Source organism: Accipiter gentilis, unplaced genomic scaffold, assembly GCF_929443795.1.
Source record: "Accipiter gentilis unplaced genomic scaffold, bAccGen1.1, whole genome shotgun sequence".
Lineage (NCBI taxonomy): Eukaryota > Metazoa > Chordata > Aves > Accipitriformes > Accipitridae > Astur > Astur gentilis.
In genome coordinates this window covers 20,269-89,895 of record NW_026061125.1, presented here as the reverse complement: position 1 = coordinate 89,895, position 69,627 = coordinate 20,269, and the positions used below count along the sequence as shown (strand labels likewise).

At 53.0% G+C, this 69,627-nt stretch overlaps 1 protein-coding gene and 2 long non-coding RNA genes across 13 annotated transcripts; 2 read left to right on the top strand and 1 right to left on the bottom strand.

Moving 5' to 3' along the window:
* Positions 1 to 6,091: 6,091 nt before the first annotated feature.
* Positions 6,092 to 8,625, top strand: LOC126037465 (uncharacterized). The gene is made up of 4 exons (XR_007505704.1): positions 6,092 to 6,171; positions 6,786 to 7,037; positions 7,844 to 7,912; positions 8,456 to 8,625. It is a non-coding gene; the product is annotated as an uncharacterized LOC126037465 (long non-coding RNA).
* A 109-nt stretch (positions 8,626 to 8,734) lies between these two features.
* On the top strand, positions 8,735 to 11,624 carry LOC126037464 (uncharacterized). Its single transcript, XR_007505703.1, has 4 exons — positions 8,735 to 8,866; positions 9,350 to 9,442; positions 9,963 to 10,067; positions 10,338 to 11,624. It is a non-coding gene; the product is annotated as an uncharacterized LOC126037464 (long non-coding RNA).
* Positions 11,625 to 36,515: 24,891 nt separating this feature from the next.
* On the bottom strand, positions 36,516 to 64,165 carry LOC126037471 (electroneutral sodium bicarbonate exchanger 1-like). Of its 11 annotated transcripts, none has more exons than XM_049797787.1 (10): positions 64,115 to 64,165; positions 57,473 to 57,607; positions 56,489 to 56,656; positions 54,472 to 54,593; positions 53,011 to 53,191; positions 42,939 to 43,100; positions 42,097 to 42,210; positions 41,597 to 41,758; positions 40,732 to 40,983; positions 38,352 to 38,416 (listed from the first exon to the last, which is right to left on the bottom strand). In XM_049797787.1, the coding sequence occupies exons 4-9, from the start codon at positions 54,534 to 54,536 to the stop codon at positions 40,804 to 40,806; spliced, it is 864 nt and encodes a 287-aa protein (XP_049653744.1). In that variant the 5' UTR covers positions 54,537 to 54,593; positions 56,489 to 56,656; positions 57,473 to 57,607; positions 64,115 to 64,165; the 3' UTR covers positions 38,352 to 38,416; positions 40,732 to 40,803. The 11 variants fall into 11 exon arrangements, with proteins under 11 accessions (XP_049653749.1, XP_049653750.1, XP_049653744.1 ...); XM_049797782.1 differs by lacking the exon at positions 64,115 to 64,165 and adding an exon at positions 58,443 to 58,941; XM_049797786.1 differs by lacking the exon at positions 64,115 to 64,165 and adding an exon at positions 58,443 to 58,941 and having other exon boundaries at positions 56,524 to 56,656.
* Positions 64,166 to 69,627: the final 5,462 nt, after the last annotated feature.

The following is a 69,627-nucleotide window of genomic DNA, read 5'->3' as shown; positions in this document are numbered from 1 at the left end:
GCTCCCTTTGGGCAGCCCTGCCCCGCACGCTGGGGATGGAAAGCGGCACGATCCTGCTGCACCTGCAGCTGCAGCTGCCGCGGGGACAAAGCCACGGGGGAGTGAGCGAGCGAGCAGCCTCGTGGTGCTTGGTCGCCGGCTGGGCTGAAACCACCACAGTCCTTTTTTGCTGACATCATCGCAACTGGGGAGAGAAAGGGCTGAGCTACCAGGGCCACTGCCAGCAGACTGTCATTAGGCACCAGAGTCAACGTTGACTCGAGAGGCCTGGGCAGAGCCCAGACCCCCCTGAAAGCAGCTGCAAGACCTGCCACGAGGTACAGGCCAACTCCTCTGATGCTTCGGGCTCACGCTGGAACCCCAAGCGCTCCAAGCCCCAAAATGCAGCTGCCTCTGCAGCGCAGCAGCAGCAGCAGCAGGAGCCAGTGCCGAGCAGCGTGGGGAGATGGAGCAGAGAGGGGGGGCGCCCGGGCCGGGCTCGGCTCCGTTCGGCTCATCTCGTTTCTGTTCGGCTCCCTTCGGCTGAGCTCGACTCCCTTCGGCTGGGCTCGGCTCATCTCTTCGTCTGGGCTCGGCTCCTCTCGGCTGGGTTCGTCTCCTCTCGTTTGCGCTCGGCTGCCCTCGGTTCCGCTCCGGCCGCAGCCCCGGCCCGGCCCCGCCTGAGGCAAGGGCGGGCGGCGGGCGCGGCGGGGCCGGTGGCCGTGGCGGGGGCTCCTCCCCGTCCGTGGAGCGGTGGGCTGCCCGGCGGTCGCCAGCGCCGGGGCTGCCCGGGGGCCTCGCAGGCCGGCAGCGGGGCTGAGGCGGCGGCGGCGGCGGTGGCGGCATCTCCCCTCGCGGCAGGCCGGGGCGCCGGGTCCCGGCCTTCCCCCCGCAGGCCCGGCCAGCCCCGGCCCCTCCCTGCCGCCCCCGGGGCTGCGGAGGCAGCAGGGGACTGCCTGCCGCTGGTGGCTGTCCGGCGGAGGCCGGCGGGCACCGCGGAGACGTGCGGCTGTGTGTGGAGAGAAAGGAGTTTCTGCCGGCTGTCCCCGCAGGGAAGGGACCCGCAGCCGCCGGGGGTCTCCCTCCCTCCCTCCCTCCCTCCCAGCCTGGCGTGGGTGGCGGGCTGCGACACAGTCCTGCCCGGGCGTTCTTGGCAGCCCCCGGGGCAAGAGGCCCTGGAGGGAGCTTCAGGGAGGTCGGCAGTGGCGTTTCCAGAGCAGTCGCGTCCCGTTGGCTCTGCTGCTTCCTTCCCTCGGCTGGGAGAACGGAGGACGTCCTCGACAGCAGGTACCTACCTGTCGGTTGCCTGAAACCAGGAGGTTCCTAGGTTTCTAGGAGACCCTCAATTCGGACGGGACTGGGGGGGCTGCTCTTTTCCTGCCCTCTTTCACTGACCGTGAAAGCGGTCGCTTCCGAGGGGCTACTGCGCTTGCACGGGAGTGTAATGGGAGTAATGGGAGCTGTAAAAAGCGCTCCTGTTCCAGTGCCGTGCGTGGGTTTCGTGCTTCAGTGGGAAAAGAGGCTGTTTTTACTGACGGTGTTTTGAAATGTTGTTTAAAGCGTTCAGCTGAGAAGCTCTCGAGCCTCTGTAGTGGTTTAACCCCAGCCGGCAGCTAAGCCCTGCACGGCCGCTCACTCGCTGCCCCGCAGTGGGAGGAGGGAGAGGATCGGAAGGGTGAATCAACTCGCGTGTTGGGATAAAGATGGTTTAACAAGTAAAAGCTGTGCACGCGAGCAAAGCCAAGTCAGGAATTCAGTCACTGCTTCCCATTGTCTGGCAGGTGTTTAGTTTGCAGGAAAGCAGGGTTCCATCACGCCTAAGAGTTACTTGGGCATGTCCCCCCTTCCTCCTTCTTCCCCCAGTTATATTGCTGAGCGTGACATCCTGTGGTCTGGAATATCCCTTGGGTCAGTTGGGGTCAGCTGTCCCAGTTTTGTGCCCCCCCCAGCTTCTTGTGCACCCGCAGCCGACTCCCTGGTGGGGTGGGGTGAGGGGCAGAAAAGGCCTTGATGCTGTGTAAGCACTGCTTTCAGCACAAATCCAAAACGTAGCCCCGTGCAAGCTACTGTGGGGAAAATTAACTCTCTGCCAGTCAAAACCAGCACAGCCGTGGAGCTCTGTACGCAAAGTATGTCCTTCTTTCTTGGGCTGTCTGCTGGTAGCAATGTGCCTTTTGCTGGCCTGGCAATCTGGCGCTCAAGTGTGGATGTGGAAAGAGTCTTTGGAAACTCTCAGTGGCAGCAGTTGTTTGTTGTGCTCTTGGGATTTTTTCTTTCACGAGGTTCCCCTTGCGCTGCCACTCCTCTTTCCGACGTCTTTGTGACAAACCTGTCCTGTTGTTTGGAAAGAAGAGCGTGCCTCTGCTGCAGGCAGAGGGGCTGAGCAGGCCTTTTAGGATAACTGCTGCTCTCAGTTTCTAGAAGGCACTGTAGTGTCAAGCCTGAGAAAGGAGAGTGAAGGGAGAGTGTTTTAGTCTGTGGTACTGCTGGCATGCAAGGCAGAGAAAGGAAAGCGGCCTTTGGGTGTGCAGGGGACAATGAATAGGAAGGTTGTGGGAGGTAACAGTTGTGTGGTAAGGCTGCAATGGGAAGTTTGAGTTAGCAGCCAGCAAAGTAACTAAAGCACAGGGTGCTGAGCAGCCTGGTCAGCTGGGGAAGATGTAAAACAAGTGAGGAGGATGGTCCTTTAGAAGTGAAAAAGAGACTTTCCCTGAGGGTATTGCCCTGGAGGAATCTGCTTGTGTCTGCTAGTCAGGCAGGCAGACAGAGATGATGGGCAAGTGCTTCTGTGAGTGGGCAAAACCTTGACCAGCTCAGTCGAGGAGCTCTGGAGCTTTTAGTTTGAGAGGGGACTGGGAATTGCTGGAGGCTGCGATCTGTAATAATTCCAGAAGTTTGAGGTGCTCTGAAAAAGGAGCTGGAGCTGCTTAGGTTTAAGGGTTGTATTTTTAAGCAGGTGCCTCTAGATTGGGTCCTGCTGAAGGAGTGTTCTGTAGGGCTCAAACTTGGTCTGAAACTTTATGAGTTGTTGTTGGTGTCTCAGCCTCTGATAAAAAATGAATAATGATAGTATTCATGAGTATTAATAAAAAAGCCGTGGCTCAGCATAATCTGGCTCCCTGTGTATGTTGTTGCAAGGCTGTGATCATCATCGGACAGCAGTTCAAGGTTGATGCCCTCAGAGGCTTTTGGAAAATGTTCTGAACTGTTGAGGTTAAGTCTCTTTTCAGGTGGTGGCACCCGTGCAGAAACTAGGACTGAGATCCTTTTGAGCCAGGAAAGTATCCCTGCATCAGAGGAACAGAACAGTGTCGTGGCATCCCGAAAGGGCTGTTTTCATGCCAGTGAGGTTGCAGCAGGGCTAAAATGCCATAGGCAATGACTCAAGCCTCTGCCCAGAGAGTGGTTTTATGAGTGTGAGTGAATTTGCTTTGGCAATGAGATGTGCACAGGCATTGCCAGGGCCTGGCTTTACTCTGGAAGTGACTGTTGTTAGCTGCTGCAGAATTGAAGAGACTGTGCTATGAACACCACGCCAATTAGGCTGTCTCCAGACCTGAAGCTGCATTAAATCTCGTGCCACACTAGTCTCCTTTTTCCTTTGGAGAAGTAGGCCGAGTCTTTGAAATTCTGCTGCATGACTTTATTTTGGGATGAATTGAAACGCAGTTGTTTCTTTAGCTTTGCTTATTAGCATTCTGCTGGAATAGCGTCAGATCTAGGAGGATTAACCTTCCTCCTTGTTTTGTTCTCTGTGTTGATTTTGGAGAGGAAGGTGTGTTGTCTGTCTTGTGGTGTCGTGTGGTGTTCAGAAGATGCTTGAAATGTTGCTCTTGTCTGTGACCAAGCTCTTTCCCTCAGCGTAATCCCTTTGGACAGTGCTGCCAGTAGTGTGCGTACGTTTCTGAGCAGCCTGCAGGTGTTTGATCTCCTGATGGTACAGAGAGCACTGCATTTGTTTGAGTTTGGCAGCCTGTCATCGCCCCTTGCTTTCTTCCATTCTTTCCACCCTCTTCAGCGTCCCTTCCTGAATCGTACTTTTGTGTCCCTGGTGATTCATGAAGGCTTCATGACCACAGCGTGAGTCTTGGGTGGGTGATATCTGTCCTTCTGCTGTGGCGCGCTGTGTAACTCCTTTCATTAACTTGTTCCATATTAAGCGAGGAGAGGGCCTTTCTGAAGAGGAAGGAGAGTTCTCATCTCTGACCGAGTTCTGGCTGGGGCCCCTGAATGTGGAGGATATGAGAATGGCTGCCTGCCAGACCATATACCAGAGAACACTTGCATGCCGTAATTCCTTACACTCCACCCTATTTCCTTATTTCCAAGTGACACTTGTGCGACATTTGTTTACTTCTGAATGGGTTCAGCTTTCCTTTGAGACTTTCTCTCCCTGTGCATTTTATTGTTGGCCGATACCTGGCAGTGAACAACTTTGAGAAGCTGGCTTACAAAAGATGTAGTTAATAGTTGGGAAGCTGTGGAAGCCAGGGGACGTTCTTTTAATGACGCCATTACTTTGTGGCCAAGCTTGGTGACAGCTGATGAGTTCTGTTGTTGTCATCTTCTTCCTGAGACAGAAGAAAGCCCCTGCCGTTCCCGAGGAAATGAGACCAATATACTGCCTGTTTAAAAATGCTCCTGTTAGTTAAGTTGAAACAAATCTTCAGAGTACAGTAGTAGCATTGCAAATATTATTGAAGAAAATGTGCTGATTGTAACTGATACAGAAAATTATTGGTTAATTTCTTTTTCTTTTTCAATTTTGAAAATACTGAAAGGTATTCCTAGAAAAAGTTTCCCGTTTATAAAGCAGGAGTTTGTTGGGGCTGAATTACAGTTCCTTTGTAACTGAATTGGGTCAATATTCCGAAAAAGGGGAATATGTTTATTTTTGAAACAGATCAATACTGCATGTGTTGTGCTGGCAAGGAGGAGGCTTCTTAAATGTAGAACTTGTTAAATTTAAAAGCACACCTCCACTCTCCATAGTATTGCTTCTATGTTAATTCAGGGTTAAGATATTCGTTCACTTCAGTTTCTGTGAATCTGTTAGGGCAGCGTGCTCTAAGGTGATGGGAGGGAGCAGGGGGAAGAAGGGGAGGAGGAAAAGCAAAATATCTGCAACCTGCTCTTCCATGACTCCTGCAAACTGTAATGTTATTTTTTTTTGTTATTTTTTCCCCTACCTTCTGCGCATTATGTGCTTGAGCAGAAAGTAGATTCAAGTGAGGAACTTCCTTTTGAGGACTAAAGGATGCCTCAGTGCCTTGTTGCCATTGTAGCTGTGAGTGTAGCTGTAGTGGCAGACGTGTGTTTTCTTATTTTTAATATTATTTTTAGGTTTTGACTTAAACCAACCCTTGTCGGCCTAGTTAAGCTTTTTTTATTGTCTGACCCCAGATCTCACAGGGACAAACACAGCAGCAGTATCTAAGCAAGGGATCAGGCTGCATGTGCTCAGAGGGGTGGTGGGATTTGGTTAAGCAGCCTTAATGTTGTGGATGTCTGCAACTCTTGCATCTCACGTTACGGCCCTGTTTGCCATGCCCCTCTCACCTCTGGTTTCTCGCCCCAGGTACGGTCCACAGTGAGCGACTTTGCTGTTTTCCTCACCATCGTCATCATGGTGCTCCTTGACTTTGTGGTTGGGATCCCATTGCCGAAGCTCCAGGTCCCCCATGCGTTCAAGGTAACGGGGTGTTTTGGCACGTGGGGGTGCCACAAGGTGATGCCGGGGCAGGGCAGGGCTGAGTCTGGAGGAGATGCTGGTGGTGTGACCATCTCCTCTTCCACCTCCAAGTGCCTTGCTTCCTCCTGGAAACGAGAAGATGGCCCCAAAACTAGATACCTACAGGGGAAGTATCTAGAGCTGCTTGCAAGGAGGAGACTGGCACTGCTGAAGCCCCCGGGAGAGGGGGACATGAAGCCAGGGCTGGGAGGTGCTCTGACGCAAGGAGGGAGGGGAAAATGAAAGCCAGTGGAGTGCCTGGGCTGGGAGACAATGCTGATGTGTGGGCTTTGTTGCAGCCTACCAGAGACGACCGCGGGTGGTTCATCAACCCCATAGGACCCAACCCTTGGTGGACGGTGTTGGCTGCGCTCGTCCCAGCTCTGCTCTGCACCATCTTGATATTCATGGACCAGCAGATCAGTGCCGTTATTGTGAACAGGAAGGAGCACAAGCTGAAGGTAAGGGCCTGTGAGAGATGACTCCAGCCCGTTCTGGGCTGCAGGTCTGGGGAGAAGCTCTTATTCCTGATGCTTTCTGAAGGTATTGGTTTGGGACAAGGTCAGGCTGCGTGGCAGGATGCTCTCCTGGATTAACGATGATGCAGGGAGCAAGTGACAGGGCAGTATAGATGAGCAACCTTTTGGAGGAGCAAATTAATCTTGGAGCAATAGAGAAGTGCGTTTTTGTTTTAAAATGGCAGCAGCAGCAGGTGCGGGGAATGAATTGTTTTGATGCGCTGCCAGGGATAACTCAGAGTCACACCTTCCTCGCAAGTGGTAGAATTTTCTTTGTAAGTGGAAAAAATGGTTTGGTGCTTTTGGGTTGTGGGTTGGTTTTTTTTTTGGAGAAGTATGTATCACACAAGCTCTGCGTATCCCTTGTGTCTGAACTCCTGCCAGATTTTCATGCCAGGTGCTTGTGCAAAGCCTGCACACACCCTTGCTTGTTTCCATTTCTTGTTTTGAATTCTGAAGAAGTTGACTTGTGCTCGAGCAGGGTTTGAGTCTGACTTGCGACGTTATCCTTGCTCTTGTGCTATGGGATGCTCTGTTTCTTGTTTTCCTGCCTGCAGAAAGGATGCGGGTACCACCTGGACCTTTTTGTGGTGGCCGTGATGCTCGGGGTGTGCTCTGTGATGGGGCTGCCCTGGTTTGTGGCTGCGACCGTCCTGTCCATCACCCACGTGAATAGCCTCAAAGTAGAGTCTGACTGCTCAGCTCCAGGAGAACAACCCAAGTTTCTGGGGATACGAGAGCAGAGAGTCACTGGCTTGCTGATCTTTGTGTTCATGGGCTGCTCCGTCTTCTTCACTTCTGTGTTAAAGGTGAGAGGAAAATGCAAACCACCCAACAACCGCGAGCTTGTTGGAGGTTACAGAAAAACAGTCCCTTCTCTGCAGGCCTGAGTAGTTAGTTGTGGAGCGGAGGAGGAGGAGGTGATCCCAACCCTTGGGGCTTGACCCACGGTGGGAACCAGCCTCGGTTAGGCTTTGCAGCCCTTCAGGCCCCCGTTTGGTGTGCTCGAGATGAGCAAGCAATGCAACTGCTTGAATTTTTGGGTGTCTTTCAGGCCCGCCCATGTTTATGGGTTACAGTTGAGCATATTCAGACCAGCACATCTGCTGTCTTTCAAACAGGCAGCCCTTTAGTGGCTGCAATTTGCTCCCCAAATGCCCCGGAGCAGCCGTTCCCAGGAGCTAAACACACTGAGGTCATCCCTGTGGGCTTCCTTGCACGTTCCTCCCACAAAGTAATCTCGTCTCTAGGCTAGGAGGAGGCCTGTGGCCTTTGCCTGTTGCCCCAAGAATAGGCAGAAGTGTTTCTTCTACCGCCAGAGAATGCGGCATAGGGTAGCACGGGTGAAATCGCCTATTTTCCTCCAACCTTTCTGGAAAATAGGATTATTCTGAGGAGAGGTAACTCCCAAGTTCAGCCTAAAGCAGAGCCTTAGCTCACTCGTGCGCACAAAATGGCAAAACAATGGTTAAAATCTGACCCATCTCTAAGCCTGAATGGAAAAAGCTTCAAGCAATTTTAGGCAGTGCCTGTGGAAGAGGGTGGTAATACTGAAAATGCAATACAGAAAAAGAAACGATTGCATTCTTTCTTTTTTTTTTCTTTCCCCCCCCAGTTTATACCAATGCCTGTGCTTTATGGCGTCTTTCTCTACATGGGTGTGTCGTCACTCAGAGGAATTCAGGTACGGACTCTTTTACAGCGTGCAGCATGTCGGCTCCCTGGTATTTTGTCTCCGTAGCAGCAGGGAAAAAAGCAGTGGCATGGGAAAAACTTCTCGCAGAGCAAGCAATGAAACTCTTTTGTGTAAGAAAGAGATTGGTGGAGGCACAGGAGGTAGATAGGGCTGGGAGGACCAGGCAAGTTCAGCGCTCTCTGTTGCAGGGTTTAGGGCAGGTCAGTGTTTGGTTACGTGAAAAGCGGGGGAATTTGGTGCAAAGGGAAGGCAGTTTCTACCACTGGTGGAAATCCTTGCGGGGGGATTCAGTGGGCTGAGAAATGCTAATAATGGAATGGCATGAAATAGTTGCCGTTTGGTGGGCAGCTCTCAGGGGCAAGCCGGTTGCTAGATGGAGCGAAGGGAAAATGGGTGCTGCTCCCAGGAGGAACGCGGTGGGATCCAGGATTTCTGACGGCAAGCGAGATGCTGCAAAGTGCCTCCACGTCTCGAGAGGGCCAGCAACTTGCCGAAGTCCCAAGGTGGCAACCTTTCCCTTTTATTTCGCAGTTCTTTGATCGCTTGAAGCTGTTTTGGATGCCGGCGAAACACCAGCCGGATTTCATCTAACTGCGGCACGTGCCCTTGCGAAAGGTGCATTTCTTCACGGCGATCCAGCTGACCTGCCTCGTCCTGCTCTGGACCATCAAGGTGTCCCGTGCCGCCATCATCTTTCCCATGATGGTAAGAGCTGCCACCGCTCGGCAGCGGGGTGTTTGCAGCGTTGGAGTGAGAGGTGGCATCGTCTCTGAGCTCACCGCATCTTCCCTCTTATTCATGAAGGTTTTGGCTCTCGTATTTGTCCGGAAAGCGATGGATTTCTGCTTCTCAAAGCGAGAGCTCAGCTTTCTGGATGACCTTATGCCAGAAAGGAAGAAGAAGTTGGACGATGCCAGAAATGAAGCTGGAGAAGAAGAAGAGGTAAGGCTTGCTGTGTCCTCGGGGCTGGACATCTCCGTGTGTCTGTGAGATTGCCTGTTTCTCTTACAGCTTGTCTGGAAACGTTGGGGGAAGATCAGCACTCAATTGAAATAGATCCCAATAGCCTGTAACTTTTGTAACCTTTGTTTCCTCAAGTAGCAGTGAGCTGAGCGCTTGAATACAGGTGTAATTTTTAAAACGAGTCGTTTTTCACAAAGGTCATTATCATTATGATGATTATTATTAGATGATGCTGCTGCTGCTGCTGGCAAGACTTGCTCATAATCGTGTTTTGAACACACAATCCCCCTGCCCCGAAATCTTTGGAGTGAACGGTTTCTCCCCTGCTGCACTAATACCTATAGCTGCCAAGGGGCAGAAGGGGAGGGCAGACTGCTAAGTTTGTGCTGGGCATTCAGCTTATCTCCACTTTGATCAAAGACAGAGAACGTGATTTGTCCCTTTTTTACATCTGGAGTCCAGGAGCGTGATGGAAGCTGCTGCTGCTGCAAGTTCAGTTCAGCTGAACGTGGGGAAGACCAGTGACATGGATATGCCAAAACAAAGCAGTGACAGGTAAAGCCCCACCAAGCGCCAGGAACCCCGGCAAGATTAGCTTGAAGGTGTTTGGCAGAGTTTTCTCCACTTGCCTCTTTGTGGGGCATCCCACAGAAACCAGCAGGCAGCTTGGTGGGAAAATCAAATTTGGGGGCAGGGCTGCAGGAGGCAATTGCAGGGCTCTGACCCCAAGCAGAGTGGCTGCAGCACTCGCGTTTGACCCCCAAACCTTGCCTCATCAGTGCCTTTACGGTAGCTGGAGATCCTCATACTTACACATGAGGAGTTGCAGGCGTGATCTGTACCAGCAGTGGCTTAGGAACCCGGACCGGGGCTAAGCCCCAGCAAGAGCCTTTGCACAGAGCTGTTGCTCTGCAGCTCCCCGGCTTGCCTCCCAAAACTCCTCATCCAGCAAAACCTCCCACGCTTATGCGGAGCTTTGATTCTCAGGGCTCCGCTGTTCCTCTTGCTGATGCTAATGCCCTTGGTGGCATCAGTTCCCATAATCACGGATTGCTATGTAAAATATTTATTGCAGGACTGATCCTTCTGAGATTGTTATCCTGGATGAAATGTCACAAATGACCGTATGGAAGGCTCTCACTTTGAAGACAGAAACCCTTTGAATCCAGGGAGGAAAAAGGTAAAGGATTGCACGTGAATGTGACCGTGCTCCTCTGCAAGCGACGGCGCACGCCTACACTTTTCCCACGCTTTGGCCGGCAAGGCTGAGCAAATGGCCTGTCCCTGGGAACAGGCAGTGAGGACCGTGGCATGCAAACCAGCTCCTCTCTGCTGTGGTGGTGCCCCGAACAGGGCTGAATCAGCAGCAGCTGGCAGGTCTTCCACTGATGATGCTCTCCCTCTTTTTCTCTTCCCTTCGCCTTTCCCCACTCCCGCTTTTCACGTTTAGGAATCTTGACTTTGAAGGAGAGGAGTGAGAGCATGACTCAGGGATGTGCCAACGCAGACAGAGGGAGAAGGCGCTTTGTTTCAGTTGGAGGATTCCCATTAAAGCCATGCAGATGTTTTCAGTTATCCTTGGTGTGCTTCAGGCATTCAGTATCTCTAGACCAGCAAGCTGAGGGGAACGTCACAGTCAAGGGGAGTTTGGTGGTGTACAGTCTGTGTGCGTACGTGCGTGTGGGGGTGTGGGTTTGTAGTGGTAGAGGGACTGCTACTGCTTTATCATTCAGTGCTCTTCTTTTAATACCTAATTCCTCCTCTTTGTTTTCCTTCTCTTTTTTCCAAATGTAAACTGGGAATGTCCAAAATAATTTTCTGTTATATTTGATGCATTCTCCACTTTCTTCTTGATCACGACTGGGTTTTTGGTCTGGTTTGGAGTTCTGGCTTTAATTCACTCTTATGTCTCTTACTGGTACGAGAGGGATGCCCTCTGCAGCAGGGCAGCATAGAGAGCGTCCGAGCAGTTGGCCTAAGGTGAAAGAAAAGCATTTGCTCCCTGCGCTCCAGTTTTACCTTTCTTGGTTGGTTTGGCAAGTATCACAATAATGTGTGATGAACTGACTGTAAACCCCATTAACCGTCTCCCCGTGCCACTGGGGGGGGTTGGTAGGGAATCCAGGAGTGAAGTTGTGCCGGGAAGAAGGGAGGGGTGGAGGGAAGGTGCTCTGAGATTTGGTTGTATTTCTCATTACCCTGCTCTGGTTGATTTGTAATAAATTGAGTTAATTTTCCCCAAGCGGAGTCTCTTTTGCCTGTGACGATAATTGGTGAGTGATCTCTCCTGTCCTTATCTCGACCCACAAGCTCTTTGTTATATTTTCTCTCCCCTGTCCAGCTGAGGAGGGGGAGTGATAGAACGGCTTTGGTGGGCACCTGGCATCCAGCCAGGGTCAACCCACCACAGGGGGAAATGATGTACTTAAGAAATGATGTACTTAAGCCACACGAAAAAGGCCACAAAGCTCTTGTGAAACAAGATCCCCTTTGTATGATCAACGCATGCCTTGCTAACAACTGTGCCCCTGAAGTAGAACTAAAAAACTGAGAAGAAGGGAACGTCCTACTCCAGGAGGCGCCAAAAAGTTGAATAATTGCTAATAGGCATGAAGTCAGAAACATCTTTGAATACTGGAGGAAAGGTGAAGAAAGGTGGCAGGGGGAGATCATGACCACCAACTCACTTCCACACCAAAAAGACTTACCCCCCCCCTCTCCTTGAGCATGCGCTGTAGAAGAAAAGAACACTGGACCTTTAATTCCAAGCAGGGAAACTGTAGCCCAATAGAAACTGTGCAAGATAAGCTACTCCCGGCAATAGTTTTGGGAAGAACTTTGGAAATCGAATATGTATAACTGAACTGTATAAATTGCTTGCCCCTTTAGGCATGAGGGGTGCTAGTGTTGCGGATTACCACCTAGCCCCCATCTTTGCGTAAACATGAACCGGAATAAAATACCTCTGCTCTGCTGTGTTTATATTGGCATTTTGCACCCCGGGTAAACGACCCCACTTTTGGGACAACAGTGGGGCAGGCAAAGCACCGCATCCCGCAGGCCGAGGGGCTCAGGCACCCACGCCGCTGCCGGAGGACTGCCGGCAAGAGGTTTGGCATCTGGTGAGGGGCTGCTGGGCCAGGGTGCCCAGGCACCCACCCCACTCCCCCAGCCGCAGCCACGAGTGCTCTCAGTGCTGGGGCAGAGGCCGTAGCAGCTGCCTGTGCCCAAGCCTGTCCCGAGCGGAGGGAAGACTTTGCTGGCGAGGAGCAATCCAGTGAAGGCATTGCTGAAATTGCTGGGCTTGAAGTTGCTGCCGGGCCAGGAGGGGGCCGAGGGGTCCTTGTGCAGCACGTCCTGCTCCAGGGGCAGCAGCTCTCAGGCCAGCAGCAGTCTGCTGGGGGGGATGCTCAGCAGGGACTCGGGGATGGGGACCCATGATACCGAAAAGCCGGTCGAAGAAACTCTCTAAGACTCATTTTGGAGTTTTAGAAAGTAGGCATTCCTACCCCTACTTCCCACCCCGGCTGGCCAACGCAACGCGCTGCCTACCTTCTTGAAGAACAGCAGTGGTCTGATGCTGACGAAGCCCATCTTGTTCTTCTGGACATGTTTCAGGAGGAAAGAATCCTTGGCCAGGTTCTCGTCAGAGAGGTGGAATTCCACCTGGGACACAACCCTCCTGGCCAGCGGCCGGTCAGGGACGGAGTAGCTGCAGTCCAAGAGATCACCCCCCAGAACATCGCTCACATCGCAGAAGCTCCCGGCAAAGCAGCAGGGACACGGGTGTGACTTGGTGGCCTTTGGGATGTGCAGCACTGCCCAGTCCCAGCCACAGCGGTGCAGATGGCAGAGTCTTGAGGAGCAGGGTGGCTCAGCTGCGCTCTGAAATGAAACGGAGTTTTACGCTTTTAGAAGCGTGCTTGCCTTCACGCCCCCAGCATCGGTCCCTGCCACAAGTTACGCAGCAGATGGCCTTGCACAATCTTGCAGCCAGAGGTGCCTCACGAACAGAGCGCAATCTCTTTGATTACCAGGATACAGGCCAGGAGAGATCTTTGGCCTCCGGTTCACGGCAGTTGTCCCGACTCCCCCAGGCCACACACTGTTCACACAGCGGGAGCGAGAGGCCTGTGTCCTTGGTACCCTTGGGGTGTCCTTGCTAGCGCCGAATCCTCCAAGCACGAGGAGGGGATGTACTAACCCCATCCCTGGGATCCCGTAGAGCGCAAACAGCCCCAGCACCCCGACACCGGACATTGGGCAGAATCCAGTCCTTTTCTGGGAGCACGCGGCGGCGGGTACCGTCTCCTCCGGGGTGTCACGCACCCAGGGAAAGGGCCGCCCCCTCCCAGGGGGATCCAGAGCTGCTGCTTTTCCCAGCAGGAGACTGAAAGACCTGACAGCACTACTGGAGCGAGGGCTGGGGGAAAGCGTGCCACCGAGCGACACCGCGTGACCTTCCTTCGTGCCCTCGAGGTCCTTTTTCCTATTTCTGCCTCGCTCCGGTCAACGCAGCGAACAGAAGCGTGGGCAACCATCACAAACGCATTTGCCATCTGGCGCAAGGAGGCTGCGGCTGCAGCTTGGTCCCCGCTTGGCTCAGCTGAATCAACTTGTTGTTCTTCCCCCACCGGAAAAATACTGTTGAAAGCCAAGAGCATTTGCACCCGCAGACCCCGAGAGCCGCCTGTAGGCCCCGGGGCCACCCCAGCCTCCCTTAACCCTTTCCCTCCCCAGGAGGAGCTGGGGAGGCTCTTGGGGTGGGGCGGAACACAGGGAGCCCCCACATTCCTTCCGGGGAGACGCCAAAGAGTCCTTGGCAGCCAACAGCCAGAAGGGACCATGGCACGGCCACCAACGCAGCTCCCACTGCCTGGGCCATGGGGCCCCCCGGCGCCCCAGCTTTTCCAGCCATTCATGCTCCCCAAAACCTTCTACCCTCGAGGTAGGGACCGACCCCAACCCCTGCAGCCCAGGGACGCTCTTGGGGGACAAGAGCAGAGGTGACCGCCGGCCATCGCTCCTGTCTCATTCTCTTAGGCTCAGCCAACCCGTGCCGCCTGCCCACGCGGGAGCAGCCCTTCCCTGCAGCCCGGGCCCCCCGGGCCCCCCAGGCACCACCAGCAGGTATGGCACCCCAGTCTGCTCTGGCACCTTCGCCATCCCCATCACACCCGTTCCCCCGGCACTTTTCGCATGGGGGTTCAGCAAGCCCCGGTGAGCATCCTTGCCCTCGCCCGGGCGGCGCGTGCCCAGTAAAGCCCATCTGCAGAGAATTCCCCAAATATTTGGGGCCACCTCTCCCCTTTCACCTCCTAGATGCCAGTCTCCTCCCCGATTTGCAACCCTGTCCCACCGGCACAGCGGCTCACCCCGTGGGGATCACCCCGGCCACAAGCTCCCCACACCCCTGGCCCAGAGCTGGGGGATGTCGGCCATCAGGGCCGGCTCAGCGGGTGCCCCTGGACAGCCACCCCGGCCCAGCACGGTTCCCCCTCACCCACACAGGTCTGCAGAGGGCTCCATGTGGCTGCCTCTTCGACCCCCGAGTCTTCCGCATCCAGTGGACAACCACCGACCTGCCTCCACCGGCCAGCGCCACGCTCGGCCAAGGTGCCACTTCTCTGCCAGGTGCTGCCCTGTGGGGTCCCGGGGGCTGCGGGCCCCCCCAGGGCCAACCATGATACCTCACACACTACAAAAACCAGAGGAGTGGGGTGACCCCAGACCCTCTGGAACTGCCAGTGTCCATCCCTGGCTACCAGCACAGCGAGGGGCAGCTGGCACAGATCAACATCCCCAGCACGGCCACCCCTGTGGGGGCACCCCTGGGCAGCGATGTCCACACCAGCCCCTGCGCTGCCACCAACAACGAAGCCCTTGGGGACACTGCAGGTCCGAGGAGATGGTCCTGGAAGAGGCCCTAAGGCTCTTCGGTTGCTCCCTGGATGGAGTGGGGGTCAGCCAGGATGCTCCCAGCAGGAGCTCCGTGCCCGAGGACGCTGGTGGCACCAGCGCAGACACCCCAGACCGTGACTTCAGCTCGCTCTTGCTGCCTGAGGAGATGCTCACCCCCGACTACTGCATCCCCAAGCTCAGCGACGCCATGCTGAGCCTCAAAATAGTCAACGGCGGCGGGATGGAGCCCCAGGAGCCGTGGCAGGATGCGGGGATGGACCTGCCACCGTCCCCACCTGCCACGGCCGGCAAGCGGAGGAAGAGGCAGGCGCAGAGCTCCTTGCCAATGGCACCCAGCAAGCGCAGGGCTCTGGCAGCCAACGTGAGGGTGTGTGTGGGGGTGGGGATTAGACAGGGGTGAGAGGGATGGAGATGGGGGGAGTGGGGGGGGTGGGAGAGGAGGGGTGGGGTATATGGCAGGGGGGGTGGGCGGGGGTGGCTAGGGAGGGGTTAGACCAGCTTGGATGGGACCTTTTCTCTTGGCTTTTCAATTAAAAGCTGTTTCTCTAGAACCGCTCGGTGCCTATGTGGGAGGGGGAGGGAGCACAGGGGGCACCAAGAAACAGCCCCCAAGAGGTGCAAAAGCCCCACTGAGCCCCAAATCCGAGCCAGCAAGCCACGAGGGGAACCCAGCCACCCCCAGGGCCCAGTCACCACCAGCGGGGCAGGCGATGGTGGGGGGGGGACGGGAACGGGAACAACTCCCCTCTCCCCTTCCCCAGGGGAAGCAGCCCTTTGGTGGGGAAGCCAGGACAGACAGGTCCCTGCAGGACTCACGGACACGGCCCCATGCAGAAAGCAGCACAGAGCCCCTGCGACAACGACAGACCTTGGGGGCCGGGGGGGACACGGGCACACACGACAACAAGGCCTGCAAGGCCTTCGTCTTGAACACCACCAGCGTCCCCTCCAGCGGGGACAGGGCTCGGTGCACAGCCCTTCAAAGCCTCAAGACCATCACGGCCTTCCTCGGGTCCCACTGACCTCAGCCCCCAAGAGCCCAGCTTTGCCTCACTGACACAGCAAAATAATGCCAAATCACCCTAAGAATGGCGAGGGAGGGAGCTGCAGGCCAGGCAGGGACCCTCCTCCACTTGTCTGGCTGCGCCTTGGGCAGCCGCAAGACCAGGAAGGGGGGAGAAAAAATCAGAAGGAAAAAAAAAAATAAATCACTGCACCAGCCAGAAAGTCCCTGGAAACTTCATCCCTCTTCATTGCCCATTTCCCATGCGAGCTCCACAACCTGGGAGCAACGCAGCCAATAGAACCTTGGAGAAGCAGACTCACAGCCTGCTGCAGCTGGCCCTGCTCGAGCAGCCGAGGTGGGCTGGATGATCTCTAGAGGTCTTTTTCAGCATCCATTCTGTGCTGCTGTGACTCTGTCTCTATCATGGTTTAAGCTATAAAAATGAGAGCTATAAAAATGGAACGCTGTGTTAAGAGCACAAGGCTCTGCTAGCAACGACCTTGCTGTGGCTCCTTGCTGTGCTGAGCCCAACCGCGTTTTTAAGAGTAGATTTTTAGTGTGAGCAAAAGTGTGATTATTTTATTTTGTAATTTATGTAAATAAAGTGGGTTTGGTTTGTGTTTTTTTTAAATAAGACTCTTCCAGAGCTCAGGTCAGGCTGAACCTGAGGGAAAGGGGCAGACCCTCGCAGAGGGCAGAGCCACATCATGATAGGGGGGCCAGCAGGATCAGGGGGCCATGCGACACCCCCTGCTCACGTCCTGCCGGCTCCAGGAAGATGGTTGCACAAAGGACTCGGGGCGCAGCTCCAGGGACAGGGGTTTGGTGACCTGGCTCCAGCGCCTCTGGGGCCAGGGGCTAGGAGCTGTCGGGGGCTTCAGGGCTGTCAGGGGCTTCGGGACTGGGGGCTGCAGCCCTCTGCTTCAGAGGGACGATGCAGATGCTGTTCTTGGCCTCTTTGACTCTCCACCACGAGCCAAGCCTGCAGATGAGAGAGATGGGGGCTACCCTCCGCCGGGCCCTTGGAGGAGCAGGGGGGGGCTGTGCCCCTGGGCAGCACCAGGGAGGGGGGACAGTACCGGTGCTGCTGTCCAAGGCCAGCCACCAGGAAGTCACCGGCTGCAGAGAACTTGAGGCTGTTAACAAAACCCACCTGGAGGGGACAGGGCAGGGTGAGGGGCTCTGGCAGCCTCCTCCTGCCGCCCAGGGAGGGGAGCCCCCGCCCAGAGATGCCCCAAGCCCAGCTCCCCCACCTCCCCATCCATACCAACGGGATGTCCCAGAGGGGCTCCAGCTTCCGAAATCCCTCACCGCACTTCCAGAGCTTCACGCTGGCGCTGTGGGAGCCTGGGGCAGAGAGAGAAGACTGCCATGCACTCCCACCCAGGTAAGGGAGCAGGACGCCCCCCTCTCCACACCCCCACTCCAAAGCAGCTGCCACACACCTGTAGCCAGGAGGTCCCTGTTGCGCAGGGCGGCCACTGCTGAGATCCAGTATGGCTGCTGCAGGCCCTGGGCATCCTGCATGCCATGTGCCTGCCGGGCCAGTGCCAGCGGCTTCTTTTTCGTTAGCCCCCACAGGGCTAGGGACCTGCCAGGGAGGGAAGGGGCGAGGGGGCCGAGGGGGGCACCGCCTGCGCACCCCAGGCACCACCCCGGCCCTGTGCTCACCCGTCATCGGCGCCTGACACCATGTGCTCCTCACTGATGAGCTGGATACAATCGATGGAGCCCCTGTGAAGAGAAGGGGCAACTGCCATCAGTTATGAGCATGCTTTGGGATCCTATTTAGGAGACAAGGGCTCACCGGGGCATCAGCATCCCCACAGTGCCGGCAGGCTCCTAGTGATGCTTGGCACCTGCACACCGCTGCCCCAGCCTGACCCCCCTGCCTGCAGCCCCCTCTCCCGCCCCAGACCTACTGGTGCCCGTAAAACACAAGCTGTGACTCCTCCGGGATCTTCCAGAGCCGCACGGTACCGTCCCGGCCCCCTGCCGTCACACAGCACTCCCGGCTCAGGCTGTCCAGCCCCGTGATGACATCCTGGTGCCCGAACCTGGAGAAGGAGATGGCAAAGTGCTGTGGCAAGCAGGGCCCTCTGCTACCACAACTCCCCCGGGCCTGCTGGCTCTTGTGACTTCTGACATCCCCAGGCAGGAGTGGCTGCGCAGCTTGCGGTGCGGGCAGGAGGCAGAGCTGCCCTTCCTGCTGGGGACGTGGAGGGGAGGATGCTGCTGGAGTCAGAGCATTGGTGGCTTTGTAGCTCCCGAGCTCGGCCACGTCAGCCCAAAGCAGCACAGGATCCTTGGACGGTGGGAGGCAGAAAAAGGTATTCGCCCCGGCGTGGCCCCGCAGAGGGGAGGGAAGGCTTCAGTTTCAACTTTGGCTTCAGCTTTGGCGTGGCCTTCTCCTTCCCTCTGTTTCAACAGCCCAGCAGAGCAGCTGGTGCTTTGTGGCAAAGATGAAGCGCGTGGACAGGCGTTGTCCTAGACCACTGGAAAGAGTGGCTGTCCTGCCACTCTCCGGAGGCTGCCGCGTCCTCCTCCAGCTGAGGTGTCTCCTTTCCTGTTAGACCTCAGGAAGAGGAGATACCCCAGCCTGCAGAGCATCCTAGGGCTGGGGCTCCAGCGTTGTCTCTGCCTGAGCAGAGTCCTCGCTGGGGACTGAGTGTGACCTCATCCGTGCCCTCGTCATCTGTAAACTCAGCCGTGGTAGGTTAAACCTCGACTTCAGCCTTCCTCGTCCCAGGATGAGGAGTGTCTGAGTTGCCAGGGAGGAGACCAAGGGGCTGGTGTCTTTGCTTGGGCCTTGAAGGACTGTGGGGACAAAGCAGCAGAGGTGAGGTGACAGCCCCATATCCCTTCCAGGCAGGGCACATTGCACCTCACGATTCCCAGGGCCAGGAGGGAACCAGGGGGCAGATGGCTCAGCTGGAAGCTGCTGGTTAGGAATACGCCCCTCCCGAAACACCCCTCTTCCCACAGATGTGCTGGGAGCAGAGCCCCCCTTGCCCAGGCTGGGGGGGGAGCTCCATGCCAAGGTCCTTCCTCCTCCCCGCTGCCCTCACTCACTCTCTCTGATGTACTTGTGCTCGTTCTCGTGCTCATCCACATCCCGTCCAAGGAGTCCTGGGGGGACACAGCATGTCAGGGACCCACTGGCCATCAGGGACCCACCAGCCAGCCTGTCTGGCCACACAGTTCCCTGGGGAGGGCTGACCCCAGGGTGCAGCATCGGGGAGGGGATGGATGAGCCTCCTGCCAGCCCTACCTGTGCAGGCAGGAGTGGGAGAGAGTGAAGGGGTGCCCCACAGGTCCTGCACTGGGACACAGGGACCCTGGGAGAGAAAGGGACCCTGGGGCTAGGGGCTCACCGATGAACCTGACAGCCTCCAGCCGCAGGGACTCCTGCGGGCTCCGCAGGTAGGTCTGGCTCTTCCACAGGTAGTACGTGGCCCTGCTCCTCTTCCTGGCCAGCTGGAGAGAAGGGTGCAGAGTTGGCACAGAGATGGCCCCCCCGTTGGGCCATCCCTCCACCAAGGACCACCCTTCTTCTCCCCAGCAGGACATTCCCAGCTCTCCGCTCTCCGCATTGGGGTTCGGAGGGAGCAGAGGGCTCCCAGGCAATGCTAGGGTGCCATCCTGGTGGCGGGGTCCCCTTTGGGACCCCGGAGGTGAGGACAGCCTGGAGCAGAGCCTGTTCCAGGAGGGTGCATGCAGCTGTGGGGACACTGCCCTTGGTCCCCTCTGCTGGGCACGGGCAGGGCTTACCCAGGGCAGATCCCAGGGGTGTTCGGGCTATGCTTACCAAGCACTCGCAGATCCTCCATGCCTGCGCCGTCTCGGCCAGTCGCACCAGCTGCCTCCACTTCAGGAACTGGCCAGCGCTGCGGAGGGCTTCCTGGGAGGCCTGGTGAGCAGCACAGATGCTACCACCACCATGGGGGGCACAGGACCCTGTGTCCTCCCTCCTGGTGGGGCTCAGAGCCTGTCCTGGCCCATGCAGGGAAGACGCACCAGCTGGGGACTGATGCTGCCAGCAGGTTCAGCACCCCAGGGGAAGAGGAGGGCAGCCACCCTCTCTGGCTGGAAGCCTGTCGGGGCTTCAGCGTTTCAGCTTTGGTGGCCCCAGGCTGCTGCGGAGCCGTAGTCCAGTCTCTGGGGCTGCAGGGACCCATGCCAGGGGCTGTGTGGAGGGAGCTGGGTGGGAAAGGGACCCACCTGCCCATCCACCAGGCAGCAGGAGGAAAAAGGCAGCAGTGGGCAGGGAGGGGGGCTCTGCCTGTTCCTAGGGACTCAACAAGCTAGACCTCACAGTGCAGTGTCAGCATTGCCCTCCCCAAAGGACCAGTCAGGTTGGGAATCCCACCTTGGCCACACTCTCGTCCTGGTCATGCAGGTGAAAGAGCAGCGGCAGCAGGCTGTCCCACACCACCTTCTTCATCTTCTTCTTTTCAGCACCCACCACGAGCCCCATTGCAATTTGGAAGAGATGGATGGAGAGCTCCCGCACCGTGTCCAGCTCCTGGGGGAAGAGGGGAGGAGGACCTCAGCCACAAGCCCATGGCAAGCAAGGGGCTGACATGGAGACAGACATCCCCAAAATGGCTGCAGGCAGCCCTGCTGCAAAAGGCAGCGAGCTGCGGCATGCAGATGGTCTGCCCAGGGAGACTGGGGTCTCCGGGGCTGAGGGCCAGAGAGGGAGGCCCTGCAGAAGGCTGGAGGATGCTGCCAGAGCAGGGTGTGCATTGGTGGGGCTCAGCACGCCTGCTGCCATCCTGCCACCACTGTCCCCCGCTGCGGCAGGGAGGCCGAGCCGGAGTGAGTCCTTGGTGGGGGGTTTGTGACACAGCACGGAGCCACCAAGGGCAGCAATGGGGTCTGGGGACTGCAGGGCAAAGCATCCCCCTGCAGAGCACAGGGGCTGCAGTGGGAGGCGTGAATGGAGGTGCCCAGGAAGGGGGACATGGGGCTCTCCCCCAGCCTTACATTGTTGAAAAGCAGCAGGAGCTTTCCAGCCAGTGCCAGGGCACTGAGGCTGAGTCTCTTCCCCTCCAGCAGCCAGAGCATGTTGCCAAGCACGGGCAGGGCCGCGGCGCTGGCATCACTGTCATCATCCAGCAGCTGGTCCATAACGTACGGCAGCAGGATAAGGGCTTTCCTTTCCTGTGTGAGACATGCCACCTCCTTTTTGTAAAGGAGCCACCGATCACAGGGGTGAAAACCCTCTCCACGAACACCGGCCTCCCCACTGGGTTCTCTGCAGGCAGTGCAGGTTACGAGGGCAAGGTCCCGGCAGACAGGGCTCACCAGCATGCCCATGGGAAGAGCAGGGCACAGAGGGGGAGGACAGACAGCACTGGCTCCTTGCCAGCCCTTCGGCTGCCCCCTTCTCCACCAGACCCCCCTGGATAGGCTGGTGGGTGACTGGCGCTGCCTGGAAAGCTGCCCAAGCTGCCAGCAGCCCCTGCCATGGCTGCTGTGTTTCACCCTGGGGCTCAACACCTCACGGCCAGGCCCTGCAGACCCCACGCTCAGGCCGGTTGCTCTGCCGCCAGCATCCCTGCTGGGACGTGCTGGCAGTGGGAGCCCGTTCCCGTCAGCACTGCTGCTTCTCTCCTTGGCATGGCACAGCCATGGGGCAGAGGGCCGGGGAGGCAGGAGAGCTGGCAGCAGCCAGCACAGCCCACAATGCCCAGGAAAGCCTGAGCTGCCACGTTACCCACTGTTCCACCCTGGGCTGCTGTCCCGGCTGCCCCCTACTCACTGTGTCAGGCCTCTCGGTGAGCCTGAGGATGGCCCTGAGCACCAGGCTGGGCATCCCCAGGCACTGGCTCTGCAGATAAATGGGGAAGATTTCCAGGGCACGGACCAGCTCTTCACTGATGTTGGTAAAGTCCAGCATCTGAAACACAGGCAGTGGGAGCTGCTGAGGTGTGGTGCTGGCTCCAACCATCAGCTCAGGACAAGGACGCAGGGCAAGACCAAGCCCAGACGGAGAGAGGCAGCAGGGATTGCAGAGAGTCCCCGTGCCCCACACCACAGCACATTGCTTGCTCATCTGCTCCTCCATGGTACCAACCACAGCCCACGCACTGCCCCAGCTTTCCCCACAGTGGTGGGCATGGGAGAACCGAGCATCGGGGGGAGCTTGGAGTGGTGCCATCAGGCTCACCTCAATGAAGAAGACCATAGCGACCATCTGCCAGGTGGGGTCCTCTGTCCGGAGGAGCTCTACCAGATGGCAGAAGATGGCGGAGCGCAGGCGCCTTGGCATCTTCATCATCTCCCTGACGGGGAAGGAGGCACTGTCAGGCCTGAGCCAGGCAGGCACATCTTTTGGGGGTTTGCACCAGCCTGGACATCGCCAGTCTGTACCACTTTCTCCAAGTAATGGGGACCCCACTGCCATCAGCCCCAAGGGAGGGGGTGGCATGGGGTACCCTGTCCCCAAGGAGCAGGGAGAAGGGGCTCTCACCTGGCGATAATGCGCACTCCCATGAGGTGGGTCTGGGAGCTGAGCAGGGTGTCCCAGCCACCCTGCGCCTCGATGGCCAGTACCTGGTTCTCAAAACCCATGCTGCAGAGCAGAACTTTCATGGACTGCACCGCAGACCTGCACAAGGAGAAATGCTTAGCTCCCACCCTGTCTTGGCTCCGGGTGGTTGGCAGGGATGAGAGGAAAGGGATGGAGCACCTGATGGGAGTGAGCTGATCCTGTCGGTGCTCCGTCCAGAAGATGTGCACTTCCTGCAGCGTCAGCTCCGTGGTGAATGACGCTTGGAAAAGCAGCGCCAGGAAAAGCTGGGGGAAAATTGCCTCCACCTGCCAGAGGCAGACAGACTGCAGGAGGATCTCGCTTATCGCCCTGGTTGCCTGCAGAAGACACCCGGACGCTGAGATGTCCCCTCATCCCTGGGGAGGTAAAGCCTTGGGGCGGGCAGGGAAGGGGAGCAGGGGCCCCGGACAGCTGAGATCAGCCCCGGAGGTCAGCAAGGCTTCGTCCAGCAACTCACAGCCAGGGAGAGGATGCGCGGGTTGTCCTTGGTGGAGGTGGAGGTCTTGCGCAGTGACTGGTTCACCAGCAAGCTGAGCAGCTCCCTCAGCACCTTGTCCGCAGCCCGGAGGTCAGACATCATCGCCCTCCACATGGCCCTGGCGACACTGCAGGGACACGGGGCTCTGTCAGCAGGGACACCCCAGAGGATGGCCGGGCTGAAATCCCTCGGGAGGGTCTTGGGGCCCCTCTCCTAGTGTGAGAGGAGCCCCCAAAGGCTGGTGGTCCCCTTACCGGGTGCACGTCGGGGAGCACTGCAGCAGGCTGGCCACCAACTCCCTGGGGTGTTTGCGCACAAGCACCACCAGGGCCCTGTCCAGGCTTTTGCGGGCTACCACCGCCCTGACGGAGGGCCGGCTTCTGTAGATGGCCCACACGACGTTCAGCACCTGGAGGGGAGACACGGGCGGGAGTGGGGATGTCAGCATGGTGAGCGCGGCCATTTCCCCAGCTCCTACTGGGAGCTGCTTCCGTTCCTAGTGCGGTATGCCAGCTCGAGACGGCGTCAGTGCTAGCCAGGCACAGAGCCAGGGGAGGAACAGTCCCCCAGTGGGCTGGAGCATCAGCTGTGCCACCCATGGGCTATTCACCTGCCCCGGCTGGAAGGCACGGTCCGCCACAAGGACATCCACCATGTGGGCAGCCAGCCTGATGCTGTAGGCGCTTGGGTGTCTCAAGCTCTTGATAGCCATGAGGATGATGTCTGCCTGGTCGGAGGACTGGAGGTATTTTGTGAACATCTGCAGGATGAAGGAGAGGAGGGGAGATTTGTTGCCTCACCCAGAGCATCACCCAGAGCATCTTGACTGTGCAGTGAGAGCGGGGCACGGAGCCAGGCTGCGCTGGGGAGGAGACTGATGGTGGGCATCAGGGTCCCGCAGGGGACTGAAGCTCCCTGAGGGCCTTTGCCTAGGGAACAGCGTGAGCCCCTGTCATCCCCACGCATCGGGTGTCCCTTCACTCACACTGAGCCAAAGGCACTTCTTACCAAGAAGATTTTGCGGGTGTGGCTGATTTTCAAAAGCTGCCAGGGCTTCATTGCTTGCCAGTCCTCCTGGAGCTGCAGCTGCTCTGTGCCATGCAGCCAGGGCCACCTGCCTGGGGGGGAGCAAAAACGGGGTGCTTAGAGAGAGGGTGCAGAAGTGGAAGTGCAGTCTGAGAGCATTGGGCAGAAAAGTTGCTGGCAAAGAAAAAGGGCACCAGACAGGTCCAGGGAGCAGGTACCCAGGGAGGGTCCAGGGCTATTGTGAGCGGGGGCAAGGCAAAATGACTTTTCACACTGCAGGCAGGCAGGCAGGTTGGATAAGGCTTTCTCTCATCAAGGAGAGTGGCCCCTGACTGCCCATGCCTGGGGGATCCAGCCCGACACAGCTTGTCTTACTTCTCTGCTGCAGGACAAACGTGTGCAGGTGATAGAGAGCTTCTGCAGCCTCAGGACGCATCCCCTTGTCCTTGCAGGTGCAACAGAGGGTGAGGTGCCCCACCAGCTTCCCCAGCATTACAAACTGATGTGTCTTGGAGCACTGATGCCTGCGGACTGTGGCTTGGGCAAAGCAGGGGCAGACCTGGGGGAAGAGAGGCAGTGTGAGCACAACGGGAGCCCCAGCTGCTCCCAGAGCAGCTAGGCAGCAGCCAAGAGCAGGGCAGGGCTGCCGGACCCAGGTTCCTGCCTGTGCCCGGGGCAGCCCTGCCCTGCCCTGCCCTGCCCTGCCCTGGGAGAGAGCATCGACAGGACAGGGGCAGGGCAAAGACCCCTGCTCCCGACCTGCTGGCTGGGTGCCCAGCTTCCCTGGGAGGTGCCGGGGCTCAGGGGCACAGGGACAGGGCACTGGGGCTGCCCAGACCAGGAGCTCGGTACCTGCGGCAGGGAGTAGGTGGTGATGAAGTTCACCAGCCTGGCGATCCGTGCCATGGCCCTCTCCTGCACCTCTGCCAGCTGGGAATCGGTGAAGGGCAGCAGCAGCTGGGAGGAGAAAAGCTGCTGGTGTGCCAGGGAGGTGGCATGGCACAGCATGGCACAGCCAGGCTTGCTCTGGGGCAGTGCCGGGGATGGGGCATGTGTCCTTCTCGCCCCTCACAGCAACCTGCTGCAGGCAGGCAGGTCACTGCATCCCGCTTCTGCTGCTGCCTCTGCTGCCTTCCATTCACTCCCCACCAAAAAACATCCCTCTGCCTCCCACCCAAGGACTCCAAGGCTTTGGGGTGACCACCTCACTGGGGACCTGTGGTGGGGGCTCTGGGATATGGCCCATGGTGAAGCTGGAGGGGGAAAGCCCCAGGGCTGGGCTCCCCTTGCCAGACAGGCAGGTCCATCTGGGAGGCAGTGTTGGGGAGGACGGGCAGCGGGCAAGGCTGCAGAGGTGGCGTGGGCTGGGGCAGGAGAAGGGGCTCTGGCGGGAGCCAGGAGGCAGGGGGGTGGGTGGGGGGCATGGCTGGTAAGGAGAGACATTCCCTGCCCCCCTCCTTGCACCAGGTGCTGGGGGTGGGCACCGCTCAAGCCAGGGGTCACTGCCCATGGGGACCCTGTGCCAAGGTCAGACCTCCAAGATGTTCTGCAGCTCCACGATGCCAAGGGTGCCGGCACTGCGTACCAGCACCTGCAGCATGCTGTCCATCGTGGCCAGGGTCTGTGAGGGGGACAGAGTCTTGGGGGCAGCCCTGGAAGCCTGGCAGGGGACGGCCGTGGCCCTGCGGTGCCCAGGAAGGGGCCTCGCAGCCAGGGAACTCCCCATGGTTCACCCCCTGGCACACCTTGGAGCAGAGTGAAGCATCAGGGCCCTGAGTGTCCTCCTGAGGAGGCAGGTGGAAGATGTTGCAGAAGCAGGCATACAGGAGGCTGTTCTTCTTCTCCTGCAGAAGCAGCCCCGCTCTGCTGCGGGGACAGAGGAGGAGGCAGACCCTGGGCTTAGAGACCTGAGCTGAGCCCCATGCCATGGGGGACCCCTCAACCCTCCATCACACTGGCACTTGCCTTTGCGGGGAAAACCCTGTGGCACCCCCTGCCCTGTTCTCTGCCTCCCTCTCAGACCCAGGACTGGGGATGCCCCCCACCTGGGACCGGTGCCATCGGGGCCACCAAGCTGGGGGCTGGGGCAGGTACCTCATGGAGATGATGGCCAGCATGGCTTGCTGCTGCACCATAATGCCCTGGGGGCCAGCGGGCTCCTCTTGCAGCAGCACCTGGGGAGCACAGCAGCGTGGGACAGCTCAGGATGGGGCAGTTTCCTTCGCCCAGCAAGAGCCTGTGGGGCTGGCAGAGCCCAGGTGCCCCCATCCTGGCACCCCCTCCCCACCCAGCACCCAGTGGTCCCAAGCCCCATGGCTGGAAGGGCTGTGCCCGTCACAGAGCCACAGGCTGGCCAAGGGACCTGCAAACATCCAGCCAGGCCGCCCAGGTGGCTTTGGAGCATCTCCAAGGATGGAGACCTGGAGCAGTGCTCATCCGCAACCCCCCTGCCTGGCCAAGCTCTCATCTGCCCCCGGGGCTGTGTCGCTGCCTGCTGCCCCTGCCCCTGCCTCAGCCTGACTGGCCGTCCCCTCACCTCGATGGTCTCCACCACCTCCGGCTGGCAGAAGTAAAGCATGTCCCACACAGCGGAGTCCACGCTGGTGGTGCTGCAGACGGTGCAGATGGAGGCCAGAAACCTCAGCTTCTGGGCCTCTTGCTGCCAGCCAGGGAGGAGACAGACAGACAGACAGTGTCAGGGGGGAGAGACAGCCAGGTGGGGGGCCCAGCACAGCCCCCAGCACCTTCTGAGCACGGGACAGGGGCCGAAAGACAGGCTGGGAGACACGGGCACAGCCTCATAGAAGTGGCCACGGATACCTTTGGTCTGCTCCTGAGGAAGGCTCGAATGATGTCCAGGGTATTGTCTTCCTCCCTGGGCAAAGCCAAGGCAGAGCAGCACAGATCTGGCCAAGAGAGAGCAGGAAGGGCTGGGGGGCAAGCAGCAGGGAAAACCCGAGCCCTCTGCCCAGCTCCCAGGGATGCCACAAGCCCTTGCTCAAGGCTGGGACACCGGTGTCCCCTGTGTGCCCCAGGAGAGAGGGTGTGATGCTGGAGGGCAGCACAGGGAGGGGGCCCTGCTGTGGTCTGGTAAGGGATGCGCTGGCACCAGGGCACAGGGAGAGTCCCTGTCCCAGGAACGCCAGAACAGAGCTCCCTTCCCGGCCACTGCGCTGTGGGAGCTCTGATGCCAGCCTGGCTGGGGGATGTGAGCCTGGCCCAGGACAAGGCAGGGCAGGCTGGGGAGCCCCCTGCTCCACAGCACCCGCACACTCACCTGCCCGCAGCAGCTGGACCTCGGACATCTCATGGGGCTTTGGCCTGGATCTGGGAGCCGGGGCAGCTCCAGCCTTCTCCACCCAGGCCTGCCTAACGTGGCCAGGGGGTCTCTCCGCCATCCTGCAGGAGGGAGGGAGGAAAGGGGTGAGGAGGACCCCCTGCCACCCCAGGGGTGGTGGGGGCAGAGGTGGCTGTGCTCAGGGGCTCCTCGCTCCCATCCTGTCCCAACACTGTCCTCCCAGACACTGCGGGAGCAGGGCTGGCTGCCACAGGGTGTCGCAAAGTACCCCAATGTCACTCCCCTAAGCCCCCTGATCCCCCCTCCCCAGAAGCCCTCTGGCTGCCCCGGAGCACGTGGACCCCTCCTCGCCCTGGGGGGACGGGACTGGCTCCCTCTTCCTCCTCCTCCCGCTATGGGGCTGGGGTTTGTCTGTATGGGGGCATCCCCCTTGTCGCAGACACCCCTCTGTCCTCTGTCCCTTCCCTCCCAGGGCCTGGTGCCACCCCCACCTATGGCCAGGCCGAGCCGGGGAGCAGCCCCCAGCCCCTCAGGCACGCCGAGGCTCTTCCCTCGTCCTCAGGAGGCGCAGGACAAGGCCCGCCGGGCTCCCCTCGCTCGAAGGCAGGTGGGCACACCGGGACACCAGAGGCCTTCCTGTGCGCTCAGCCACAGCGATCTGCGACCGTTGGGGTCTGCTGGGTTGCCCTGGTTACGGCTGCCGCGGCAGGCGGCAGGGTTCCATCGGCCGTTCGCTGGCACGAGGGAGGGGGGGAGTCCCCCCTCCCCCCCTCCCCGGGGCCTACGCCCCCACTGGGCTCAGCCCGGGCCTGCTGGGTCGTCTGAGCGGGCGCGGGGGCCCGGGCCGGGGTGCTGGGGGACGCGCTACGCCCGGGGTGGTGGGGCCGGGAGCGAGGTGGCGTGGGCACAGAGGGGTCGGTGCGTGGGGACGGGCGGGAGGTGAGGCGAGAGGCCGGTGGGCAGCGGGAGGCTGCGGGTCGGGCCGTTGCGGCGAGCTCGGCCCAGCAGCGGGGAGCAAGGCGGACGGCAGCGGCGGCGGGGCCGGCAGGTGGGTACGGGCGGGAAGGGGACGGGAACGGGGGAGCGGGGGAAGAAGGAAGGAAGGAAGGGGGAAAGGGGAGGGGGAGAGGGGTCTGGTGATGGGTCAGGGATGGGGTCGATGAGGGGGTCAGGGATGGGGTCAGGGATGGGTCAGGGATGGTCAGTGAGGGGCTGGGGGCCACTTGTCTGGGAGGTCCAGCCGTGGGGTGGGCGCAGTGATCAGCTGGGTGGTGCTGTTCAGGTTTGTGCAGCCTGTGCGGGTGTAGCGTGGTTTGGAGTGATGGGGGGGTGCAGGCAGGGTGGGCTGCGCTGTGCAGGGGTGCAGTCTGTTTTGGGTGCTGGGGGAGGTGCCCTGGACAGACGTGTCATTCATGCTGGGGAAGCAGAACCAGGCGCTGGTGAGCCGGTGCAGCGGTTCCTCCTGCGCAACATTCTTAGGAAAACTCTCCTTTTTCTTTCCTTTTCCTTGCTCCTTCGCTTCCAGATCTCCGTGGTCGCAGTTTGTGCTGCCTCACCTCCAGCACAGCGTGCAGAATGAAACGACGGTCACAGAATTCGTCCTCCTGGGGTTCTGCAGCACCCCAGCCCTGCAGCGCTGCCTCTTTGGCCTTTTCTCTGCCCTCTGCTCTGCCACTCTGATGGGAAACGCACTTGTCTTTCTGCTTATCTGCCTGGACTACTGCCTCCCCATGTACTTCTTCCTCTGCCACCTCTCCATCGCGGACATCTGCTACGCCTCCAGCAATGTCCCCCGTATGCTAAGGAGCCTCCTTGGACAAGGCAGAACCCCCTCCTTTGCTGGGTGTGGGGCACAGAGCCATCTTTATTTAATCTTTGCACTTACGGCGTGCGTGCTGCTGGCCATCATGTCTCACGTTCGCTATGTGGCAATCTGCCGTCCCCTGTGCTATGCCCTCATCGTGATCTGGAGGCTGCGCCTCACCCTTGCCACGGTTTTGTGGGCTTTGGTGTTTGTATTTGGTACACTGCAAGCCTCTCTGGCTTTACACCTGCCTTTCTGTGGCCCCTGCGAGGTTGTCCACTTCTCCTGTGAAATTCTTGCTGTCTCAAAGCTGGCCTGCCCTGCCGCTCCTGCCAATAAAGTCCTGATCTTTGCTGTTTGTGTGTGCTTCTTCCTCTTCCCTTTAGCCCTAATCCCGATTTGCTCCCTGGACAGCCTGGCCACCGATCTGCGCATCCGCTCTGTGCCAGGATGGCACGAAACCACCTCCACCTGTGGCTCCCACCCGACCGTGGTGGGTGTCTTTTATGGAAACGCCATCTTCGTGTACGCGGGGCCCGGGAGCGGTAACTCCTCTGGGAGGGAGAAAGTTCTTTCCCTTTTCTACAGTCTCGTCAGCCCCAGTTTGAACCCCGTCATTGACAGTCGGAGGAACAAGCAGGTGAAGGAAGCCTTGCTGAAGCTTCAGAGAAGGAAGAGGGTCTTTCATTCCGTCTAGCTGGCGCTCTAGGCTTTCACCTGTCTCCTGTCTTTCTGCTCTTTCTTCTTGAGCTCTTGCAGTATTTCTCACGGAATGTTAAGTGGTTAAAAGTGTCCTCGTTTCAGCTTGGATAGAGTTAACTGTCTTCCTAGTAGCTGGTACAGTGCTATGTTTTGAGTTCAGTATGCAAAGAACCTTGATAACACTGATGTTTGCAGTTGTTGCCGAGGAGTGTTTAGACTAAAGTCAAGGATTTTTCAGCTTCTCATGCCCAACCAGCGAGAAAGCTGGAGGGGCAGAAGAAGTTGGCACAGGACACAGCCAGGGCACCTGACCCAAACTGGCCAACAGGGTATTCCATACCATGCGACATCCCATCTAGTATAGGAACTGGGGAGTGGGGGGGAAATCGCTGCTCGGGGACTAGCTGGGTGTGAATGGTGGGTGGTGAGCGATTGCACTGCGCATCATTTGTACATTCCGATCCTTTTATTATTGCTGTTGTCATTTTATTAGTATTATCATTATTAGTTTCTTCCTTTCTGTTCTATTAAACCGTGCTTATCTCAACCCACGAGTTTTACTTCTTTTTCCGGATTTTCTCCCCCATCCCACTGGGTGGGGGGGGAGTGAGTGAGCGGCTGGGTGGTGCTTAGTTGCTGGCTGGGGTTAAACCACGACAGAGACAGAGTCACAGCAGCACAGAATGGATGCTGAAAGAGACCTCTAGAGATCATCCAGCCCACCTCGGCTGCTCGAGCAGGGCCAGCTGCAGCAGGCTGTGAGTCTGCTTCTCCAAGGTTCTATTGGCTGCGTTGCTCCCAGGTTATGGAGCTCGCATGGGAAATGGGCAATGAAGAGGGATGAAGTTTCCAGGCACTTTCTGGCCGGTGCAGTGATTTTTATTTTTTTTTTCCTTCTGACTTTTTTTCTCCCCGCTTCCTGGTCTTGCGGCTGCCCAAGGCGCAGCCAGACAAGTGGAGGAGGGTCCCTGCCTGGCCTGCAGCTCCCTCCCTCGCCATTCTTGGGGTGATTTGGGGTTATTTTGCTGTGTCAGTGAGGCAAAGCTGGGCTTTCCGCGGCTGAGTGCAGTGGGACCCAAGGAAGGCCGTGATGGTCTTGAGGCTTTGAAGGGCTGTGCACCGAGCCCTGTCCCCGCTGGAGGGGACACTGGTGGTGTTCAAGACGAAGGCCTTGCAGGCCTTGTTGTCGTGTGTACCTGTGTCCCCCCTGGCCCCCAAGGTCTGTCGTTGTCGCAGGGGCTCTGTGCTGCTTTCTGCGTGGGGCCGTGTCCGTGAGTCCTGCAGGGACCTGTCTGTCCTGGCTTCCCCACCAAAGGGCTGCTTCCCCTGGGGAAGGGGACAGGGGAGTTGTTCCCGTTCCCGTCCCCCCCCACCATTGCCTGCCCCGCTGGTGGTGACTGGGCCCTGGGGGTGGCTGGGTTCCCCTCGTGGCTTGCTGGCTCGGATTTGGGGCTCAGTGGGGCTTTTGCACCTCTTGGGGGCTGTTTCTTGGTGCCCCCTGTGCTCCCTCCCCCTCCCACATAGGCACCGAGCGGTTCTGGAGAAACAGCTTTCAATTGAAAAGACAAGAGAAAATGTCCCATCAAAGCTGGTCTGACCCCTCCCTAGCCCCCCCCGCCCACCCCCCCTGCCATATACCCCACCCCTCCTCTCCCACCCCCCACTCCCCCCATCTCCATCCCTCTCACCCCTGTCTAATCCCCACCCCCCCCTCACACCCTCACGTTGGCTGCCAGAGCCCTGCGCTTGCTGGGTGCCATTGGCAAGGAGCTCTGCGCCTGCCTCTTCCTCCGCTTGCCGGCCGTGGCAGGTGGGGACGGTGGCAGGTCCATCCCCGCATCCTGCCACGGCTCCTGGGGCTCCATCCCACCGTCGTTGACTATTTTGAGGCTCAGCATGGCGTCGCTGAGCTCGGGGATGCAGTAGTCGGGGGTGAGCATCTCCTCAGGCAGCGAGAGCGAGCTGAAGTCGCAGTCGGGGGTGTCTGCGCCGGTGCCACCAGTGTCCCCAGGCATGGGGCTGCTGCTGGGAGCATGCTGGCTGATTGCCAGCCCGCCCAGGGAGCAATCAAAGAGCATTAGGGCCTCTTGGAGAGCCACTTTCTCAGCGACGGCAAGGGCATCTCCAAGGGCTTGGCTGGGGGGGACGTCGCCGCCGGGGGGTGCCCCCACAGGGGTGGCCGTGCTGGGGATGTTGATCTGTGCCAGCTGCCCCTCGCTGTGCTGGTAGCCAGGGATGGACACTGGCAGCTCCAGAGGGTCTGGGCCACCCCACTCCTCTGGTTTTTGTAGGGTGCGAGGTATCGTGGTTGGCCCTGGGGGGTCCCTGGGGCTGCCCAGGCCAGGGGGGCCCCGCAGCCCCCGGAACTCCACAGGGCAGCACCCGGCAGAGAAGCGGAGCCTTGGCCGAGCGTGGCGGTGGCCGGTGGAGGCAGGTTGGTGGTTGTCCACGGGATGCGGAAGACCCGGGGGTCGAAGAGGCAGCCACATGGAGCCTTCTGCAGACCTGTGTGGGTGAGGGGGAGCCATGCTGGGCCAGGGGGACTGTCCAGGGGCACCCGCCGAGCCGGCCCCGATGGCTGACATCCCCCAGCTCTGGGCCAGGGGCGTGGGGAGCTTGTGGCCGGGGCGATCCCCACGGGGTGAACCGCTGTGCCGGTGGGACAGGGTTGCAAATCGGGGAGGAGACTGGCATCTAGGAGGTGAAAGGGGAGAGGTGGCCCCAAATATTTGGGGAATTCTCTGCAGATGGGCTTTACTGGGCACGCGCCGCCCGGGCGAGGGCAAGGATGCTCACCAGGGCTTGCTGAACCCCCATGCGAAAAGTGCCGGGGGAACGGGTGTGATGGGGATGGCGAAGGTGCCAGAGCAGACTGGGGTGCCATACCTGCTGGTGGTGCCTGGGGGGCCCGGGGTGCCCGGGCTGCAGGGAAGGGCTGCTCCCGCGTGGGCAGGCGGCACGGGTTGGCTGAGCCTAAGAGAATGAGACAGGAGCGATGGCCGGCGGTCACCTCTGCTCTTGCCCCCCAAGAGCGTCCCTGGGCTGCAGGGGTTGGGGTCGGTCCCTACCTCGAGGGTAGAAGGTTTTGGGGAGCACGAATGGCTGGAAAAGCTGGGGCGCCGGGGGGCCCCAGGGCCCAGGCAGTGGGAGCTGCGTTGGTGGCCGCGCCATGGTCCCTTCTGGCTGTTGGCTGCCAAGGACTCTTTGGCGTCTCCCCGGAAGGAATGCGGGGGCTCCCTGTGTTCCGCCCCACCCCAAGAGCCTCCCCAGCTCCTCCTGGGGAGGAAAAGGGTTAAGGGAGGCTGGGGTGCCCCCGGGGCCTACAGGCGGCTCTCGGGGTCTGCGGGTGCAAATGCTCTTGGCTTTCAACAGTATTTTTCCGGTGGGGGAAGAAGAACAAGTTGATTCAGCCGAGCCGAGTGGGCACCAAGCTGCAGCCGCAGCCTCCTTGCGCCAGATGGCAAATGCGTTTGTGACCGTTGCCCGCGCTTCTGTTTCACTGCGTTGACCGGAGCGAGGCAGAAATAGGAAAAAGGACCTCGAGGGCGCGAAGGAAGGTCACGCGGTGTCGCTCGGTGGCACGCTTCCCCCAGCCCTCGCTCCAGTAGTGCTGTCAGGTCTTTCAGTCTCCTGCTGGGAAAAGCAGCAGCTCTGGATCCCCCTGGGAGGGGGCGGCCCTTTCCCTGGGTGCGTGACACCCCGGAGGAGACGGTACCCGCCGCCCCGTGCTCCCAGAAAAGGACTGGATTCTGCCCAACGTCCGGTGTCGGGGCGCTGGGGCTGTTTGCGCTCTACGGGATCCCAGGGATGGGGTTAGTACATCCCCTCCTCGTGCTTGGAGGATTCGGCGCTAGCAAGGACACCCCAAGGGTACCAAGGACACAGGCCTCTCGCTCCCGCTGTGTGAACAGTGTGTGGCCTGGGGGAGTCGGGACAACTGCCGTGAACCGGAGGCCAAAGATCTCTCCTGGCCTGTATCCTGGTAATCAAAGAGATTGCGCTCTGTTCGTGAGGCACCTCTGGCTGCAAGATTGTGCAAGGCCATGTGCTGCGTAACTTGTGGCAGGGACCGATGCTTGGGGGCGTGAAGGCAAGCGCGCTTCTAAAAGCATAAAACTCCATTTCATTTCAGAGCGCAGCTGAGCCACCCCGCTCCTCAAGACTCTGCCATCTGCACCGCTGTGGCTGGGACCGGGCAGTGCTGCACATCCCAAAGGCCACCAAGTCACACCCGTGTCCCTGCTGCTTTGCCGGGAGCTTCTGCGATGCGAGCGATGTTCTGGGGGCTGATCTCTTGGACTGCAGCTACTCTGTCCCTGACCGGCAGCTGGCTAGGAGGGTTGTGTCCCAGGTGGAATTCCACCTCTCTGACGAGAACCTGGCCAAGGATGCTTTCCTCCTGAAACATGTCCAGAAGAACAAGATGGGCTTCGTCAGCATCAAACCGCTGACGTCCTTGAAGAAGGTAGGCAGCCCATTGCGTTGGCCAGCCGGGGTGGGAAGTGGCCTCCACGTGGAGGATGCCTGGGTGTCTGGGTGTGCTCTGGCTGTCTGCGTTGAGGTGTACGGGGAGGTCCAGGCTCTGCTCAGGCTGCCTGTGTCCCGGCAAAGCGTTGGTGGTGCAGAGCTGGGTCCTGCTCTCTGCCTTCAATGTGCTGCAGCAGTTCTCCACCCAGGGAGGGTGGCTGGGGAAGCGGTGAGCAGTCCTCAAACCCCAAGCCCAGGGCTGGGTTCGCCTCTTCTGCCCGTGGTTCCCCTAGGCTGCTCTGGGAGAGATCATGCCTTAACTAAAAAACTGCAGGGAAGCACTGGTGGTGTGATGTCCAGGGAAGCTGTGTCTTCTTGCCATGGTCCAGGAGCACAGGCGACCTTCTCCCACAAATCCTGAATGGGGGATATTGCCTTGCCATGACCTCAGGTTGATGGGGTTGCAGCCTGCCTGGATGATGGGTTTAGGGTGGCCCCTGCCTGGGGAGACTCACAGTGACGCAGTGGCCCCCTCTGTCCCTCAGGTGAAATACCTGACGCATGACTGGTGGCTGACGCTTTACACCCTGCAGTTCTCGGAGCTGCTGGAGGTGAATGAGGAGGGCACCAAAGTGAGGCAGTGGCTGATAGCATACGTCCATACAGAATGTATGGTATGTCTAAATATTTGTTGGTTTTAATATTTTGTACCAGCCGTGGAAACTGGTTTGCTGCTAGGTGACTGTAAAAGGGAGATTTGGTAAATAATTATTAGAAATCTTATACTAACACTATGATTGAAAAAATAGACAGAAGTGTAGCCAAGTAATTAACTAGTAGAGTTAGTAACCCACTCCTAAGTTTTACAGTTCTTTGCTCTTATGACTGGATGTTCCTGTACATTAGATAAGATTAATATTGAAACTGACCATATATGACTAGAACCATGTTAATCTCCAAGATCAAAGAACAAGGATGACGAACAAGACTTGAAGGTCAGCCAACAGAATTTGAAATGGATCAGTGGGCGCAAAAGCAGCCCTTCGACTCAAATGAAGAACCGTTGCGTGCGATCAGATGTAGGCAGTCCTATGATACTCAGTTACAGTAATTTTTATGTCTATGTATAGTAATCTGATTAATATGTAATTAGTTACGCCATAGAACCTGTTTGTGCTGAAGCTGTGGCACGCATGCTAGGTGGAACTATCCCCCGTGCATCCAGCGCTGCAATAAAGAATGCCTACTTTCTAAAACTCTTAGAGAGTTTCTTCGACCAGCTTTTCGGTATCATGGGTCCCCATCCCCGAGTCCCTGCTGAGCGTCCCCCCCAGCAGACTGCTGCTGGCCTGAGAGCTGCTGCCCCTGGAGCAGGACGTGCTGCACAAGGACCCCTCGGCCCCCTCCTGGCCCGGCAGCAACTTCAAGCCCAGCAATTTCAGCAATGCCTTCACTGGATTGCTCCTCGCCCGCAAAGTCTTCCCTCCGCTCGGGACAGGGTTGGGCACAGGCAGCTGCTACGGCCTCTGCCCCAGCACTGAGAGCACTCGTGGCTGCGGCTGGGGGAGTGGGGTGGGTGCCTGGGCACCCTGGCCCAGCAGCCCCTCGCCAGATGCCAAACCTCTTGCTGGCAGTCCTCCGGCAGCGGCGTGGTGCCTGAGCCCCTCGGCCTGCGGGATGCGGTGCTTTGCCTGCCCCACTGTTGTCCCAAAAGTGGGGTCGTTTACCCGGCGTGCAAAATGCCAATATAAACACAGAGCAGAGGTATTTTATTCCAGTTCATGTTTACAAAAAGATGGGGGCTAGGTGGTAATCCGCAACGCTAGCACCCCTCATGCCTAAACGGGCAAGCAATCTATACAGTTCAGTTATACATATTCGATTTCCAAAGTTCTTCCCAAAACTATTGCTGGGAGTCGCTTATCTCGCACAGTTTCTATCAGGTTGAAGTTCCCCTGCTTGGAATTAAAGGTCCAATGTTCTTTTCTTCTACAGCGCATGCTCAAGGAGAGGGGGGGGTAAGTCTTTTTGGTGTGGAATTGAGTTGGTGGTCATGATCTCCCCCTGCCACCTTTCTTTACCTTTCCTCCAGTTTGCGAAGATGTTTCTGACTTCATGCCTATTAGCAATTGTTCAACTTTTTGGCGCCTCCTGGGGTAGGATGTTCCCTTCTTCTCAGTCTTTTAGTTCTTCTCCAGGGGAACAGTTGTTAGCAAGGCATGCGTTGATCATACAAAGGGGATCTTGTTTCACAAGAGCTTTGTGGCCTTTTTTGTGTGGCTTAAGTACATAATTTCTTAAGTACATCATTTCCCCCTGTGGTGGGTTGACCCTGGCTGGATGCCAGGTGCCCACCAAAGCCGTTCTATCACTCCCCCTCCTCAGCTGGACAGGGGAGAGAAAATATAACAAAGAGCTTGTGGGTCGAGATAAGGACAGGAGAGATCACTCACCAATTACCGTCACTGGCAAAAGAGACTCCGCTTGGGGAAAATTAACTCAATTTATTACAAATCAACCAGAGCAGGGTAATGAGAAATACAACCAAATCTCAGAGCACCTTCCCTCCACCCCTCCCTTCTTCCTGGGCACAAATTCACTCCCGGATTCCCTACCACCCCCCAGTGGCACAGGGGGACGGGGAATGGGGTTTATGGTCAGTTCATCACACGTTATTGTGATACTTGCCAAACCAACCAAGAAAGGTAAAACTGGAGCGCAGGGAGCAAATGCTTTTCTTTCACCTTAGACCAACGGCTCGGAGGCTCTCTATGCTGACCTGCCGCAGAGGGTATCCCTCTTGTATCAGTAAGAGATGTAGGAGCGAATTAAAGCCAGGACCCCAAACCAGACCAAAAACCCGGTCGTGATCAAGAAGAAAGTGGAGAATGCATCAAATACAACAGAAAATTATTTTGGACATTCCCAGTTTACATTTGAAAAAAAGAGAAAAAAAAAGAGGAGGAATTAGGTATTAAAAGAGCAGCACTGAATGATAAAGCTGTAGCAGTCCCTCTACCACTACAAACCCACACCCCCACACGCACGTACGCACACAGACTTAACACCACCAAACTCCCCTTGACACTGACGTTCCCCTCAGCTTGCTGGTCTAGAGATACTGAATGCCTGAAGCACACCAAGGATAACTGAAAACATCTGCATGGCTTTAATGGGAATCCTCCAACTGAAACAAAGCGCTTTCTCCCTCTGTCTGCGTTGGCACATCCCCGAGTCACGCTCTCACTCCTCTCCTTCAAAGTCAAGATTCCTAAACGTGAAAAGCGGGAGTGGGGAAAGGCGAAGGGAAGAGAAAAAGAGGGAGAGCATCATCAGTGGAAGACCTGCCAGCTGCTGCTCATTCAGCCCTGTTTGGGGGACCACCCCAGCAGAGAGGAGCTGGTTTGCATGCCACGGTCCTCCCTGCCTGTTCCCAGGGACAGGCCGTTTGCTCAGCCTTGCCGGCCAAAGCGTGGGAAAAGCGTAGGTGTGCGCCGTCGCTTGCAGAGGAGCACGGTCACGTTCACGTGCAATCCTTTACCTTTTTCCTCCCTGGATTCAAAGGGTTTCTGTCTTCAAAGTGAGAGCCTTCCATATGGTCGTTTGTGACATTTCATCCAGGATAACAATCTCAGAAGGATCAGTCCTGCAATAAATATTTTACATAGCAATCCGTGATTATGGGAACTGATGCCACCAAGGGCATTAGCATCAGCAAGAGGAACAGCGGAGCCCCGAGAATCAAAGCTCCGCATAAGTGTGGGAGGTTTTGCTGGATGAGGAGTTTTGGGAGGCAAGCCGGGGAGCTGCAGAGCAACAGCTCTGTGCAAAGGCTCTTGCTGGGGCTTAGCCCCGGTCCGGGTTCCTAAGCCACTGCTGGTACAGATCACGCCTGCAACTCCTCATGTGTAAGTATGAGGATCTCCAGCTACCGTAAAGGCACTGATGAGGCAAGGTTTGGGGGTCAAACATGAGTGCTGCAGCCACTCTGCTTGGGGTCAGAGCCCTGCAATTGCCTCCTGCAGCCTTGCCCCCGAATTCGATTTTCCCACCAAGCTGCCTGCTGGTTTCTGTGGGATGCCCCACAAAGAGGCAAGTGGAGAAAACTCTGCCAAACACCTTCAAGCTAATCTTGCCGGGGTTCCTGGCGCTTGGTGGGGCTTTACCCGTCACTGCTTTGCTTTGGGATATCCACGTCACTGGTCTTCCCCACGTTCAGCTGAACTGAACTTGCAGCAGCAGCAGCTTCCATGGCCCTCCTGGACTCCTGATGTAAAAAAGGGACAAATCACGTTCTCTGTCTTTGATCAAAGTGGAGATAAGCTGAATGCCCAGCACAAACTTAGCAGTCTGCCCTCCGCTTCTGCCCCTTGGCAGCTATAGGTATTAGTGCAGCAGGGGAGAAACCGTTCACTCCAAAGATTTCGGGGCAGGGGGATTGTGTGTTCAAAACACGATTATGAGCAAGTCTTGCCAGCAGCAGCAGCCGCAGCAGCATCTAATAATAATCATCATAATGATAATGACCTTTGTGAAAAACGACTCGTTTTAAAAATTACACCTGTATTCAAACGTTCAGCTCACTGCTACTTGAGGAAACAAAGGTTACAAAAGTTACAGGCTATTGGGATCTATTTCAATTGAGTGCTGATCTTCCCCCAACGTTTCCAGACAAGCTGTAAGAGAAACAGGCAATCTCACAGACACACGGAGATGTCCAGCCCCGAGGACACAGCAAGCCTTACCTCTTCTTCTTCTCCGGCTTCATTTCTGGCATCGTCCAACTTCTTCTTCCTTTCTGGCATAAGGTCATCCAGAGAGCTGAGCTCTCGCTTTGAGAAGCAGAAATCCATCGCTTTCCGGACAAAGACGAGAGCCAAAACCTTCACGAATAAGAGGGAAGATGCGGTGAGCTCAGAGACGATGCCACCTCTCACTCCAACGCTGCAAACACCCCGCTGCCGAGTGGCGGCAGCTCTTACCATCATGGGAAAGATGATGGCGGCACGGGACACCTTGATGGTCCAGAGCAGGACGAGGCAGGTCAGCTGGATCGCCGTGAAGAAATGCACCTTTCGCAAGGGCACGTGCCTCAGGTAGATGAAATCCGGCTGGTGTTTCGCCGGCATCCAAAACAGCTTCAAGTGATCAAAGAACTGCGAAATAAAAGGGAAAGGTTGCCACCTTGGGACTGCGGCAAGTTGCTGGCCCTCTCGAGACGTGGAGGCACTTTGCAGCATCTCGCTTGCCGTCAGAAATCCTGGATCCCACTGCATTCCTCCTGGGAGCAGCACCCATTTTCCCTTCGCTCCATCTAGCAACCGGCTTGCCCCTGAGAGCTGCCCACCAAACGGCAACTATTCCAATGCCATTCCATTATTAGCATTTCTCGGCCCACTGAATCCCTCCGCGAGGATTTCCACCAGTGGTAGAAACTGCCTTCCCTTTGCACCAAATTCCCCCGCTTTCACGTAACCAAACACTGACCTGCCCTAAACTCTGCAACAGAGAGCGCTGAACTTGCCTGGTCCTCCCAGCCCTATCTACCTCCTGTGCCTCCACCAATCTTTTTCTTACACAAAAGAGTTTCATTGCTTGCTCTGCGAGAAGTTTTTCCCATGCCACTGCTTTTTTCCCTGCTGCTACGGAGACAAAATACCAGGGAGCCGACATGCTGCACGCTGTAAAAGAGTCCATACCTGAATTCCTCTGAGCGACGACACACCCATGTAGAGAAAGACGCCATAAAGTACAGGCATTGGTATAAACTGGGGGGGGGGGGAACAAAAAGAAAAAGAAAGAATGCAATCGTTTCTTTTTCTGTATTGCATTTTCAGTATTACCACCCTCTTCTACAGGCACTGCCTAAAATTGCTTGAAGCTTTCCAGCTTCCATTCAGGCTTAGAGATAGGTCAGATATTAACCATTTTTTTGCCATTTTGTGCGCACGAGTGAGCTAAGGCTCTGCTTTAGGCTGAACTTGGGAGTTACCTCTCCTCAGAATAACCCTATTTTCCAGAAAGGTTGGAGGAAAATAGGTGATTTCACCCATGCTACCCTATGCCGCATTCTCTGGCGTAGAAGAAACACTTCTGCCTATTCTTGGGGCAACAGGCAAAGGCCACAGGCCTCCTCCTAGCCTAGAGACGAGATTACTTTGTGGGAGGAACGTGCAAGGAAGCCCACAGGGATGACCTCAGTGTGTTTAGCTCCTGGGAACGGCTGCTCCGGGGCATTTGGGGAGCAAATTGCAGCCACTAAAGGGCTGCCTGTTTGAAAGACAGCAGATGTGCTGGTCTGAATATGCTCAACTGTAACCCATAAACATGGGTGGGCCTGAAAGACACCCAAAAATTCAAGCAGTTGCGTTGCTCGCTCACCTCGAGCACACCAAACGGGGGCCTGAAGGGCTGCAAAGCCTAACTGAGGCTGATTCCCACCGTGGGTCAAGCCCCAAGGGTTGGGATCACCTCCTTCTCCTCCGCTCCACAACTAACTACTCAGGCCTGCAGAGAAGGGACTGTTTGTCTGTAACCTCCAACAAGCTCGCGGTTGTTGGGTGGTTTGCATTTTCCTCTCACCTTTAACACAGAAGTGAGGAAGACGGAGCAGCCCATGAGCACAAAGATCAGCAAGCCAGTGACTCTCTGCTCTCATATGCCCAGAAACTTGGGTTGTTCTCCTGGAGCTGAGCAGTCAGACTCTACTTTGAGGCTATTCACGTGGGTGATGGACAGGACGGTCGCAGCCACAAACCAGGGCAGCCCCATCACAGAGCACACCCCGAGCATCACGGCCACCACAAAAAGGTCCAGGTGGTACCCGCATCCTTTCTGCAGGCAGGAAAACAAGAAACAGAGCATCCTATAGCACAAGAGCAAGGATAACGTCGCAAGTCAGACTCAAACCCTGCTCGAGCACAAGTCAATTTCTTCAGAATTCAAAACAAGAAATGGAAACAAGCAAGGGTGTATGCAGACTTTGCACAAGCACCTGGCATGAAAATCTGGCAGGAGTTCAGACACAAGGGATACGCAGAGCTTGTGCGATACATACTTCTCCAAAAAAAAAACAACCCACAACCCAAAAGCACCAAATCATTTTTTTCACTCACAAAGAAAATTCTGCCACTTGCGAGGAAGGTGTGACTCTGAGTTATCCCTGGCAGCGCATCAAAACAATTCATTCCCCACACCTGCTGCTGCTGCCATTTTAAAACAAAAACGCACTTCTCTATTGCTCCAAGATTAATTTGCTCCTCCAAAAGGTTGCTCATCTATACTGCCCTGTCACTTGCTCCCTGCTTCATCGTTAATCCAGGAGAGCATCCTGCCACGCAGCCTGACCTTGTCCCAAACCAATGCCTTCAGAAAGCATCGGGAATAAGAGCTTCCCACCAGACCTGCAGCCCAGAAGGGGCTGGGGTCATCTCTCGCAGGCCCTTACCTTCAGCTTGTGCTCCTTCCTGTTCACAATAACGGCACTGATCTGCTGGTCCATGAATATCAAGATGGTGCAGAGCAGAGCTGGGACGAGCGCAGCCAACACCGTCCACCAAGGGTTGGGTCCTATGGGGTTGATGAACCACCCGCGGTCGTCTCTGGTAGGCTGCAACAAAGCCCACACATCAGCATTGTCTCCCAGCCCAGGCACTCCACTGGCTTTCATTTTCCCCTCCCTCCTTGCGTCAGAGCACCTCCCAGCCCTGGCTTCATGTCCCCCTCTCCCGGGGGCTTCAGCAGTGCCAGTCTCCTCCTTGCAAGCAGCTCTAGATACTTCCCCTGTAGGTATCTAGTTTTGGGGCCATCTTCTCGTTTCCAGGAGGAAGCAAGGCACTTGGAGGTGGAAGAGGAGATGGTCACACCACCAGCATCTCCTCCAGACTCAGCCCTGCCCTGCCCCGGCATCACCTTGTGGCACCCCCACGTGCCAAAACACCCCGTTACCTTGAACGCATGGGGGACCTGGAGCTTCGGCAATGGGATCCCAACCACAAAGTCAAGGAGCACCATGATGACGATGGTGAGGAAAACAGCAAAGTCGCTCACTGTGGACCGTACCTGGGGCGAGAAACCAGAGGTGAGAGGGGCATGGCAAACAGGGCCGTAAGGTGAGATGCAAGAGTTGCAGACATCCACAACTTTAAGGCTGCTTAACCAAATCCCACTACCCCTCTGAGCACATGCAGCCTGATCCCTTGCTTAGATACTGCTGCTGTGTTTGTCCCTGTGAGATCTGGGGTCAGACAATAAAAAAAAGCTTAACTAGGCCAACAAGGGTTGGTTTAAGTCAAAATCTAAAAATAATAATAATAATATTAAAAATAAGAAAACACATGTCTGCCACTACAGCTACACTCACAGCTACAATGGCAACAAGGCACTGAGGCATCCTTTAGTCCTCAAAAGGAAGCTTCTCATTCGAATCTACTTTCCACTCGAGCACATAATGCGCAGAAGGTAGGGGAAAAAAAACAAACCGAAAACCCCAACCCCCAAAACTTTGGGAAACCTGACTTCCTACTACCTGAGGAGAAGAAAAAAAATAAAAAAAAATCAAACCCCAAAAATCTTCAATCTGGGGCAGGTCACGAGGCAGGTGGGAAACGCTACGATGATTTTGCACTCATGGAAATGAGTGTGGGACATCCAAGCTCTTGGAGAGCTTGGCCTGCAAGGCCAACATTTCCCAGCTTGACCAAGGCAGGGCAAATACTGCTTAGTGCTCCAGGAAAGCCATTTTGGGAAACGAGTGCGGAGATGGACGCTGGCCACCTCCTTCTACTTACTCTGGTTGGAAAGTAGAGGCTGGTTTTAAACGTCTTCAAGAAGCTTGACAGGGCAAAGGTGGCGAAGAAGAGGATGCAGCACCAGAAGAATACATCAGGGGTGTAGGGGCCGTCGCGTCCACAGGCAGGTCCTTGAAACTCCCCACGCAAATACCGACATTCCTGGAGAAACAGAGCGTCAGGACACAAAGGCAGTGCACGTGCGGCAGGGAAACCTCGCATAGCTAGGGGGTTTTGAGGATCTTGGTCCAAGATCCACGACCCTGAAACTGCTCCTGCCAATGGAGATTTATATTTAATGAGCAGCAGCAGCTGAACAAGTGACACATCGAACTACACAGCGGAGAAATGAGATGTGAGGAGACACCATACGCTAGTAACACATTACAAGAAACACTCATCCAGGTGACACTCTCCCATCAGTTGCTTGCATTCATAGCACTGTGTTTCCTTAACTGCATCTGGCTTCAGTCCTCACATCTTCCCGCAAAAAACAACGTGCCAGGCTCTCCCAACCCTGTGAAGAAAACCTCATCAGCTTTCCTAACTAAAAAGTAATTCTTTTAAAAATTATTTTTAAACCTGAAAAGGACTAGGATTCACAGGACTAGCGTCATTACATTCACTTCACAGTCCTCCTCAAAATGGGAGAACAAAAGATAATTGACATGACAAACGCCACAGTTACAGACGTTCCTTCCTGGGGGTGCAGTTCGCACACCTAGGAGCTCATGCATGCACGAATGGGTGACGCCAGGCAGCAGCCTCCTTACGTGCCTCTGACCTCAGGAAGAAACAGGTAACATGAATACTTTTACTCCATTTGCATCCTGAGGACCAGAGATGAAGCCCAAGATTTGCCTAGATGACACAGTCAGTTCCTTTAAGGGATGAAATTGTTCGTTTGAGTTTGGCTTCAAGGACTCCCACAGCTGGCGATTAACTAAGAGGTATGCTACAGCGAGGAGCCCGACACACAGACTGCAGGACAACTCATCACGCCAGGCCTCTGAGCTTGCAGTTCTCCGCAGGGCCCGGTGCTGCCTGAGCAGGTGGATGGACTTCCCAGTTCCAGAAATACAAGCTCGTGAATCAAACCCTCCTCAAGCACGCAGGCAAAACTGGCTGCGCTTTAGCGAAGCAAACCAACGAGGCGGCTTCCTTTGTTTGGGTGCCTCCTGTCTGACGATGCTCTGGGCTACTTTCTCTTCCTGGCAGCAACAGGAATAAGTTGCTCTCATACCTACCAGCTTCTGACAGAGAAAGAGGATGATCTCGTTCTTGCCTGCTAGGACCAGGGGTGGCAATAACGCAGTCTGCCGAGACTGGAAGGGGATGCCTTGGAGGCGGAAACACGCGGGTGTTCATTACTCCTGGGCACTCGGAATCACGGGAGGAGATGATGCCGAAGGGCCTGATCTGATTCACAAACTGACGCACCTTAGGACTGAAAAGGCTTCTCCTTCCAGTAACTTACTTTTCTCTGCAACAACAGCCTCAGGAGAGTAACTTCTCCGTAACCCTTTACACTACAGCAACTACAATACTTAATCCTAATGTACCTTACAAGAAAACTACTGCGGTCTTCTCTACTAGAGGGCCAACGCTGCTGCGCTTTACATTTTATTAACCTTTTGAAACAACGCACTAGCTTTCCTTGCAATCGCATTACGTGGGCTTCCTGGGACTTTATATATGCACGTTCGTTTTCTCTGGCTAAATCAGATTTGGAACGCAGGGGTGGCCATCTGAAAACACTGCAAAACATTCTTTTTACATACATCAGTTCTCTGGTGAAGGCAACAACTGAGGAGGATCTTCAGCTAATGTAAAACTGCGAAGCTCAGAGGAGTCGTACTCCAGCTAAAGATCTGCGCACTACTAGGCAGGAATGTCAAATTAAGCAATGCCCAACAGATACAAGTCATTGGACCTTTTCTTTTACAAGTAGGAAAGAAAGGGTACACAGAAAGATAGTGGTCTGTAGAAAATGCATGTAAATCATCAAGATTTCCAAGGATTACTCGAATCGCTTCCTGGAGAGGCCAAAACAAGAAAGGAAGGAAGAATATTAACAAGATAGCCACAATCCCACTGCCAAGTACAGTTTTCAGGCTTGGGAAAAAAAAATAACATTACAGTTTGCAGGAGTCATGGAAGAGCAGGTTCCAGATATTTTGCTTTTCCTCCTCCCCTTCTTCCCCCTGCTCCCTCCCATCACCTTAGAGCACGCTGCCCTAACAGATTCACAGAAACTGAAGTGAACGAATATCTTAACCCTGAATTAACATAGAAGCAATACTATGGAGAGTGGAGGTGTGCTTTTAAATTTAACAAGTTCTACATTTAAGAAGCCTCCTCCTTGCCAGCACAACACATGCAGTATTGACCTGTTTCAAAAATAAACATATTCCCCTTTTTCGGAATATTGACCCAATTCAGTTACAAAGGAACTGTAATTCAGCCCCAACAAACTCCTGCTTTATAAACGGGAAACTTTTTCTAGGAATACCTTTTGTTGGGAAGTGGCTTGCTGAAAAAGGACATGGGCCTGTGGAAAAGTTCACACAGAGCAGAGTTCTGTGTGAAAGAATGTCAGTTTGAGCAACAAGACTAGGCCTTGGCTGAAAATAGCTGGCTTTACTGATATTGGGAGAAAAACAACAGCTGGTCTCGCTGTTATCAGGAGAAAGACAGGGACGGTGTGACCTTGGCATAACTTCACAAGTAACTTTTGAAGAAGTTCTCATGAGAAAGTTACTGAACACGCGTAGCTGCCAACCACAAGTGGGTGTGTTTTAGTAATGAATAAACATTAGCAATGTACCAATCATATTAGGACTAGTAGGCATAATTATCGCAAACTGTATAAATATGAGCTATCCGTGCAAATAAAGTTGAATCACTTCTATCACTCATATTGGGTCGACTTATGTGCATTCCTCCGCCGCTCCAACAAATGGTGCCCGAACGGGGACCGAAGAAAGGGGAATTGGAGCGACGGACACTGAGAAGCACCGGTAGCAGCGACTGGGGGGCAAAACATTAACCGAACGCTGATCGTCTTGGTTGGTGTGTTAACTCTCGTGCCTGGACCATCCAAAAGGGGTTCGCCGTCAGTGAGGGCTACTGGAAAAAGGCTGCAAAGACTTTTTAACCGAGGTGCCTTAATCAAGGTAGCACCCAGGAGTATCAAGAAGCTGGCCGGCAATGGATCAAGAGGTAGCCCTAAAATTATTACAGTGCTTTTTAGAAAAGCGGGGAGTAAACTGCATTAAGCAAATTTCGGGGTTGGTCGCGTTAAGGGATGCTTTAAGAATCCGGATTTATTATTTAAGGAGAGTGAATGGCGTAGATTAGGAGACGTATTATGGGATATGGTAACTGATGATGATAAATCAGCTAAAAAACTAATGAAGCAAGGACAGAAACCTTTCAATTAGTGTGGGTACAGCTTTTGAGCTTAGTACCTGGAATGCTATCGGAACCTCCCTATGGGATGAAATTAGTGACGGGTCTAAAGAAGTTAAAGATCTTGTAACTTTATGGAAATTGATTAAGACAACTCTGTAAGAAATGAAAGCAGATCGTAAAGCGTCTGCGTCTGCTTTTGCTGCTCTCTCCAACCGCAAGCGAAAGGGAAAAGCGGGGAGAAAAACATAATGCAGCGAGAGAGACTTTTTGGAGCTTGTTCGCCTACTCTCGTGCCCTTGACTTCTGCTCCACTCCCTGGGACTGCCGATATTAATCGGCCATCCGACAGTTCCCAAGCCTCCCTAACCGTACGATTAAAGGAAACCCTACAGAATCAGGGAGTGAGTAAAAATCTGCCTACGAAAAACCAGCCCTCAGATACCACCGTTCAACATGAACAAATTATACCTAGCATACACCCTGATTCAAATAATGCAAACAAGGACTTGGCTACTCTAATAATAGAACAAAAAGAGACAATGTTAGAATTGTTAAAGGAAATGGGGAAAAGAGACGGGGAAACCAACCGCACCCGTGACAGACGCGGAGCCGCCTGTAATAGCCGCTGCAGAAGAAAGGCAGAGACATTGGAGGGGTGTAATAACAGATGCCATTATAGAAGGGACTATGCTCTAAGCATTCCCAGTTATTGCATCAAATGGACAGAAAAAATGGGAGGTGTTTGACTGGAAGGTCATTGAGAAATTAAGGAATGCTGTGAGTCAGTACGGAATCAAATCTGCGTTAACTCACCAAATACTGCAATTCATTTTTTCTGCTGATACGCTGATACCTCAAGATATTAAACAGCTAGCACAGTTGATTTTGACACCCGCCCGAATGTTAGTGTTTTTCTGGCAGTGGGAGAAGCTCTGTGATAGGGAACAAGCAACATCACGACAACAAACAGATCCCCTATGGGGAGTAACCATGCAGATGCCGATGGGTACTGGACCCTTCGCATCAGGGAACGCTCAGTTACAATGTGTCACTGAGGTTCATCATCTATCACAGATCTTGGCGTATCAAGCTTTTCTTACCGTACCAGACAATATGTACAGCCATGCTTTTACCCAGGTGAAACAGGAGAATACAATTTATGACCACCCTGACATGAACGAGGGCATGAAAGAAAACATGTTCAAAATACTCGCTTTTGAAAATGCTACTGAAAAGACACGCAAAGCATTGTGTAATTTGCCAAAAAATGCAGACATCGTTGATATGATAGAATACACGGATCGATCAGTGGACTCACAGAAAGTAGCCTATGCTGCCACAGCTCTCCAAGGAGCTACAAAGAAACACAAGGCCAGTAAGACGCCCTTGGTCAAGTGTTCTAACTGTGGCAAACGTGGACACATTAGGAGCAAATGTACAGGTACTGTTAACAGTAAGTGCTGCAACAAGTGTAAGAAAGATAACCATACCACCAAGAATACAGGAAGAAGGGAAACTTTACACCGACTGCGAAGGCCCCTCGCGCGACGACACGAATGCAAGGGGCTTGAGCTGCCAGCCCTCAGGCAGCCTCGCAACCACCAGATCCGCCACCGCAGGAAGCTCCAGAGTGGATGTGGAAACCGCAGTCAACATAAAGGGACCACTGGGGTTTGGACTTAGTGCATTTTTAATGGGGCAATCTTCAACAGCTCTAGAAGGAATTCTGGTGCTCCCAGGGCTTATTGATGCAGATTATTGTGGGACTGTGAAAATTATGATTCATGTTTTAATCCCTCCTGTTTCTATTCCTAAAGGTACCAGAATAGCACAATTAGTTCCATTCAGGTCGTGTGTTCCGAACCCAGGTGAAGTACAACGTGGAGATGGTGGATTCGGCTCCACAGGGAAACCGCAGGTATACTTTGCCATGGACACAACAAGAGGTAAACCAGAAAAGGTAGTGCAATTGGAAGGGCCCGATGGAGTTGTTGTCAAGAAACCGATGACAATCAATACAGGTGCTGATGTTATGATTATTTCACAATGCATTTGGCCTCCATCATGGCCATCGATCAATCCAAACTTTGGTATTGCAGGGATAGGGGGCACACAAGCCACCTTAGTAAGTCAGCTACCAATTACATTTGTGTTCCCCGATGGTGAACACATTACGACGTGTCCGTATGTCATGACTACCCCAACTGAATTGTTTGGCTTCGTAGGCCATGATTTATTGAGCCAAATGAAGGCAATGTTAGTGACGCATCCTTTTTAGGAGCGGTCACTGAGGGGTAGCCGATTCTGAAAATTAACTGGAAAACAGATGAACCTGTTTGGATTGATCAGTAGCTGCTAAATTCTGAAAGGCTACTAAAAATACAAGGGTTAGTTGAGGACCAGTTGAGAGCGGGACAAGTTGTTCCTTCTACTAGTCCATGGAATACATCAATATTTACCATTCCCAAGAAAAGTGGGAAGCGGAGACTGTTACATGATCTCAGAGCTGTGAATGTGGTGATGCACAGTATGGGAGCCCTGCAGCCAGGTTTGCCATCTCCAGTTATGCTTCCAGAAGAATGGGATTTGTTAATTATAAATCTAAAAGATTGCACCCAGATGGCGCTGAACGGTTCGCCTTTTCGGTACCATCGATTAACAAGGCAGAACCCTATAAGAGATACCATTGGGTCGTGTTACCGCAATGAATGCGCAATTCCCCCACGATGCGTCAGGTGTATGTGGCCTGGGCATCAGAGCCTGTAAGAAAGCAGTTACCTCAGTAACTTGCCACAGGATGAGATTTTAACTCAATTGCAGGACATCTTAAGCCATCGCGGAGTAATAATCACTCCTGAAAAGGTGCAAAAGGCAGCACCTTGGAAGTATTTGGGGTGGCACATAAATGCTAGCAATGTTAAACCTCAGAAGGTTCAAATAACATGAGAAATTTCAATGTTACATCATGTCCAGAAGCTTGTGGGAGATATCCAGCGGGTGCGGAATCTTTGCGGTATCACTAATGGCAATATGACCCCTCTGGTAGAACTCTTGGGTATGAGAACACTGTGCAGATGAGAAACGGGAAATGACAGAGTTGACCAATTGGTTGCAGCGCCACGGGAGCCTCCTCCAGGGAATCGTTTTCAACAAAGCATGGCAATCGCATGCGTTCTTGCACCAACCCGCTAGGATGTTAGCAAAGCAATTTGACTTACCACTTACTGATGCCCAAGGTATCGTTAAAGCATGCCCTGATTGTCAAAACGAAGGGCTCGGCTTGGGCTGTGGGGTTAACCGACGAGGTCTTTTGCCATTGCAGTTGTGGCAAATGGATTTCACCCATGTCATGTGGTTTGGTGCAAAGCGTTCTGTGCATGTGTGTATTGATACCTATCCTGCTGCCATGTGGGTCACGGCACGAACTGGAGAAAAGGCCTTACATATTGAATGACATCTTCACGCTTCTTTTGCAGTACTGGGTGTGCCTCAAGAAATTAAGATGGACAACGGCCCAGCCTATGGTTCTACACGATTTGCTCGATTTTGTAATTTGTGGGGAATTCACCACGGTACCGGTATTCCACATCTTCCCACAGGACAGGCTATTGTCGAATGGGCCAACCAAACCCTAAAAGAACATGCTGCAAAAACAAAAGGGGGGAACCCAGGGCTTACTCCCAGAGGAACGATTGGCCAAAGCCTTATTTGTGCTAAATTATCTTAGATTGACAGGTGATCACAAAGACCCACCAATGGTAGTGCATCATGTTCTTTTACAGGCAGAAAGGACGCAACAAAGTACAGGAATCATGGTAATGTATAAGGACCCAGAATCCAGGAAATGGTGCAGATCAGCAGAAGTAAAACTTACTGGGAGATCCTGGCTAAGTGGGACAAGCCATGGCTTCGCACTGATGCTGGACCCGGAATTGTTCCAATGGCGACTGGCACGGCACCGGCGGGTGCTGGAGCCACTGATCTGACAGATTCTAACTAATAGAGTATTACTAGTGGACACGGAGTCCTTCAGAGAGGTTTTCAGAACAGCGTGCCTTATTGTATATAGAACCTGCTTTAGGTAAAAAGCGTGTAAAGCATAATTTGATTAAACATAGTGTGATTACGGGAAGACAGTGTGGGGTAAAAGTTAGTTAAAGCCAAAATTAGGGGTAAGGTCTATTTCCATTAATAACCTGGGAACGAGGTTGATTGTGTTTCCACAGATACAGGCCCACGATGGACTCCTGTTCGATTTGCACGACCATCATCATCTGGAGCATCATAGATGATGTGGCAATATGAATACTACCTCAGCCAAAAACTAATGTATAGGTCACCTTGGCTAACATAACAGGTCAAGATTCTCTGTGCGTCGCAACTGTATCGTAAAGCCCATGAACCAATAGACAAGATGGCTATGACTCGTGCAGCGCGCCTGGCCAGCGAGCGCATGCGTCATAGATTGCAACCGAGGCGGACTTTTGGCACCCGCTGGCCACGTGTGCTAAAACCCGTTCCTCTGCAAATGTATAAATACTGGGATTTTCCGAAGAGCATCGGGCTGGTGTACAGTGAGGCCATCGTTGCCTCTGTGGGGACGCCCACGGAAAGCTGGCACCTACCGATTGCTGGGCTGAGTTCGTGGAGCAAGATGGCACAAGAATGTATAGATGGTTCATTTTCCTCATGGTCTGGGTCATTAGGGGTAACGGGTTGGCTCAAAGAATTATGGGCATTATTGTAGTTACTGTGATTTTAGCTATTGTAATAGTTTTACCTTGTTCAGCTTATTAAGGAAAATGGCATCCCAAGTTATTAAGCAAGCCTGGATTGCTCAAAAACAAACAGAGGGAGAAAGATTTAAACGGAGACCTACAGTGGATTCAACCTTGTTGTGGTATTACAAATACAGACTTACAGCCGCTGCTGGATTTATTGTGGGGCAGCGGTACCTTAACTTCTACAAGACAACTAAGTGCACCGGGATGGCAAGCCTTGGCAGCAATTGGACAAAAAAAAAAAAAAAAAAAAAAAAAAAACAACCAAAAAAAAAACCACAACAAAAAAACCCCATCACATCCTCCATGTCTGGCAGATACGTTCCTGATTTACCCATAAATTTGAAACCTTATGCTGACATTGATATGGAACACACTGACTGTAGTAAGCAGCATGACAGTGACACCGGTGATTGATCCACATCGGTTAACACCATGGGACAGTAAGAATGTTTGGGTGTCACTAGCTAAAGCTATTAATCAAACCTCTTTTTGTGTGCTTATGTATTTTATTAGGTATAATGTTGTTTTTACTGTGTTTAATTAATTGTGTTCACAGATCTTTGCAAAGGGCAATACAGCAGGTGTTAAAATTTTACCTCAATCTATATACAAACAAATAGATTGGCTGAAGAAACATACACAAAGATCCAGCAAGAAACTAGTTGGTTTGATGGAGTGTTACAATCAATATTCGGCGGGATAACACTATGGGTAATGTCATTGATTAAGGAAGCCTTATGATGGTTGGGTATATTGATATTAATCTGTGTAATAGTTAGAATTCCGTATGGGTGCATGATAAAAGGAGTCTCAAAGCTGACACACCAAGCTCTACTCGCACAAAAAGAAAAAGGGGGAATTGTTGGGAATTGGCTTCATGAAAAAGGACATGGGTCTATAGAAAAGCTGTGCGAGCAGAGTTCTGTGTGAAAGAATGTCAGTTTGAGCAGCAAGACTAGGCCTTGGCCGAAAATAGCTGGCTTTGCTGATATCAGGAGAAAAACAGGGACAGTGTGACCTTGGCATAACTTCATAAGTAACTTTTGAAGAAGTTCCCATGAGAAAGCTACGGAACATGCATAGCTGCAAATCACAAGTGGGTGTGTTTTAGTAATGAATAAACATTAGCAATTTGCCATTGTTGTCCAGGCCCATTGCCTTTTCCAGTCTGGCCCATTTCCAGCTTGGGGGTGCTCTTAGGATTAGTCTGGAGGCAAAGATCACACTGTTGTGCGATCACACTGCCTCACCGTGGCGTATAAATTCCTAGCCACAATTTCTCCTATCAGATGATTATACAGGGCTTCTGTTCCCCAATGTCTTTTCCTATGTTCCTCCCCTATCAAATGCCATAATAAGCAAGAGGGAACGATTAGCTTTCCCTGTGGGGTATGAGCCCACCCCTCTTCATTATATGACCCTTCTAAACGTGTAATGAGCTTTTGATCTTCCTTAGTGTATTCTGGCTTACCTTCTAGGGAAATCCACCTATCAGGAATTAAGGCCCCTTCTGTTTTTACCTGTGTTTTGGCCACTTGTTTTGCCTCTCTGTCCGCCAGCTCGTTCCCTTTTTCCAAATCTGAGCTCGCTTTCTGGTGTGCCTTAATATGCATAATTGCTACTTTCTTAGGGAGCTGGACAGCTTCCAGTAACTTCAGAATTTCTTCTGCGTGTTTGATATTTTTCCCTTGAGAACTCACTAGTCCTCTCTCCTTCCAAATTGCTCCACGTGCGTGTACAACTCCAAAGGCATATTTTGAGTCTGTATAAATGTTCACAACTTTGCCCTGGGCCAATTCCAGGGCGCGGGTTAGAGCAATTATTTCTGCCTTCTGTGCGGAGGTGTTCCTGGGCAAAGCCCCCGATTCTATTACCTCTTGGCTGGCAGTGACGGCGTATCCCGCGTGTCGATTACTGTTTAGGACGTAACTGCTTCCGTCTGTGAAGCGAGTTTCCCCGTTTTCCATGGGGCCGTCTTTCACGTCTGGGCAACTGGCGTACGTTGCTTCGATGGTTTCCAAACGGTCACGATGTACCGGTTCTCCTGTGTTCCTGCTGAGAAAAGAAGCTGGGTTGACAATGTTAGCGACTACAATCTCCACGTCATCCCGCGCTACCAATATAGCTTGATATCTCAGGAATCTTTGTGGAGAGAGCCAGTGTCCGCCTTTTGCTTCCGGTACTGCTGATACTGCGTGAGACACCAGAACAGTCATCTTCTGGCCCAGAGTAAACTTTCGGGCTTCCTGTGTATTTAGTATCACAGCCGCAACCGCCCGCAGGCATCCAGGCCAACCTTTTGCAGTCGTGTCTAACTGCTTAGAGAGGTAGGCAACTGCCCATCGATACGGGCCCAGGTTTTGTGCTAATATTCCCAGAGCAATGCCCTGCTTCTCATGGGAGTAAAGAAGAAACAGCTTACTCGCATCTGGGAGTCCTAAGGCCAGGGCCGACATCAAAGCCTTTTTCGGTAGCTCAAAGGCTCGTTCGGTCTCCTTATTCCACTCAAGGTGTTTCTGCTTAGTGGCTGTCAACGCATACAGTGGTTTAACAAGCAATCCGTAATTATAGATCCACAATCGGCACCACCCTGTCATTCCCAGAAAAGTCCATAACTCTTCTACTGTCTGAGGTCTCCCAGTTTGACATATTGCCTCTTTACAGGCCTGTCCCAAAGGTCTTTGTCCCGCACTAATTTCATAGCCCAAATAATTCACTTTGCCTTGCATTACCTGTGCCTTTTTCTTGGATACCCGGTACCCCTGAAGTCCCAGGAAATTCAACAGACTCGCCGCCCACGTCGTACAATCTTTCTCTGTTTTGGTGGCGATCGGGATATCATCCACATACTGCAACAGCTTCCCCTCCTCAGATGGGGTTTCCCAGGATTCCAAGTCTTTCGCAAACCGATTGCCAAAAACGGTAGGCCTATTCTTAAATCCTTGTGGCAAGGCCGTCCAAGTGAGCTGGGTCTTTCGACCGCTCTTGGGCTTTTCCCATTCAAATGTGAGTAAGTTTTGCCTGGCTTCATGGAGAGGGAGGCAAACGAAAGCATCCTTCAAATCTAAAACACTAAACCAAGTCAATTCAGGTGTTAGCACGGTTAACAGGGTCTATGGGTTCGCCGCTACCGGGTAAAGATCTTCAGTTATCTTATTCACCGCCCATAAGTCTTGGACCACCCAATATGACCCATCGGGCTTCCGAACAGGTAATATAGGGGGATTGAATTCAGACTCACACTCTTTTAATAGTCCCAACTGCAAAAATTTTTCTATCACCGGCCGGATTCCTTCTCTGTCTTTCTTCTTTAGGGGATATTGTTTAATTCTTACCAGCTTTTGGCCTTCCTTGATCCTAACTTCAACAGGTGGAGCACTTTTCGCTCTTCCAGGTGCATCGGTAGCCCATACCCCCGGGTACACTTGCTTTAAGATGTCCTCATTAATGATTCCTTCTAGGGGGAGACTGGTTAAGGTTAGGCTCAATATTTGAATATTTTGCTGATCTTTTACCTCCAGAGTAATTTCTCCCTTCTTGAATACAATTTTTGCTCCCAATGGTTCCAACAAGTCCCTTCCCAAAAGGGCCTTTGGGGAGTTCGGCATATATAAAAATTTATGAATGCCCCACTGTTTTCCTAATTTATATTCTAAAGGTTTACAAAACTATGCCTTTTCACTTTGGCCAGTCGCTCCTTTCACCGTGACATAATCATTCCCCGGGGCATCAAAGCCTGATTCAAAACCGAGTATGTTGCTCCTGTATCTACCAAAAATTCTACCTCTTGTTCTGTTTTCCCTAGCTTAATTATAACCAGTGGATCCGCTAGGGTAGATTCCCCAGGTTCTCGTCAGTCTCCCTTCACAGAGGCTACTGTTCTTCCTGTTTGAGCCCTCTGATGCTCCTTGTTCCCTGGGCATTCCCTCTACCAATGACTGAATTTCTTACACAAAGCGCATTGATCCTTGCCCAGTCGGGGCAAGTCTCGTCTAGGCCCTCTTCCCCTTTCTTCCCGAATAACAGCCATTAATTTCCTTTGTCCTTGCCTATATCCTTCTTCTCTGTTACTAAACACCCTCCGTGCTTTTGTGGTACAGAACAGAGATGTAGCAAGAAAGGAAAAAAAAGAAGGGAGGGAGAACAAAGGGAGAGAGACACAAAGACTGGAAGAAGGACAAAGGGATGGCAGAAGAAAAAAATAGTGATAGGCTACAGGACAGAGATGGAGGAGTTCCAAAAAGACACAGGGAGCATGACAGAACGAGAGTGAGAAACAAGGGACAGAGCAGGACAGCACTGGAGGAAAAAACAACTGTGATTGATAGGCTGTGAGAGAGACATGGAGGAAGAGAGAAAAGAGAAGGGACAGCTAGCTGGAGAGGGGGATACAGTTAGAAAGGATGGAAGAGGGAAGGGAACAGAGAGAAATACAGAAAAGATGGCAAGAGGAAGCAAGGCAGAGGGACAGCAATAGAAGAAACAAGGGACAGGGATCTGGACAGATGAAGAAAAAAGCAGGAGAAACATACAACATGATACGATGGGACAGAAAGTAACACAGAGCGTCAGATGATAATAATGACAAGAGATAGAGAGAGACTATGAAAAGCACAGGACGTTGGAGAGAGAGAGAAGACATGAATGAAAAGAGTAGAGAGCACCACAAAGGGTCAGGGAAAGAGAAGGACAACAGAATAAAAAAAACCCTCACATATTACACACATGTTATCCACTCATCAAGCCCATTTCAGAGTTACACAGTACCTCAGCCCCTTTAAGAAAAGTAACACATGCGCCCGAGCCCATTTCGGCGCCGCACCACGCCCGAGCCCATTTCACGGTTCTCTACCTACAGCTCCAATTTCAAAGTTCTGCAATCACTAGAGGAAGGAATGCACCCCCTTTCCATTAACCCAGCAGCAGCTACATTTACCTCAAGGTATCTACAACTCGCCCTTGGATGCCTAATTCCAACAGACACTTTCACTTACTTCAACAGCTAAGTTTACCTATGGGCACTAAACGCCCATGCTTCCCTCTATGCTTCCCTTTGTGATTGCCATTAGTACTGTAATTCCCACAAGGACACATAATTACCTGCCTTTTTTACATTTTATTTTTAGTGCTTCATTTGGTCCATTACTCATTCCACATAGATTCAGCTATGTCAGTATTTCAATCCAATTCTACAATGTACTTTTTCTACAATATATAGAAAAGACTTATGGCCTCACTCGTCAAATATTTGACACTATTAGATTTAGTCCTCTTTTAATCACTATTTTTACAAATACATGTAAACTCCAAAAATTTAGCATTACCTGAAGAAGAAATGCCACTATTTAGTACCTGCAATGCTCTACGGAGTGGTCTTTTCCACATACCTCGCTCCCATTACATACATCGCTGCACATCCAGAAGTTTTACTCCCTGAGGTGACATTACCGCCATGATCCCTGTTCCCAGGCACCAAACGAGTGACCTCCAATCATCTTGACAGACCGTCCACTTCCACACCTCGACACAAAACCAGAAATTGAAAAATATCATTACATCACAAGCTACAAAGAGCAACCAAATATTTTACAAACCCACCACAGACAAATACAGTTACACTCACGCACTTCACAACCCTGGCCTACTCCATGCTGGCCATCTAGTCCAACTCCCCCCACAAAATCCTCAACTGTCTTCCAAAGACCATCCACCGAACAACATATCTCTCTGTGCTGACTGGCAATTACCAGGTTCCAGGGGAGCGCTCCACAGGAACACCGTTCCCGGGAGCCTTGGGAAAAAAAAAAAAAAAAAAAAAAAAAAAAAAACCAACAAAAAAATCGCCCTGCCTTTGAAAACCCAGGCCCGAGGCAGACCCCAGTCCAAACATTGGCGATCAACATTGCCTCATGAAGCAGCTGGGACCAGGGAAAAGAAAAAATAAATGGGGCAGGGGAGGACACACCAAAAACCAACCCATATCCCAGCTGGGGTTTTTTATTCTAAGTTTGGGGTTTTTTTCCTAATTCCCTGAAAAACATCTCAACTCTACATCCAACCTGAAAGGAAAAAAAACCAAAAAGGCTTAACCACAGAACCCTACAAGGTTAGAGACATTCACAACACACCACTCGTTCAGATCACATGAACGCCAGCCCTCACTCTCAACTCATCCATCATACCGTCCACAGGCCTCAAGAGGCCGTCACCCCGTCTGCAGCAGCAGGGGCCTCAAAAAAGCACCCTACCTGCAAAAACCCAGGCCCCAGCCCAACCTCCTTCCAACCAACCTCCCCACAAACTGCCCTTCCGTTACACCAACATTTCAACACGCACCATCATCTCCACCATCCGTGCATTTTCAACCCGATAATTAGCTTTCACAGTGCCACGTGTCACAGTCCAACCTCCGTAGCGCCATGTCACCTAAACGCAAGGTTCCTTCAAGCACCTCTCGTGCCCTGTCATCACCTGCAAAAACAACACACAAAGCTTGTCAACAGACACTTCATCCTCGAGAGAGAAGTCCTCCACCACTCCCCTACCCTGCTTCCCACCTATTCCAAAAATAACACATCCTCACAGCCAGTGTCCTCCATGACACTTGAAAAAAACAGAGCATCACAAACACAGAGCTGTCCCAAAGTTACCGATCGCTCCAAGACCCATCACGCTGCTACTTAGACCTCAAGGCCTTGACCATTTCTAGAGACTTGCCACAAAGCATCTGCATAAACAAGATGAACACCATTGCCCAGTTCCTGCCTTACTCAATGCTAGTTCACAGTCCAATTGCGATCCCCTCAACTCTGCATGCAAAGAGCCCGAAGTCATTAAACCTTCTACGCTGCCTCTACAATGCCATACAAGACACACACAAACATAGAGCCATGTAATTCACATGCAAATGTAATGCCATACAAGGCAGTACTCTTACCTCAGTCAAGGCAAAACAACTCAGAGCCTTGCCATACCAGACAAAACAGAACAGGGCCAATGCAAGAGACTCTCACGTGACAGTCAATACAAGTACAGACCAAAACAATACAAAACCAATACAGAACCATAGAAGGCAAGGCAGTCTCAGGTGGCAATCCATACAAGTACAGAGCACTGCAATACAAAACACAATGCAGGGCCAGGCAATGCGAGACAGTCTCACATGACAGTCGATACAAATACACAACAAAACACCACAGGGCAAAGGCAAATACAGACCAATACAATGCAAGAAAACTGCAAAACACAGCAAAGCAAAGCAGTCTCATAGAGCCACCGGATGCATCTTCCTTCAGAGTCCACTCACGGACTCAACTCCTTACAGTGCTCTGCTGCCTTCCCCCATCGCTCTGTGGGACACATCCTGTCCCTCCACATCTGAAAAAAAAAAAAACCCAAACATATTGAATGAGTCACCTGGATGCAGAGCAAGAGCTTCACAACTCCAGAGGTCTTGATTCCATCTACAAAGACCATCTGGAATGCAGCTACAGCCTGTCATTTTAAAAACAACAACAAAAAAAAAAACAACACACAACCAAAAAACAAACAAAAAAACAACAAAAAAACCCAACACACACCCCCCTGCCCACTGTAGGGTTCAATTATATGGAACTTAGTTACTGGCCCTGAAAGTAGCTCATGGTCGCAAGAGAGTTCCAGACACCTTTGAAGGCTCTGAACAGAACAAACAAGAAGATAGAAGAAGAAAGATCCCAATTAGAAAAACACAGGTGCACATTCCACGATAAAGGGAACTTGGCACAACCGACCTCAGTTCAGGGGCTTATCTCGACCAGTTGGACTAAGACAAGTTTTGCATGCTCTAACATAGCCAATTATATCCTGTGTGTATGCACGTGTACAGAGCGAGTATAACTAACTGTATCTTATGTTTCTACGCGTGGACAGTATCGATGTAACCAATCACCGCTTACGCTTGTGCGCGTGGACACCACATGCTTGTGTGCAGCAGCCAATCAAAGCTTCTAAACAACTTAGAGAATTGTGTAAGAATGATCAGCTAAGCTCAATAAAGGGGCGACTTTGATCATCATACTGGTGTTCTATCATCCGGGCCCCGCACGGAGTAACCCTAAACCCTACACCCCACCAACCAAAAAAACCCAGGGCCAAACTTGGAGCCCATCACATGCAAGTCTTAACACCTTAGAGACTCAAATCCGCTTCACTGCCCCTCAACAACCCCTGCCACACGGCTCCAATTGTCTCCGTGAAACACTATCGGCACGGCTGTCCGCGCAGGCCGCTGATGGCTACTCGAGCCGAGATGACTGTACAACCCTCGCCTAAACGGTCTAGGCACATCAACGTTTCACCCGTAGACTCTTATCGCTGTTCCACCTACCCCTGACTCCACACCCCCCCAGGCAGAGCAGCTCCAAGCCAAGCACACCGTGTGCAGAACGTCACCACGTGGAACGCCACCAACGAGGTGATTCAACGAGAGAGAAAACTCTCAGCAAGAAGAATGACCCCCGGACGGGAGGCGCCGTCGGGCAAGATGACCTACGGGGCCGCAACCGCGAGGCCAGGAGGCTCCACAGCAGACCCAGAGGAGTCAAACGGAGCGGCCCATTACAAGACAGCACTGTCAAAACCCAGACGACAGATGCGCCAGAAGCCTGGCGTCGAGACCTAAGGATGTCAGGATGCGGGGAAGAAGTCCCACTCCGAGAAAACGGACGGCTAGAGAGCAGAGCTGCCGATGCAGGCTGAAAAAATGCTGCCATAGAGCACTGACCGGAACCCGCCAAGACCGATCCATGCTTTAGAGCTCTGAGCGCAAGAAAAGAAGCACCCGATTGGCACCGGGCCAATGAGTAAGAGCATTCAAAACCCTAGGGACAGCACCCGAAGCACATGCCTCGCTCCTCTGGCGCAAAGCGCGACAAGGACATCGAGACCCGAGGAAGGTCTAAGCGCACAAGACAGACTACACAAACTACACGCCACCGCGGACACGGGCTGGAACGGCCCTGCCCGGCACACACGGGTCTCGTGCTGAAAAGCAACCCGCTCCCTTCTCCTGCGCAAAGGCGACTGCTTTGGGACAGCCCTCTCTCCTGAGCTAACTTTAAAACTCCTCCCTGCTATTCCCAGCTTTGTCCCTTCCTCTCAGCCTGGTCCCTCAACTTAGCTTTCAGAGGGCTGAGGGTCCAAATCCATCCTCCACAAAACCACACGGGCTAACTGGGATGTTCCTCAAGGGGAACATTGCTCTTCAACATCTGCAATGAAAAAAACAAACACAAACAAATCAGAAAAGGGAGTAAGCATCCCGCTGGCCAACGCCAACTACTTCCCCAACTCCCCCCTCCTCACAAGTGCCACCGTGTTCACTTCCCCGCTCATTCCAGACTCAGACCCTGCAGCCATCATCACTCGTGGTATCTAAGGTACCGAGAGAAACCACGTTAGCGTGGCACTCGTGAGAAGCCATCGGCCCCACGCTCCTCCTCGCTAATCCACAGCTCACCTGAAACGCTCATCCAATTCAAAGATAGCCCACACAGCACCTCCACAACAGAAGGTAAAGGCTGAACCGAGCAGCCCCATAATACTTTGCTATTCAACACCGACCCGGCCGACGACCGCCTCACCTTCTCGGACCGCTCACCGGCATGCAGCTTTTCGGGAGACCTTATAGCAGACTTCACGGTACGTAAAGGGTGCCTATAAGAAACCTGCAGAGGGACTTTTTACAAGGGAGTACAGCCATAGGACAAGGCGGTAACGGCTTTAGTCCTAAGGAGGGTACATTTAGTTTAGGCGTTAGGAAGACGTTTCTCACTAGGGGTGGCGAGGCACTGGAACGCCTTGCCCAGAGAACCTGCGGATGCTCCCTCCCTGGAAGCATTCAAGGCCAAGTCAGATGGGGCTTTCAGCAACCTGGTCTTGCGGATGGCGTCCGTGGGGGAGGGTTGGAACTAGAGGATCTTTATGGTGCCTTCCAACCCAAACCATTCTACGATTCTATGACATTCAAATCCAACTGCAAAACTCCTCTGAGAAGGGCTGGTGAACCCTCCTCCCTTTCCCCAGCAGTCCCAAAACTTAAGAAACCCCTTTTCTTCTCCTCAACTGTCAGGAAAGGAACCCCACTGCTTCCTGACACCTCCTGCACTCAATCTGCACTCCTGAACCCCCTTCAGTGGCTACTCCTCAAGAGCCGCTCTTCTGAGCAACATCCCAAATTCTGGGGGCACCCCCTAACCTACAGCTCCCCAGAGACTCTGAGCTCTGCTACATGCCCACAAAAGAAAGTCAAGTCCCAAGCCTTGTAATCTACGAGGGGCCTGCCACCAGCTGCAAAGATTCTAAGGACAACGTGGCATTCTGTGGGCAATGAGGAAAGGCACCCCAAACCCTGAAGGGCACTGTGCCTCACGGCCCTTCTGCTTTCATCAGTAGTACTAAAACTCCATATACAAATACATACAAGATGCTCACCCTAACCCCTGCTAAACAATGTCACCATCAGTCCCGTTAAGAGACATAACAACTTACACAGCAGAACTGTTAAAAACCCAACGTTCCTTCTTCAATAAAGTTGGGAATTGCAGGAAAACACAAAGCATGAAGAATAAAAAAAAAACCAAACAACAAAAAAACCCCCCAAACAATGCATACTATTAAACCATCTTTCTACCCCTGAACTGATGCAGAAACTGACACTAGGCCTAGTAGATGTAGAAATAGAACGTATGTTTAGTCTCAGTGTATTGCTAAATAAAAGACTCAGGAATTTGTTAGAAGGTTAACAACTGCCTCTGTAAGTTGATTTACGTAGACAAGCCAAGGACATAAAGCACAAGATTCCTGTGTCTGTAATATAAGACAAAATAACATGCCCTCTTTGAGGAGGTATTCTGTTTGATAAGAAAATATGTTCTGTCTCTTGTGGTGACTGAGCCAAAAGCTAGGTGATAAGCAGAGAAGTTGTTTGTGGGGCCCAGAAGGGGATCGTACTGCGCAAACTCGTACAACAAAGTTCAAACAGCGGACAAGTGAGGAAGACTATGGAAGACCACCAGAGGACTCCAGAAGACCACCGAAGACCTTCAACACGCATGCATAAAGGACATTTACATATGCTAATGACTTCTCGGAAAATCAATGAATATGTATATTATTTCTCAGAAATTTTATGAATATGTATGTAAGGCAGGTATTTAACCTATACAATTAGTCCCAGCCAGAAAGCACATTTGGAGGAGCGATCCTCCGTTCTTCCAGCGCTGCAATAAAGAATACTTAACTCCATCACTGAATGCTCATTTCGAGAAACAGAACACTTGAAACAAAATTACTGACCTGAAAAAAAGAAAGGGGGAAAAAAAAAAGCTGCATACAAGTGTGTCGTGGTTTCAGCCCAGCCGGTAACAAAGGACCACGCAGCCGCTCGCTCACTCCTCCCGCCCCCCTCCGGTGGGATAGGGAGGAGACAGAGGAGAGAAAAGGAAAAAAAAAAAGGAACCTCAAGGGTTAAGATAAAGGCAGTTTACTGGGACAACACAAAAACAAAATTGCAACAACAACAACAACGGTACTAACGAAAGAGTAAACAAAAAGAGTGATGCACAGTGCAACTGCTCACCACCCGGAACCCAACGCTCCACCACTTCCCCCACCGAAAGTCGAGCGCTCCCCGGGCCCGATCCCCATTTATATACTGAGCATGATATCACATGGTATGGAATAGCTCCTTGGCTAGTTCAGGTCAGCTGCCCCAGCTATGCCCCCCACATCCCAGGTTCCTGTAAAAATTAACTCTATCCCAGCTGAACCCAGGACAAAGTGTTACTTTCTACCACACATGCTGCTGAACCTTGACTGGTCCTGAAGCTCTTACCTCAGGCAGACACCTCTTCCCAAAGGGCTGAGCCAGCTCAAAAGCTGCAAAGCACTCAAGGAAGAGCTGAGCACCAACACCAGAGAAACCCAGGAGCACAATGAGCTCCCTCAGCAGAGCCTGTGGCTCAAATACCCCCGAGCCCCCACCCACCACCCTTAGCACAATCCCCTGGGAAAGGGGAAGGGCAAACCACCAGCAGCTATAAAGTCAGCTGGAGGAGCAGCAGCACTGTTCTCACCTGCCTTAAATTTACAGCAAATGAGACCCTGAACAGAGAAAGTCACCCTTACTGACAACGATGATACCTGCTCCTGTGCTACAGCTACACCTATTGCATCAGCAATGGGACCAGGTAGGGAATTCAACTTAATTTGTCTGGGGCCTAGATAGAAAACAATAGATGCCCTTCCAAACTAGGTAGGAAACTAGCTCATTAAATGCAATGACAATGTTGTTATCAAAAATGATGTGCTTTAGTTTCCTATAAAAAAGCCAAAACACTCTGGGGTTATGCTTCATTTCTAGCAAGACTGTGCATACCTCCTTACTTCTACCAGAACTACCTTCTGGATAGGAATGAATCAAAAAGCAGAATTAGATCCCTTAAGAATTCCGTCTCCAAAATATCTCTGGTTGCAAAACAAATTATTTCCTGTGAATAGCCAATGATGCAGAGTCCCCCTGAGCATGTCTCCAGCTGACTCCCTTAACAGAGGTACAAGAGCCCCAAAGCACAAAAGACACCAAAAAAACCCCATGGAAATACATGGGGGGGACCAGGCAGCAGCCATGCCCTACAAGGACAGGCCAGGGCAGGGCAGGGGGGCAACAACACCCCCTGCAGTCATGCAGGAAAGGGTCAGCAGAAGCCACACCCCCGCGGTTTGGGGTGGGGGGGAGGGGGGCTGCAGCCACAAATGACACCAAGAAAACATGGAACTTCAGGGATACACAGCGGGTGGGGGGAAGGGGGTGATGCCCCCACCAATCGGCATGGGAAAAAACTCACAGGGAAGGTGGGTTAGATGGCTAGTTTGCGGTGGTAAGATATGTGCACAAGAACATGCACAGGCTGGGGGGGGGTCATGCATGAGGTTTACCTTCACCAGGGGCTCCACCCAGGTAATCCAGAGTAGGTAACCTCATCTGGGATAATCTGCAACAGCAATTCCGCTCTGGGTTCTTGACCCAACACCAGATAATCCACACTGCCTGCCCCATGGAGGGGGTGCTTCCCACAGGATGGGGCATCTGTTGAGCATCACCACACCCTTATGACAACACATCTGAAAAATTAAAATCACAAACTGTATTTCAGCATATTAAGAAAATAACACCAAATGAGTAGAGGAATTCCAGCAAAGGGAGAGGCTAGCAGCTGCCCTAATTAGGACTCGAGCTAAACAGGTCAGCTCACAATACAACACTTCCTTTAGAATGTAGACTGATGAAAACTGGTTTGCTGTTAGATAACTGTATAAGTGAGATTTGATAAATGATCATGTATTAACATTATTGTTGAAACAGTAGACAAAGGGTACCTGGGGACATAATTACAAAAGTGTAGTGAAGTGACTAACTAGTAATTATTCATAAGTTTTGCAGTTCTTTGCTCTTATGACTAGATGTTCCTGTACGCTAAATGAGAACAATGCTGAAACTGACCACATGTGATTGAAACTGCATTAAGCTTCAAGATCAAAGAACAAGGACAAGAATAAAGACTTCGAGGACAGCCAGCAAGAACTTCAAATAGGTCGGTGGTCGCAAAAGCAGCCCTTCATCTCAAATGGATCCTTCATTGCGCATGATCGGATGTAGGCAGTACTATGATAATCGGTTGCCGTCGTTTTTATGTATATGTGTACTAATCTGATTAATAAGCAATTAGTTATTCTATATAACCTGTTTGTGCTAAAGCTGTGGCATGCACACTAGGTGGAACTATCCCCCGTGCATCCAGCACTGCAATGAAGAATGCCCGCTTTCTAAAACTCCAAAACGAGTCTTAGGGAGTTTCTTTGACCAGCTTTTCAGTATCAGAGGTACAAGGGAGGAAAGAAAAAAAAAAAAAAAAAAAGAAAAAATGGGCAGGGGTGTGGGAAAGAGAAGGGACCAGGGGAGGGAGGGGCAGGGAGGGACCAGAACGCCGAAGAGGGGAGACGGGGCCCCGAGGGCCCAGGGCTCACCACAGCTCTTGTTCTTGGCACTGCCAGGAGAATTTGCCAGTTCAGATGCTTCTTTCTGCTCCTCTCCCGCTCCCCACCTCTTCTGTAACTCCGGCAGCACGGCCATCCTCCCCCTAGGAGTAACACAGGTCTTGCAAGTCGAGGCTTCCTAGGCACGGAGCCTCGCTCGCTCGCACGCTATGTGGCCGTGCGGCATACGGACCCTGCGGTGCACCTCAGCAAGCCCCAGGGTCTGCTGTATCCCTCTGCATGTGGCATCAGGGTTGCAGGAGCGACAGCAGCCAGGCAGCAGACGCTGGCGAGAGATTTACAACAAAAAATAACGCCTGGTTCAGGTGACAGCCTGAAGGCAGGCCACAAGAGACCCAAAGCTGCTTCGTGCCGGAGGGGCAGCTCTGTTCAGCAGGAAAGGCCGCGGCCCAGCGCACCAGATGCGAGCGGCCCACCTGCAAGCTAGCGATACCCCGGCGACCCTGGGGCTCGGTCGGGGTGGGCACCTCCGTGCTATCAGAACGCTGCTCTCCTAATCCTGCACGCACGCAAGGCTTCTTGCGCGGGGCTTGTCTCTTATCGAAAAGACGCTGCACAGTGTTACTTACCGCCCTGCCCTCTGGCGTGCAAAGTAATCAGACGTGAGGCAGGGAAAGCAAAGAGGCCTGTCGGGATATTAGATGTCCTCAGCAGAGGACCATAGAGCCCTCGAGGTTCCATCTTTGCTCCCTACAGGAGCGTGGCTCCGCACTCCTTGCCGCTCCTGCCAGCAAGCGTCACAATTGCCCTTTGCCGCCTGCAACACGGCCCCAGTACTGCCGCTTACAGAGCGAGAGGTGCTCGCTATAAAGCAGCGATGAAGAACAAGGACGGCCCGTCGAGATGGCAGGAGGAACACAGAGAGCCTCCAGCATTAGCCAGGCAGGGCTTGCAACTCACCTCGTGTCCTGGTTTAACGCCAGCCGGCAACGAAGGCCCACGCGACCGCTCACTCGCTCCCCCGCCCCCAGCGGGACGGGGAGACAAGCGGAAAGGGCAAAAGTGAAAAAACTCGTGGCTTGAAACAAAAACAGTTTAATCATCATGAAAAAGAAACAACAACAACTTGTAAGGAAAAGAAGGAAAAAAAATTACAGAGAACATGGTGCAGGCAGCACACCAGGGGTCTGGAGCCTGATGGATGATGGGGGGTGGTGGTGTGGAATACGGAGGAGGGAAAGGAGGGAGGCAGGGCAGGAGACAGGAGAGCAGGGGGCGCAGGGGGAAACAACTCACATGGGTTAAAAACTCGTGTGGGTGAAGGGAGTGGGCTGGAGCAGGAGATGGGGGTGTGCATGGGGGAGACACGGACATAGTGGGGAGGGTAGGTGAGGGTACAAAGGTGCATGGGGGGGTACTAAAACCAGATGTGCTGCTTCACAGAAATACGGTCCCACCTGAATTCAGTAGTAGGCTTTCTTCTGCGCTTAAACATTAATCAGGCATTTAAAAGCTTCAGTAGACTTGCAAACTGAAACCTCTGACAATTTACGTAGTCTTCCAATTTCTGATATCCAGGATATGTGAAAATAACACTCTCAATTCAACAGTTTTCACCGAGAATGATATGTGTTAACCTAAATCACACAAAGTGAATAATATCATGTTAGCCATGTAGCCTTTATTAAGAGGTTGAAATTACCTTCTCGGGATCGTTTAAGCTTCTAAGCGTAAAATAATTAGTGTAGCTTACAGATGTGGAAGAGAAATCTTTTGGTATCATAACCAAAGTAGTCTTCTCCTCTATGAATGGCAACACAATCTGTAATACTGCATCGACACTTCAAAACCCATTCTGTCTCTCCCCTTTTGTCATCCAATGTTGTCTTTTAGATATTTCAAGAAATTCCTTCATTGTCTATCCCATAAAATGAGAAGTAGATTATTACGGAAGAGCTCCACAGATAAAAAGTTAATGCATTAGACTAGCTGTGATATAAAAATCACTGGAGATATATTTATGTGTGATGTTCTGATGAATTATCTAGTTGTTTACAATTGCTAGGACTTCTCTCAGCGGTAAATCACTGGCAATGTGCACGAACACAAGAAACTCTTCATGGGGCACATTCATCCTTTATGCAGTTAAATGAAGTTTTTAAATCACAAAAAGATTTGGCTGTTACACAGTCTGTGTAAATTACATGATAGTAACCCAAACCACAAGACCATGTCTCTCCTACTTTGCTCTGTTGCAGAAGAATCTCAGCTTGCAAAGCAGATCAGTTTTCTGTAACACAGATAACCAGGGTTCACACAGTCAGACTTTTCAGTTAGAAGGCCACAGAAAGAATCATAAAGAGACCAAGTATCTTTTCCTTAAGCAACCTGTTTACAGACAGCTATGTTACCTCCAAGTGCTATGAACGTTACTTTCTCTAAAACTATCTTCCATTTAGTTTTCCTTTTTTTTTCTTCCCCCCACCCCCCGGAAACAATCTTATAGCTTAATCCTTATAGGATTTTTTTCAAGTTTTGTTTTTTTTTCTAACGAGTATCAACACATGAAAACTCAAGGCCAGCAGAACCAACGGCTGCTGAGCATCAAACAGATGCATCCACTCTGAAGAGCTTTCAGAATTCTGCAGCACTCTACCACACGGTTTCTGGCGACACAGCCTGAAGCAGGGTTTAAACAAACGATCCAGCTTAGTATCTGCCTGTAGTGCAAAGAATAGCAATCTCTTGGCCCACGATTTGGGTTTTATATAGACTTGGGCCATAAACAAATGCAACAGATGTAGAAAAACTGAAGACCGACAGCAACTGGAACGTAACTATTCTTTTTCCACTCCATCAACCCGTTGGAAAACTCACTCACTCGTGCACTTACGTAACTGAGCACAAAGAGAACAAAAAGAAAGGCTTTTATTCAGAACAAATTAGTGTGTCTTTACAGGAAAGTAACAGTTTCAACTTACAAAACCAGCATCATCATTAGTGATGCACCTTTCCTGAATAAGAGATAAAAGAAGAGGATAACCATTGCTTTTACTGATACGTTCTTAATAATTAGCTGAGCACTTCTAAAGAGGAAGAACTTTGCTGCTTTCAGGACCGAAGTAAGAAAAAGTCTAAAGCATAGTCTTCCTGACGTGGGAAGACGTGTCCGCAAGAGAGGCACACGGTCCGATACAGAAACGTATCTACGTCTCGCTGAAAATTTGCACTCTAAGCATCACCAGCTTCTGCTTCCAGGGCAGTATACCACCAGCTTAACCGGAGGGTAGTAATTTTACCCCATACAAGAAGTCAGAACACACGCTATCCTTTAAGGAGGCAGAACAATAACCAAAGCAGAAAAAGGCTTAGAAATTAAGGCAAGATGGCACTTGCTCAGACACACAGTGAGGAGGTGCAAGCTGGGAAAGACAGCAAAATGGAGATTGTTCCTCGTTCACACAGAGCTCATTTCGACTCGAGTTGGTCGTCCTCTCCTCTTCCCACAAAATTAGGAATGCTTTTACGTAGGAAGTCCTGACTTTGTAGCCATCTATGCCGACAAACAACAAACTATTCTAGGTCTGCTCTTGTGGTATTTAGGAAGTTGCAGAATTCAGCTTAGGGATGCATAATCACAGTATTTAATTACTGTTTCAGTACTGACCTACCTACACCAGCAGATAATAAACTAAAAATCACAGTGCTTCTGATTTGGTATAAGCCAACAGACCTCCAGATTGTTTTCAGAGCATGTAAAGGTACAGCTCTCTGGGCATCATGGCAATCATAACTGCCAAACGACTTGACAAGCTTGTAAACATCCAAACTGCTGCAAACACATCTATACATACAATAATGGATAAAACGTAGATGCATTCCACCTACACGCTTATGCAGGCAAACACTCGTGAGTTAAAAGCCACTGTATGAACCAGCTTACGGAGCGCTTAACAAAGCCAGTGATTCCCTTGCACACCTGAAGACCAGAAAAACATTCACCAAAATAAAGTTAGGGACATGCTCTTTTTTTTTTTTTTTTTTTTTTTTTTTTTTTAAACTGTAACGTGTACTAAGACAGCAAGGTCACTTTTCCAGCGTCCTTCATACACACATATGCCCCAGAAGCTACTTGAAATTACCTTGTGTAATGGAATTGTCTGGAAAGCTCAGCTTAAAGTAGCTGAGCTCAGTGACTGATTGATTTACAGGTACAGAAAATAAATGCATGCAGCATTTTAACAATGCTGACTTACCAGTGTTATGTTATTTCCATTTAGCAAAATCTGGTCTAGCTTTGTGATTCTTCTGCCCTCAGACGGAGTCTCACTGAAGCAGCGTTAAAAACAAATAAGTAAGCACACATAACCAGGGACAACAGTTCCAGTTTTGATTACAGAATAAATCTCTACATTAAGATGGCAGTTGTTGGAACTAAGAAATGAATTGGCCAC

Excerpts from the sequence above, each read along its gene's own strand:
- LOC126037471 (XM_049797787.1), bottom strand. The coding sequence starts at position 54,536 with ATGCACCTGGAAGAGCGAAAAGTGCTCCACCTGTTGAAGTTAGGATCA. Across the intron at positions 43,101-53,010 it reads CCGTCACTGCCAGCCAAGAG|GAATGTCGGTATTTGCGTGG; the intron begins GTAATAGAATCG and ends CTGTTTCTCCAG. Across the intron at positions 41,759-42,096 it reads AGGTCCCCCATGCGTTCAAG|CCTACCAGAGACGACCGCGG; the intron begins GTAACGGGGTGT and ends GCTTTGTTGCAG.